Below are 72089 nucleotides of genomic sequence, written 5' to 3'. Positions count from 1 at the left end.
AGAGAGTACTCATGCTTTTTGCAATTGGATGGTAGAGGTGCTTACACCTAGATTCGTGTGGGTGGAGAGAAATCAAAATTTTGGTTTAATGGTCACAATGCCAAGAGCTCCGTAGAATTTTAATGGTCACAATGAAAAATAAATAAATTTTTTTTTATTTATGTAAATCAAATACAATTTAAAAATTTAGAGACAGTCTTGCCTTACACCTTATACAAAAAATCTGAAGTTTATACACTTTTTAGACGACCAAAATATAAATTTATTCACATTGGACACTAATTCAACCTACTATCATTAGTGTAAGAAATTTATATAAATTATATAATAAAACTAATAATTCAATCTCATGTTAGAATATTAATACTATCACCGTTGCATAATATATGTGAGAATTGAAGAAAATCGATCATTCATTTTCAATTTGTTATCATTCCATCTTTGACATATTCAAATTGCGTAAGGATATCAAATTCCTCTGACGTTGAACATATTTTCATCAACAAAATGTGATAGGTGAGGATCGAAAATAAAAAAAAAAAAAAAAAAAAAAAAAAAAAGTGATGGTTGAGCAGCTCAACACTGACTCAGTGCTCACTAATAACGGCGTGTCATCATAACACCAATAACAGACAAAACGTATTTCCCAACTCCCAAAAATCTCCAACGGCAGCACATAACAGTCAACAAACCCCTCCAACCGTAGACCACCACGTGTAAAGCCCTCACGTCACTATATACAAGCACCCCGAACGTGGCACCTTCTCATTGGCCGCCTGCATCGAACAAAGGCATCTCTGAAGTTGACGAGGATGGGAGGTGATTAAGGAAGAAAAAAGTGATTAGAGAGAGAGAGAGAGAGAGAGAGAGAGAGAGCGTTGCCACATTGGGTTGGAAAGGTTATATAAAGAGAGGGCAAGTGACCATTGGTATGCAAGAGAGCCAGAAACACAAAGTGAGTTCACAACAAAACTGAGTGTTTGATAAATCTGATTTCTATTCTCCTTAGAATCCCTTTCTGTCTCACAAAGATTTTGGGGCTTTGTTTTTATTGAATCTTGATTGGAACAAAAACCCAGAAGGGTGATTCTGAAAGCAGGTGATTCAGAATACAGAGAGATCCAGTTTTTGGTTGTAAAGTTTGGAGCTTTTTGGTTTATTTGTGCAAAAAACCTTGTCTTTTATCTGGGTTTTTCTTGCTTTTGTCCTAAACCTCTACCTGTTCTTTGATTTTGGTGAGAATCAGGTTGATTTTCTTAGAAATCTGTGGATTTTAGCTTACCCTTTTGTGATTGAAATGGCAGCAGCTATAGATATTTACAGTAGCAGCAGCTCAATGTCACCAGATTTATCAGAGGAGCTTATGAGAGCACTTATGCCTTATATGAAAAGTGCTTCTTCAACCTCTTCTATTTCTCCACCAACATCTCCTTCCACTTCTTCTTCTTCTTCTTCTTCTTCTTCTTCTTCTTCTTCCTACACTCCATTTTACTCTTCTTCTTATCCCATTTTGTACCCTGACTTTTGCTCAAACACCCAAATGTTCCCACAAGTGGGTTTTGAGCAAACAGGTTCACTGGGGCTTAACCAACTCACCCCATCTCAAATTCGTCAAATCCAAACCCAAATGATACTCCAACAACAACAGAAGCAGCAAATTGCAGCTCTAGCTCCACTACCAAACCAATATCACCACCAACACTCTCACACCCTCAACTTCCTTGGCCCAAAAGCAATCCCAATGAAGCAATCTGGTACTCCCAAGCCCACAAAGCTCTACAGGGGAGTGAGGCAGAGGCATTGGGGAAAATGGGTTGCTGAGATTAGACTCCCCAAGAACCGAACTCGCCTCTGGCTTGGCACATTCGAAACAGCCGAAGAAGCAGCTTTAGCTTATGATAAAGCTGCTTATAAGCTCAGGGGAGACTTTGCCAGGCTCAATTTCCCTCATCTTAAGCATCAAGGAGCTCATATCACTGGAGATTTTGGCAATTACAAGCCTCTTCCTTCCGCAGTTGACGCCAAGCTCCAAGCAATTTGCGAGAGCTTGGCTGTTAATTCGCCGAAACAGGGCAAAACAGAGGAGCTCTGTTCTGAAACAGAGACAAAGCCAGTGATTTCAGCTCCAAAGATGGTCTTTGATGATTCATTGAGTACAGATTTGAAAAGAGAATGGGACTCTCCTAAATTGGAGGCCATTTCATGGTCATCTTCACCCTCTCGATCCTGCGATGAGTCCTCAGCCGGGTCATCTTCACCGGAATCTGACATTACATTCTTGGATTTCTCAGATTCTCAGTGGGATGAGAATGATACTTTCGGATTGGAGAAGTACCCTTCAGTGGAGATTGATTGGTCTGCTATTTAAAGTCTCTATGTTGTTGTAATCTTTGTTAATTTAGTTTCGTTCTAGGTTGGGTTTTAGGTTCAGTCTGGTGTATCCAGTAGCCAGCTTCTGCAATGAAATTTTTGACATTTGCAGAGGTTTCGCTCAGTTCACCTAGGGTTTTAGTAAGTGCAGTTACTTGGTTATAGGTCAATGGTTGTGTAATTGTGCGACTTCTCCATCCTGGTCTGCTGGTAATTTTTTATCCTTGCAACCATGGAGATTGTGGTGATCATTGTAATATATAATTGTACTTCTTTTCTGTATTTTGTGTAACATGGTGAGCATGTGATGGTGTTTGATTCTATCTTAAGCAGAGTTTTCTATGTAGCTTTTCCATTGTTAACAAGGCAATCAAACACAAAATGCAACAATAATTGTCTTTTCAAGGAAAATTATGAGTTAAGTACTCATGGAAAGTGGACTTGGGGGAATTCTTTACAGTTTGATTAGAATAATAGTACAGTCATGACGGGAGAAAAACAGATTAGAATCATTTCATTGTGGTAGTTCTTGGTAGAGATGAAGTTGAGCATTTTGTCCATTCATATATAGTATGCTGTATTATTATTCTGGCTGTGCATTATGGAGTTAGTATCATAGCTCCTATGCTACTACTAGGAGCTATGATCCATATGCAGGGATTTTATTTCCGAGTTGCTGACTTGTAAATCGGTATGAGATTTAAACAGCTTAAAGTGAGATAAACAAATGAAATATTATCACATTTTTTTAAAATTCTACACTTTAGAATTTGTTTTGGTGCATGTAGAGTAAATGAAACCTAGCCGTGTCTCCTCACTACAAATTTTGTTATTCAGAAGTACATAATTGCAACTGTTGTTGTTTCAGATCACCCTCTTGGATTGTCCATGAACCTTATAGCTGAAGTTCTCTAGAATGGGATTGTTAACTCCTAAATTCAATCCGGGTAAAAACTTCAAATAGTACCTGAATTATTATTTTTTGGTACTTACGAATTTTTTTTTACTCCAAATGATACCTGAAGTATTGCGCAGTTACCAAATAGGGAAAAACTCACAAACAGTATCTGAACTACGAGCCACTAATAACTTTCGTACCTCAACTTCAAAAAATATCATTTTGGTACCTGGACTTTTCACCCCGACCCAAGATTCATACCTGGGAACAGTAAAACCGTTAACGGGGTTAACTTTTCAAGGGTATAGTCGTCCTTTCACTGTTCATCTTCTCCAAACCTCTCTCCTATCTCTGCAATTCCAGATTTTTCATCTTCTTTTTCATACCTCAGTGAAAATGAGCATCAATTCGTTTGTTTTGATGGGTTTTGTTCTAAAATTCATTTAGATTCTTGGGTATGTTTCTATTTCATTATTTGTATTAGTTCTTCAGTTCTTCCCCAATTTTCAAACTATTTGCAACACCAGAAACTCATAGCAGAAGAAAAATCTCAATCATGAATTTGCATGGTTAACAAAATAGAAAATTTATACACAGACCCATACTCGTAGTAGTGTGATCTCATACTCAATCATCTTCGTTTTTGCTTTCTCCTCCATTTTCTTATCCTTATCACAAAACCCCAGGTTGCTTCTGGTTCGTGGATCCATGGCGGGCGTCAAGGTCACCTTGGAGGTTGGAAGCGACGGCGTCGCCGTCATCACCATGTTCAATCCTCCCGTCAACGCCTTGGCCATATCTAGTAATCCAAGCTACCTCTTCACCTTCCGTTAACTTTTTTTTTTTTAGCTCGCCGATTGTGCTGACTTTGTGTGATTTGGTTTTGATGTGGTGTTGTAGTTCTCAAGGGGCTGAAGGAGAAGTTCGATGAAGCGGCGAGGAGAAACGACGTCAAGGCCAATCTGGATTGTGCAAATTCATGATTGGGATTTTTCTTCTGCTACGAGTTTTTGGTGTTGCAGATAGTTTGAAAATTGGGGAAGAACTAATACAAAAAATGAAATAGAAACATACCCAAGAATCTAAATGAATTTTGGAACAAAACCCATTAAAGCAAATGAATTGATGCTCATTTTCACTGAGGTATGAAGAAGAAGATGAAAAATCTGGAATTGCAGAGAGATAGGAGATAGGTTTGGAGAAGATGAACAGTGAAAGGACGACTATACCCTTGAAAAGTTAACCCCGTTAACGGTTTTATTGTTCCCAGGTATGAATCTTGGGTCGGGGTGAAAAGTCCAGGTACCAAAATGATATTTTTTGAAGTTGAGGTACGAAAGTTATTAGTGGCTCGTAGTTCAGGTACTGTTTGTGAGTTTTTCCCTACCAAATATAGTACTTATGTTAACTTAACTTTTCCGTTAAAGTTGCCTATGTGGCATGTATTTTTTGAATAAAAACTCTAAATGGTACCAAAATTATTGCAAAATGTATTTTTTGGTACCTATAATTTTTTTACCTCAAATACATATTGATCACAAATTTAAGATAAAACTTCAAATACATACTTGAGGTAAAAAAAAATTTGTAGGTATCAAAAAATACCTTTCGCAATAGTTCAGGTACCATTTAGAGTTTTTACTCATTCAATCTCTTAAAGCAGAGAACACCCTCTTGGATTCAAAATGAGCTATAGAGACTAAAACATCGAGTTAGTTGGTGTAATATAAAAGTTTGAGGTAGTTATCCAAGTCCTATCTGTATGAAGCTTGCAAATAAAGATATATTTGTCTGTATGATGAGAAATCATCAGTCCAACTTTAGAACAAGTTAGGGAGATGACTTTGGCAGCATTTCCTTGAGCAATTTTAGAACAATAAAGAGATAATGAAAGCATCTTGGATCACCCACCCTTCCAACTTTAGAGGATTCTATAATTTTTTTATTTGCAGGCTAGAATGAGAATGACAAGTGGGAATGGCCAAACCATGGGTTTGCTAAACCCACTTTACTGCATACACTATCTTATCCTTCCCCTTTGTGATAAGAATTTATTGAAGCCACCATCCCAAAAGAATTAAAGATTAAAAAGACGAAAGAGTAAATAAAAATATAGATGCATAAACAAGTTCAATATTCTTTTCTTTCTTCTCAGCATGCAAAGAGACAAGTTCACATTGCCAAAGACAGTGATGAGGAAAAAGACCCTGAAAGCCCATCCTGGGCCATCAGGAATCCTTACAAATCTTGGAAAACTCCTTCTTCGTTCATGATATTTGTCTTCTGAATATTTGAAGATGATGTCAAATTTTTCTTTCCTAGTTGTTCACTTTGCCTTAAGTTTTGTCCAAAGCATCCAAAAGGGTGTGTGAATGGGAATGAAACTTGCATGATCTTAAAGTTAGTAAAGGGATTCCTTAGAGGGGAAAAGGGTCATGATCCAAGTTGGTTATTCCACTTTACAGGTTTTAATGATGTGGCTTGGTGAGGTGCCTAGCTTCAACTGTAATATAACCCAAGATTCCAGTTCTTAATCAATAATTATAGATAGCTTTTGAGGTACCTACAACCTAAGGTCTATAATAGAGAGGGAGTCTTGGCATCCATGCCTAGTGAGGAACTATCATTTCAAATTTCACAAGAGGAATTTAATCATGGTTAACCTTATACGTGGCCAAAGATAAAGTCTTGGTAACAAAGGAAAGGTAACCATAAACAGGAAGATGTGAGTCGCCTTCCATGTGACCCGCACGTAATGGTCATGATGAGAATGGAGACACTAAACCAACCACCAAGCTCCTTTGTGTTTGGAATTGCCATGATTTTGGAGTTGTAATTTGCATTTGCAACTAGCTTTGTGCACCCCTATGTGCACCAGAAACGTGATGAAAACCTAAGTTTTAGGAGGAGTACTGCATCAAAAGTGTGATCACCTAATTAAACTTTGGAATACTTGCACCATCTGCAAAAGATTTTGAAATTTTGAAGTCATGTAGCATTGTTAGTTTGCTAAAGTTTTGGAGCAACTCGATGAACTTTTTGGCTAGAAATAGGCAAACACTCACTCGGATAGAGAAAAGAGACAGAGGATCGGAATGCACAATAGTAAGAAAACTGGGAAAGAGGAGATTTTAGCAAGGAGTTTCCTTTGATAAAGAAGATATGGAATGCAGAATAGGATAAGTGAAGTAATATGTTATAAATGTTTTCTTTTTTCTTGTCAAAAGTATGATTTCATTATCATAAATAAAGGGGAGCGAAATTCACACTCTCATTTTACAATCCACACTTTGAATATCTAAACATCACATTTTTACAATCCACATTATAAAAAGACAAAACTTAAAATAATAAAAAAAGACACATGGAGTGTGAATTTTATTCCCCTAAATAAACAATACATCAGTTATACATACAATACATAGTTTTTTTTTTTTACAAGAAGAAATGCATTAAAACATAGCCAAGGAAGTGGCAGCAAATTACAGAGCAAAGAACTTCCTAAAAGAAACCCAACTGAAATGAAACTAAAGACTGACTAAACAACGTCATAAAGGAGGATATGCAATAAGGAGGAAGGAGGATGATTGATCCAATCATCCGGACACATCCCCCTGCGAGCTAAAGAGGCCAGATGACGAGCTGCCTGATTTGCCGATCTGCTGGTTGATAACCAACTTGACGAGGGTAAAGCAACTGCCCAATCTCGAACTTGATCTATCAGAGGTGACACTAACCAATCTGAAGATAGAGTGAAGTCGTTTAGGAGTTGGGCAAGATGGAGTGAATCCAATTCAAGTAGAAAGGAAACACTAGTAGGATAAAGGGATACTAATTTATGAGCCAGATAGACACATAAGCTAGCAGCCATAGTTTTAGCATAGATCAAAGACGGAGCAGAAACAGAAAGATGTGAACCCCCGATCACAACCCCATTTCCATTTCGAGCTACTGAAGCCAGACCTACTACTGACTCAGACCAGGATGTAGCACAATTAATCTTCACTGTATGGTAAGGCGGTGGAGACCATTTGGGCTTAGGTGGTGGCCTCACATTAGGCGTCAAACAGTCTGGAAGGTGAGGAGGAGTCGCCGCATAAATAATGAACTTCACAGCAGCATCAAAAGACAAAGAGGCAACCAGAATGGGATTTGGGCTAGTATGTTCGAAAACACTACTACACCGATGTTTCCATATATGCCATAAGAGAAAGCTAAGATGAGTCATAACCTCGCGTTGATGGGATTTCCCAGAGGAAGAAGGAAATGTCAGATACTGAAACCAACTATCCAACGTTGAAAGATGCTGGAGGTTAGGACGATATCCAAGTTGATGAATGCGCCAAACCTTCTGAACCCATGGACAAGCAAAAAGAATATGCTCTATTGTCTCAGGACAAATGAGACAGAAGGAACACATTGGATCCGGAGCTAACCTTCTTGAGAATAGGCTTGCCTGAGAAGCCAAAGCATTTGACATCGCTCTCCAAAGGAAATTTTTAATTTTAGGAAGAGTATGTAGGCTCCACAAACGGCCCCAGACACTTGAATCGGGAATGTGTGAACTGTGAGGATGAGGCTCCACTCCTCCAGAAGAAACCAAATGAGTTGCATGGTAACCTGATTTAACCGTGTATATCCCAGACTTTGTCAACAGCCAAACCAGCTTGTCTGAGATAGCCGAGTTGATAAGAGGGATCTCCCGGATGGCATGTACCTGATTCAGAGACAAAGCTTCTTGTATAGGATCAAGGTGCCATGAAAGAGAAGACCAATCTATTAGAGATGATACTGTGAGAGAGAGGTTAGATATCACCGTTGGAAGTAGAGTAGACGGTTGCATCCGTGGGATCCAATTAGAATTCCAAATTGAAATCTGTTGACCATTTCCTACCCTCCAAAACAAGTGGGATTTAAGAAGCTGCTGACCATGGATTAGACTCGCCCATAACCAAGAGGGAGAAGAACCAACGGTAGCTTCTAAGAACGAAGAAGAGGGAAAATAACGATCTTTTAGTAGCCGTACCCATAGTGCCGAGGGATTCGAAAGAATCTGCCACCCTTGCTTTGCCAAAAGAGCGCAGTTAAAATCCTCCAACTTCCGGAAACCCACTTGAGATTTAGGAAGGGACAACTTCTGCCAGGATTTCCAATGAATACCATTCGCAGAATTATTTCCCCACCAAAAGTGAGCCATATCCGAAGTAATTTTATCACAGAGGGATTTGGGAAACCGGAAACAGTTCATCGGATAAGCTGGGATTGCTGTTGCTATTGATTTGATTAACACTTCCTTTCCTGCCTGAGTTAGAATCTGATGTTTCCATCCATGAAGCTTCCGGGCTACCGAGTCACGAACATAAGCCAAAGCTGCATTTTTTGATCTGCCCCAGACAGTCGGAATCCCTAAATATTTCCCTGGGTTCGAAACTGGTTTAATACCAAGCTCAGTGGACAGAAAAACCACCAATGCCTGTGGAGTATTTGGACTGAAGAACAAGGAAGACTTCGGATAACTTAACTGTTGGCCAGAGGCATCACTATAACTTTGTAGCAGATATTTGAGATTGAACGCATTTGCAATCGTCGCTTCAAAGAAAAAGAGCGAATCATCTGCAAACAAAAGGTGACTGATGGCAGGGCCATTTGGAGAAATGCACATCGGAGTTAACCAGCGGAGCAGGCAAGCCTTTTGGACTAAGGATGAGAGAACATCACTTACAAATAGAAACAGGTAAGGGGAAAGGGGATCCCCCTGCCGCAGACCACGAGTTGGAGTAAAGAACTCAGAAGGTTTTCCATTAACCAAAATGGAGAGCGAAAACGATCTCACACAATTCATTATTAACCTGACCCAATGAGTATGAAAGCCAAGCTTTAGAATTACCGCTTCCAAGAAATCCCATTCCACTGAATCATAAGCTTTATTAACATCAAGCTTCAATCCAAAAGCCGGCCCTCCGACAGTACTGTAATAACCGGTTTTTCTTTTAACCAAAACAGTTGGTGGCAAACACCTTTGTTAAAAGGAAGGGTGTTCCTTGATTCAAGGCCGGTGTCTTAATCATCATTCATGATTATGCATAATTGAATAATCATTCAATCATACCAGACAACTCTCTCTCACTCTCTCTGTCTCACGTCCGAAAACCATCCAAGAAACAGAGCAATCTTCATCAACTCATCTCTCCCTCCACCGACCACCAATCAAGACCAGACCAGTTCCTATAGTTCCACCTCGTTCTTGCGCAGCTACCAGTGGCAACCTTGCACCGCAACACGGCCGGCAGTGGCGGCGGAGGACACGGTTCCGTTTTGAGCTCGATTTGGTTCTATCTCGATATCTTGAGCTACAGGCCGCCAATTCTCTTGATTCTTGTCTCATTGGATTCGCCTCAACTTTCGGAACAAGCACCAAGAAGGACCAGACCTGGGAAGAACGATTTCACGTTCATCGGAGCTCGACTGGTTTAGATCGACAAACAACCCTTCGATCCGTGTATCTCGAGTTACAGACCACCTCTTTATGTGATTCTTGGCTTAGTGAGTTCTTCTTGAAGTTCTGAACAACTCTCCAGAAGGAATCGAAGCGTTTCGTTGAAGTTTTTACGTCGAAACTCAAGCTCGCCGGATTCTGGAATTTTTCCGACCACCGAAGCTTTCGATCGGTATATCTCGAGCTACAGACCATATTTTTCTGTGATTCTTGAACCAATGAGTTCACCTTGAGTTTCTTAACAACTCTCTAGAAGGGATCGAAGCCTGAAATTGAAGTTTTGACGTCGAAATCAAGCCTTGCCGGATTCTGCAAATTTCGCCGGATTCTGGAAATTTTCCGGCCACCTCGACTGTTTTAGGTAATTTCAACCACTTCCAGTCATTTTCAGCTTACATGGTAGTTATGAAAGTTGTTAAGCATGATGAGAGGAAGAAGAGCAGCCCGGCCCCGACACCATTGGTGGTGGTCGGCGGCGGCTCTGCCACTAACTCCGGCGGCCCTTTCCGGCCACCTCCGGGGGTCAAAAATATGGTTTCTGTACATTTTCAGATTCTATATTTCAATACGATCATTTCGATATATTATACGCAATTTTTGGATATCGTATGATTAAGTTATGAATTTTTAAGTTTAGATCGATTTCGATCGTTAGATTTGTGATCTGTGAAGTTAGGACCGTCAGATGGACTTGTAGTTTTGATATGATGATCTTATGACTGTCCCAGTGGCTTTGTGTGGTCATGGGCGAAGATCCGACCGTTGGATCTTCGTATAAATGCAAAACAGTGATTAGGGAGGCGATTCGTGAGAATCCGTCCGTTGGATTTTCGTATAAATTTGTGAAGATGTTAGTAAGGACGATTCAGGGAGATCCGACCGTTGGATCTTCGTGATGATTTTTGGAGGGTGATCCTAAGGGCGATCCGTGAGGATCCGACCGTTGGATCATCATTTAATTTCGATCCGACCGTTGGATTGTCGTTTGAATATGTTTTTGAGTTATTGGCTAAGTTAAGGTCATGTGTGATTAGGTGATTGACGGTCTTCCTTGGGTGAGCGATTTCGGTGTGTATTGTGTTGAATTGAAGACGCAGCGGGAATATCGAGGTGAGTAAATCGCACATGGTTCATTCACGAACCGAAATTCGGTGATTTTATTTAATTGAGAAATTGTGGAAATTGTTTTATGAAAATAAATATTTGTTTTAAATTATATGGACTTGATCGACTACGGTCCATAGGTAAGTAAAATGTATTTAAACTATAAAAATGAATTTCTAGATTTTATTGCATGTGAACTATAGTTGGTATTAGTGGTCACTCTTGTGTGGGTGACTACGTATATATATATTTACGTGGAATATATATTGGATGGTGTGATTTACTGAGTTATATTTTGAGCATTACCTTTGGAATATGTGATTTATCTTAGATGTTGTGTTGTCTATGATAATGGGTAATTGAGTAAAGTGCGATAGTTGAGTCGTTGAGATGAATTAAATGAGGAGTCGAGTGAATTGAGAAAAGCAGTCATTCGTAAGGTGAACCTTGGCCCAGGTGACACTTTACGATACAGTTAGAGCTCTAGTCTGTCTGCCATCATACTGCTTGGGGGATAAACGAGTTATCATATGCCCTTGGGTATGACATCACATACTGAATGGGATGATTAATATAATTAATCATAAGCCTGTAAGTATGATATACTGAATGGGGTGATTAATATAATTAATCATAAGCCTGTAAGTATAATATACTGTATGGGATGATTTATATAAATAAATCATAAGCCTGTGAGTATATATTGAGTAAGAAGTTGTTTATTTTTGAGTAGTCATGATGAGATGTGAGTTGATTGATGCTTGAAGTGACGTTGTACACTTCAATTCTTATGCAAAACAAAATTAAAATGTGCTTGAGTTGATTGTGTTACTTTAAATCGTGCAATCCTTTCGTTTACTCATACGAGCTTTGCAAAAAGCTTACCGGGTTTGTATTGTTGCAATCCCGGTACACTATTCAAACGGTGTAGCGGGTAATCCTGCAGGTCAGGAGAATCAGGGCGGTGATCGAGCCGGTTAGAGTATTTGTTATAGTTTTACAGCATTTGTAATAGTGAGGTGAGTTAAGCTCATTGAGCCTTAGAATTTGATTTGGTGAGAGTGTGTTGTAATAATTAACTTGAGGATTTGATTTATTGTAATATTGAGAGGTGTGAAGTGTGGTTGTTTTGAGAAAAAAATTCAGGTTGTATTTATGTGAGATGTATTAATTCATGTTTCGGATTTGGATTTGTTATTCAAAATCCGGGGCGTGACAGTTTGGTATCAGAGCGTAAGGTACATATTTGGTGATAATCAGTACTCCCCGAGTGATGGCCCGTCTGCAGCGGATCCCCATCGTATACTCTTCGGTACTGGTATAATCATTGGGTATGTCTTAGTATGGGGTCTAGACAGCGTGTATGTCAGTAGGACGGTAGAGTTGTCTTCTAAGTTCGTATTAGAATAAGTTTAGTTTCCGCAGGTTGTAATCTTTGAGGAATGGAAACCTCCGGATTTAACTCTGATGAGTCAGTGAGGATTGTTTATGGAAATGAGTTTCCTTTTGTATGTAGAAGTGTTTGGTTGAAGGCATGGTGTGGACCTATGCTCGTATCTGATGTGGATACGAGTATTAATTGATAGTAATTTTGCCTTCTTAAGTTGGACATACATATGCATTTGAATAGATTCTAGACTCATGTGGAGTTGTGAGTAGTGTTGCGGTTAGGGAAGAAATTATTGTGGTTAATTCTTCCATGTGCTTGTAAGTTGTTGAGCAGAGTTTGAGGTGCGAGAACGGAGTTTGATCTCGTGTTTGAGTGATTGAGACGAACGACTATATATTTGAGTTCTCTCCGAGTACCTAAAATCTTAAGGGCTATTTGAAGTGGGACTAGTGGTAGTTTTAGTATTTCTAAATTTAAATCGAGATCCGAGGAACATGTTTTGTATACGTGGTTGATGTTGCGAGCATCATTTTGATTGATATTTTGCGTTTCACAAAGACAACTGGATTGGAAATTCTCCGTTTGGACACCTTGGTCTGTTGACCTGACTATGACTTGTGGACATAGTTTTATTTAAGTGAAGGAAATTGATTTTGTGAACTAGTTTTCTTAAGTTTTGGATCGTAGTATGGAGTTGGACTGAAGTGAATTTGAGGTTGTTTGTGTTTTAAGTTTAAGTAGGCGGGACACTTAAAGTTTTGAAATGGAGTTTGATCTTGGTCGGTAAATAATAGGGAGATTTAGAGTCAACTCTCTGTAAATGTTATTAGATGAGGGTGTGTTTCTGTGGTGATGGATTTTAGGAGAAATGGTTAAGTGCAATTTTGGGTATTGATTGTAGTGACATTGTTGGGTATCCATAGTGGTTCAAGTGAATTACTATGCGATATGGAGTTTGATTCGGTTTCTAAATCGTAAATTCATAGGGTATGAATTGTGGTAAGTTTAATGGAGCAATTAATAGAGGAAATGGTTGAGATTTTATAAGAGTTGTAAGAGTAACTCTAAAGACGTGGGTTTTTCCTAGCTAACTCAGGATGTGTTTAGCTTTATAAATCCCTAATCCTATCGATGAAATTGTTGTGTTTGGTTTGACTCAGAGGATACTAGCTAGACCTCGATGCGACTTAATTGATTGTTGGATTCTTTTTTAGTGATTGTTTTTATTACATCATTATGAAAGATGTGTGCAGTAGAGTTGTTTATGGTTTTGAAAATAGTATTGGGTGACCAAGGTTCGATCCTTGGTGTTGTTGTTGGTTAAACAAAAAGAAAAGAAAACATGCACACCATCTTATTGATTTTACATTACAAAAAAAAAAAAAAAAAAAAAAAAAAAAAAGGAAAACGAGGACCATGCTATACTAAGCCTAGTCAGCAGCTCCGGATGGATTGAGGCTGAGCTCAAGAGAAACGTTTGAGCCACTGTGGTAACCGCCTGAGCCACCAGAATAGTAACCAAAAGCGCTACCTTCCTCGGAAGTAGCCTTCAGGTTACCAAAGACGTCCTCGCCGTGCACGGGGAACAGAGGAAGAGTTTGAACCTCCTGGTGATCTCCTCCTCGTTGTTGCAGGGATGTTTGTCCTTGTCACACCCCGAATTCTGAATTTAAGTAATTCATATTCGAAGCATGAACCTCAAATACCCTGTTTATAATCTCAGAATTTCTTTCTCAAAATCAACTGCACATTACACCTTTGATATTACATAAACCAAATCCTCAAGCTACTTATTACAGCACACTCTCACCAAATCAAATAGTAAAACTCAAATGAGTATAATTCTCCTCACAAAACAATTGCTGTAAATCTAATACTAATACTCTAAACCGCACGATCACTGCCCTGATTCTCCTGACCTGTAAGACTACCCGCTACACAATTTGAATAGTGTACCGGGAGTTGCAACAACACAAAACCCGGTGAGCTTTTGACAGCCCGTATGAGCAAACAAGAAAGAACTGTTGATTTATTCAATTATATTTATTATAACTCAAGTAAACAATCGACGCACTCACAATGTAATTCCAAAAATCAAAGAAACATATATAAGCCTATTTATTCTCGATACTTCTTTTAAAACTCAGCATTTGACTGATCACCACCAACGAATATTGCAACATTAATATGTGAAATAACATTAAAGCAAAGCATGCTTGATTCTCTTTCCACTAACACCTTCACATATTAACAACATATCACAAATAGATATTTGATCAAAATAATATAAGTACACTTTTCTTTTTAGTGAATTTTCGGATTAACTGGTAACAATTCATAAATACAAGTGCTAGGGTCCAACGTACTATACCCAAAGCACAAGTAAGCCAGGTTGACTGGTAACAAATCATAAATCCACGTACTAGGGTCCAACGTACTATACCCAAAGTACGGGAAAGCCGCAGCATACTAGGGTCCAACGTACTATACCCAAGTATGTATACTCAAAGTAAGCAACCTTCCTAAGAGTATAATAGTGCACTATCTGTAGGGACTAAGGCCCAAGGCTAACTTCCACATAACACCAAAACACATTTACCAGTAATTCACTTAAGCACGGGGTAGTAGATAACACCCGGCTTCACAATTGTACTTCTCAGACATAATCAAAATCACAAAATACAATCTTTATGATTTATAGATCGTATATATGTATATGTACACCCACATAAAGAGACATATTATTTCAAGACAAATCTTTATTTCTTAAAATAATTTCCACATATTCACAATTGGGCATATAAAATAGCTTTCACACCACATGATCAACATTTCATTATTCAACAATTAAATGCGAGATTAATAGCTTGAATAATATCCAATTCATTCTCAATTATTTCATCACACCAATCACACGTCAACCAATATATATATTCCACGTAAATATATATATATATATATGTAATCATCCGCTCAGGGATGACCACTAATACCAACTATAGTTCAAGCATAAAAACCGTGAAATTCATTTGTATAATAAAATCATTTTACTTACCTATGGACCGTAGTTGATCAAGTCCATATGATTTAAAACAAATATTTATTCCACAAATATTTTCACACAATTGCGACAAAAATAAAGTAATTAAATTTATTCGGTTCGTAATATGAACCACGTGAGATTTACTCACCTCTAATCCAGCTGCGTCTTCTTAACAGCTAAAACAACAATTTTCCCGAATTGTCCGCCAAATCAATCCGTCGATAACCTAATCCAATAATGATCTTAACTTAGCCAACAACTCATAAATGTAATTAAACGACGATCCAACGCTCAGATTCAAATTAAACGATGATCCAACGGTCGGATCTGAATTTAATGATGATCCAACGGTCGGATCCTCACGGATCGCCTTTAGGATCATCCTCCAAAATTATCACGAAGATCCAACGGTCAGATCTTCCTGAATCGCCTTTACTAACATCTCCACAAAATTATACGAAAATCCGACGGTCGGATTCTCACGAATCGCCTTCCGAATTACTATTTCTCAATTATACGAAGATCCAACGGTCGGATCTTCGCCCGTGACCTCACAAAGTCACCGGGACAGTCATACGATCAACATATTAAAATTTGAAGTAAAACCGATGGTCTGATCTTCGCAGATCGTAAACCGAAGATAAAACGTAAAAACCGTAAATAGTAACGTAAAAATGTAAATCCACTATTTATCAACTTTTTCTAACATGACCAAGTTATATATCAAAACGCTCGTATGGATGCATAGATCATCGCCTAGATAATGAAAACTCGAAATATGGTCTGATACGCCGCCACAAGCGGTGGTTAGTGGGCGGTCAACGCGGCGGTCAACGCCGGTCAACCACCTCCGATGGCAAAGTGACCAACTACAAACTGGTTCAAAATGAAAGGGTGATCGACTTCCATACCTGGAGCTAAGTCTGGTTTGGCTTAGATCGTCCTAGATCAAGCTTTGAAGTTCGATTAATCCGGAGCGTCTGATCTGATTCCAGATTGAATCAGAGCCGTCTAAAAAGTCAAACCTTGATCAAGCGCTCTACACCCAAAATCGTCATGCAAGGCTTATATGGGGATGATCAGGAGGAAGAGGAGATCACGAAAATGGGGAGGATCGGCCCGTGCAACGCCGGCACGGCCAAGATCCGGTCGGGTCGAATGCTAGGCTCTGGGGGGCTTCGATCCACGTCTGGGGGCAGCGTTGTGATACGCTCAAAGCAAGCGCATAATTTAACCCTGAAAACATCGTTAGTAGTATAAGCAAATAGGGATCGTTCTATTCCGGGGATTGAGGGTACACCTGTCATTGTCAAAATAAACAAATAAAGAATTAAAATAATAAAGTAAAAAGTATTATGTACAAAAATAAAATAAAGAATAAAAATATATACAAGTTAATATAAAAAGGGGGGTTTTGAGATTATAGAATTGGAATTAAAATTAAATGAAATAAAGAAAGTGTAAAAACACATATACAAGGGTGGAACACAAGAAACAAAGATCAAAACTACAATCATATGAATGAAATCCAATTACAATTCCTATAGTTGATTATCTATGTCATGAGAAATAAGTTGACCATGTGAAACATTCGAAGCAAATGATTTCCCATATTTTACTTTCCTTGAATATTTAATCTAAGTGAAAGCACCTAAATTAAACCTATTGAACATGCAATCATAGTCTAGAAAACTAGCTAATCAAGAACACATTCAATGCATGAAGAACAAAGAAAGGATGTCAACCAAAGTGCACAACCTAGTATGAAAAAGTCCATCTATTTGCAATCCTCCTTAATTGATTTCGACTTTTGTCCAAAGCCTTTACTACTTAAATCTAGCACCAATTACATGCATATATATCCTAAGTTGGCCATCAAAGAACACATACATATAAAAGTTTTCCATAATCCAAAATCAATTAAGCAATCTCACATAAGCAACATAAAAATCAACATAAAGAAATCACAATTTTTATTCAAACATAGAAATTGGGCTTAAACTTTGCCCTTAATGTTATTGTTAACTAGAAACAAATTCCTACGAAATTAAATAAGGAAAAAGAATGAATTACACCGTGAGTTGGAGATGGAGATGGAGTGCTTGAAACGTTGAAATCTTGAATCTTGGAAGCAAGCCTTCAAGGTGGACGATGGAGGATATGATATTCCCGGCTCCTTCTTCTTCTTCTTCTTCTTACTTGAAAACGCAGAATTTTGCAACTAGAGAATGGAGAGAAAAATGGAATGGAAATGGAGAGACAAAGAAGATGAAATGGATGAAGGAATGTTTTTTAGAGTGAGAGGAGAAGGTGTTTATATAGGGAAGAAAAAGAAGAGTGAAATGATAAATGGAAGAAAAATAATGAAAGTGGTTTGTAAAATATGGAAAAGATGGAGTAATGATGAAATGAAAGCAAGGCATGAAGGTGTAGAAGTATGGAAGTGATGATGATCTATTGGAGCAGAAAAATATATCCAAGGAAAAAGAGAAAAGCATCTAGCTTTCTTCATGTGGGTAGGAAACTTGAACATGTGGTGTTGAGCTGTTTTTAGATCAGTTTCTGCCCCTTTATTCCTTCAATTATTTCTCCAACAAGCATTCCCAATTTCACTATGACCTCTTCATAAAAAATGTTCCATTATGAGTGTAGATCACCCTGGTAAAATTTCAGATTTTTATTCCATGTGGTTGGGCCGAAAATGCTGCTGGACTCCTTACGGGTCCAGTTTTCCAGTTTTGCTTCTGCAGGAAATTGGGCTGACTGTTTGAAGGCCTTCCACTCAATTCTAGCTCTGGCACTCTTCATAAGAAACGATCCTTAGGATGTCTAAAATGGATCTGGAAAGTTTCAGCTCATTTGGAGTTCATTTGGTCAGGCGGCCGCTCCTTCTTCCTTGCTTGGCTTGGTTTCTCCTAGCCGGAGTAGGAAAATGTGTAAAATTGACATTTTAGTACATTTCCATTTTTCTCCACCATTTATAGGTAAGTGTGAACCTAATGCTCATTTCACCATCATTTACTCCAATGTACCTAAGAAAATAGAAATTGAGTTAAAAATCGATTCGTTAAGGAATTAACTAAGCAAAATGTGAGGAATTAACTATTAAAATACCACATTAAAATGCTCCTATCAAATTCCCCCACACTTAGCTTTTGCTAGTCCCTTAGCAAAATCAAAAACTAACAAACCAAAAAGACTATGACACAAAACAAAGAAACCAACGAAAAAAATGACTAAGTATGGAAACAAAAACACAAAGACTCAAAGAAACCAAAAACGTAAAACACAAAGCAAAACACAAAGAAAAAAAAAAACGTCACACATAAAAGAGTAAATTCAAAGACAAAGACCATGATGTTGACATTACAAAGACCTCTATTGCCCTTTAACATATTGTCTCAGAAATCTCATACTTTCACAACACCAAGATTAGCACTCAATCAAGAATCAATGTTAAGCATTCGAGAGTTAATTAAAACATATGATCCACACATACACAAGTAGGACTTGGTTGTAATAATGGTGATTGGGGTTTAGCTTAGCATGCTTCAGACAAGTATGATTCATATCCTCACAAGGTATATCCACTCTTTCTTCTCTCAGATCAAGGCAATGCTTAAAAGCTTATAATCACTCATTTATATGTGAGAGAACATATTTTAAGGCAGTCAAATAGCTCACATATATAAGAAACGAAAAGCACTTTGTGAATATAATTTTTTTCAAAAGATCACATGAAGGATATCAACTACTTGCACTAATGGACCCAAGCCATAGGTTCAACTCTTGTAACTCATCTACACATCAAAGGCTGTCCCATCTTAAGGATCAAGAAGGTCCTCTCAAAGGTTGTAATGGGGCTAAGGCTCAAGGTTTAAAGAAATGAAAGGTAAGGATTATCAAAGTGTCCTAAAAACCTAGTAGAGCTCATATGAATGTAGAGATCTCGAAATATTTCACCAAGGCATTGCAAAAAACGTCACTTCTCCATAGAGGTAATATAAGAGGGCCAAATGTCTTCATGTTGGGCCCAATCTTCAATATAAACTTCCCTTGAACTCTAGTGAAATGGACAAAGGCCAAATTTTTCTGTAGTGGGCCTTCAATTCAAAGCAAACTCCAAAATCACTAAGTATGGGGGATGAAAGTCCATAAACATATATTTTTTTTTCTTTTTTTCTTTTTAGCCGTACACAATTTTTCTCTTTTCTTTTCATTTTTCACGGCTTCAACATATCTTTTTCTTTATGGACAAGTCTATCCCCACACTTGAACTTTCACCTCTTCTCAATCTTCATCCTTAGCACCAAACCCATGTAGTATGTCTCAAAAGATAGCTCCACTAAGTCCTTAGAACAAAGGGTAGGGTTGTAACTATACTAAGCTTCATGGTTAAGGATTTTAAGGGTGATGAACGAAAAGGCTTAATGTAGGCTCAAAGGGGCTTATCTAGGGGGGTCCCACGACGGGCACAAATGGGGACACAAGTTTATTTAGCAATGGTGGTAATTCCTAGAGAACCTCTATCCCTTCCAGAATCAGGGCCATGTATTGATATCACGTCTCAACAAGCACAAGAGCGAATTCTAGCATTCTCTAGTCAATTAAACTTAATCTATGGCAAACAGTCAATCAAGATGAAAGAATAATGAGATCATCAAAACATCGCCAAGAAATTAAGAATATATTTTTCATTTCACTCCAAGAAAAAGGGACATGGTTCAATTATCTCACATGGATTTTATGAATCACAACTCATCTTAACATGCTCATATTCTGTACCAAGGTCATGCAATCCATATCCACTACAAGTGCATACATTTTTCATATATCTCAATTAACCAAAGAATACCATGTTTAAAATCATCTCAATGTTGTGATCCTCTTTTAGTCATGATTTCAGAGATATAGAATCATCCCAGACAGTTGAAAGGCATCCTAAGACTCAAAACAAAAACAAAAGCAACGAAATTTTTTATATTTCTGACATTTTTCGATTTTTTTGTTTTGTTTTCTTTTTATGACAAAAACTAACTACAAGCATTAATCCTTCCCCCCACACTTAAATCATACATTGTCCTCAATGTTAAACAAGTTAGAGCATGCAATGAACAATTATCATGTGAATGGAATGATTAACTCAAGAAAACCTAAAAAAAAAAACTAAAAACGCAAATAACAAAGATACAATCAGAAAATAGTAATAGAGGAGATAGAGTTTAAGAGAGCAAATCTGCGTTGATGGCTCCTCCACAGCTACGGTTGAAATGGGTTGCCTCCCATGCAGCGCTTAATGTTTAAAGTCTTTCAGCCTAGACTTGTACCTCCATTTACTCCTTTGGAGGAGCGGTATGCGGGCGAGTGGCTCTCGCATTTCCCTTGAGCTCAGTCTCAACTCCTCCGGAGCTGCAGATTTGGCATAATACAGTGTATTATTATTATTATTATTTTTTTTATTTTTTTAATTTTTTTTTATTTTAATTTTTATTTATTTTTTATTTTTTTTGTAAAAAGCTAAATTTAATAAGACTGAATGAATGCATTTTTTTTTTTTTTTTTATTTATTTATTTATTTATTATTATTATTATTATTTTTTAAAAATATAGGACTCAATAATATTTATAGGACTCAAAATGAAAGACAAAAATATTTATAGGATTCAAAATGAAAGACAAAAATATAAATCCCTTCCCCCACACTTAAATATTGCATTATCCTCAATGTAATCAATTAAAAGTATGCAATGAAATAAGTAAGCATATAGGGATGGAATTTACGAAAATAACTACTAAAACAAAAAGAAAATGGAGGAGTAAAAGGGGAAGAGAAAGCAAATCTGATTATATTCTGAATTGGGTTGCCTCCCAAGCAGCGCTTGTATTTTACGTCTTGCAGCCAGACGGTACCTACATTAAATAAAGTTAGTAACTTAATATTAACAAAGAAATACAAAAAAAATAAACAAGTAACTATGAATTACAAACTACAAGTATAATTAACAAGTATTTTGTACATAAGACACAAGTTAAGTACACAAGTGAGTATAAAACGTAAAAAGTATTTTTACAAGTATAAAGTGTGAAACAACAAAATAATTTACACGTAAAGAGTATGCACAAGTATTTCTTTTGTTATAAACATTATTGATATCAAATCTAATTCCAAGCGGTAAATCAAGTGGACGTGCGGCCCAAGTATAGTCGTCTAGACACAAAGTCCCTCCTACATCCGTTGGGCAACCTTACTGAAATGGCCAGGTAGGGGAGGGTGAACACGAGAGGAAAAATCCATTTTGGCATGAGCTAAGCCCATTTATAAGCACTTCTGGATTCAAAAACCCGTCATGAACGTTATCCCCTTCCTAGACACCATCTCACATAGGATATTCTTACTAGGATGTAAAAGGTCCTAAGTGTGTTAGACAGTTCAATGAATGTTAATAAAGGCCGCCCTCAACCTTAAGGGACCTGAACTAGGTACCAATAAGGGGTTTAGGCCAATATTAATAAACACGACTTCACCTATTCCTTCTTTAATTTACAACTCACAATTAAACTCGTATTCAACAATAAAAAAAAAACAACCTAGTTAATTTAAACTAAGTATCAAACAGTTTATATACAACAATTATAAACAAAAACAAGTGATTTTTCAATCCCCGGCAACGGCGCCAAAAATTGATACGCTCAAAGCAAGCGCATAATTTAACCCTGAAAACATCGTTAGTAGTATAAGCAAATAGGGATCGTTCTATTCCGGGGATTGAGGGTACACCTGTCATTGTCAAAATAAACAAATAAAGAATTAAAATAATAAAGTAAAAAGTATTATGTACAAAAATAAAATAAAGAATAAAAATATATACAAGTTAATATAAAAAGGGGGGTTTTGAGATTATAGAATTGGAATTAAAATTAAATGAAATAAAGAAAGTGTAAAAACACATATACAAGGGTGGAACACAAGAAACAAAGATCAAAACTACAATCATATGAATGAAATCCAATTACAATTCCTATAGTTGATTATCTATGTCATGAGAAATAAGTTGACCATGTGAAACATTCGAAGCAAATGATTTCCCATATTTTACTTTCCTTGAATATTTAATCTAAGTGAAAGCACCTAAATTAAACCTATTGAACATGCAATCATAGTCTAGAAAACTAGCTAATCAAGAACACATTCAATGCATGAAGAACAAAGAAAGGATGTCAACCAAAGTGCACAACCTAGTATGAAAAAGTCCATCTATTTGCAATCCTCCTTAATTGATTTCGACTTTTGTCCAAAGCCTTTACTACTTAAATCTAGCACCAATTACATGCATATATATCCTAAGTTGGCCATCAAAGAACACATACATATAAAAGTTTTCCATAATCCAAAATCAATTAAGCAATCTCACATAAGCAACATAAAAATCAACATAAAGAAATCACAATTTTTATTCAAACATAGAAATTGGGCTTAAACTTTGCCCTTAATGTTATTGTTAACTAGAAACAAATTCCTACGAAATTAAATAAGGAAAAAGAATGAATTACACCGTGAGTTGGAGATGGAGATGGAGTGCTTGAAACGTTGAAATCTTGAATCTTGGAAGCAAGCCTTCAAGGTGGACGATGGAGGATATGATATTCCCGGCTCCTTCTTCTTCTTCTTCTTCTTACTTGAAAACGCAGAATTTTGCAACTAGAGAATGGAGAGAAAAATGGAATGGAAATGGAGAGACAAAGAAGATGAAATGGATGAAGGAATGTTTTTTAGAGTGAGAGGAGAAGGTGTTTATATAGGGAAGAAAAAGAAGAGTGAAATGATAAATGGAAGAAAAATAATGAAAGTGGTTTGTAAAATATGGAAAAGATGGAGTAATGATGAAATGAAAGCAAGGCATGAAGGTGTAGAAGTATGGAAGTGATGATGATCTATTGGAGCAGAAAAATATATCCAAGGAAAAAGAGAAAAGCATCTAGCTTTCTTCATGTGGGTAGGAAACTTGAACATGTGGTGTTGAGCTGTTTTTAGATCAGTTTCTGCCCCTTTATTCCTTCAATTATTTCTCCAACAAGCATTCCCAATTTCACTATGACCTCTTCATAAAAAATGTTCCATTATGAGTGTAGATCACCCTGGTAAAATTTCAGATTTTTATTCCATGTGGTTGGGCCGAAAATGCTGCTGGACTCCTTACGGGTCCAGTTTTCCAGTTTTGCTTCTGCAGGAAATTGGGCTGACTGTTTGAAGGCCTTCCACTCAATTCTAGCTCTGGCACTCTTCATAAGAAACGATCCTTAGGATGTCTAAAATGGATCTGGAAAGTTTCAGCTCATTTGGAGTTCATTTGGTCAGGCGGCCGCTCCTTCTTCCTTGCTTGGCTTGGTTTCTCCTAGCCGGAGTAGGAAAATGTGTAAAATTGACATTTTAGTACATTTCCATTTTTCTCCACCATTTATAGGTAAGTGTGAACCTAATGCTCATTTCACCATCATTTACTCCAATGTACCTAAGAAAATAGAAATTGAGTTAAAAATCGATTCGTTAAGGAATTAACTAAGCAAAATGTGAGGAATTAACTATTAAAATACCACATTAAAATGCTCCTATCACGTTGATGCAAGGTGATGGCACCAGGCGACTGGACGGCTCACGGCGAAGCCAGGGATGGCCGGGTCGTGGCCGGAGGACGCCGGAGGAGGGAGATGGGTCCGGGTCGGGTCAGTCGGGTCGGCTGCGTAGGGAGGAGAGAGAACGGAGAGTTTCAGGGACCAAAATGCAATTTTGAGAAACTTTCGTCCTTCCGAAATAAATCAGATTTTCCACCTATTTATAGAAAAATCCCAATTTTTAAATATTCATAACTTATTCATACGAACTCCGAATATTGCGTTCCACATATGCACGCGATCGTATCGATGAGCTCTACAACTTTCATGAAGGAAGTTTTCCCAAATTCCGTACGTATAAAAAGTCAACTTTCTCGGCCCCCCTAAAAAACGTTCGTTTTCGAAAATAAAATCGTTCGAACTAATTCCACAACTTCTCCAAGCTTCGTACTCGCTCCTACTACCGTGAAATCATTTCTAAAAATCCATGGAATTTAATTTGGATTTTCGGGGTATTACAGTCTACCCTCCTTAAAGGAATTTCGTCCCGAAATTTAATCGTGAGTCCATTTCTCCCGATTAAAGTTTTCAGAACACTAACCAAGCATCAACTTGATCACCACAATTCTTACTTCAACTACCACGCTTGACTATACTATCTCCAACTTTACCAATACTGTAGAAATCTACAGATACCATACCGTAGAAATATACAAAGCTACGGTTCTACGTATAAAAATACGTTCGTATACTGAGCGTATACAAGATCCAAAAATAAATGTAAGAGGCAAGGGTCGAACTCCCGACCTCGAACACAAAAGTTTTGCTCCCAACCACTGAAGCAAGAGCTGCTTCCAATAATATATGCTCACGTGTTATATTTATTATGTCATAAGCGACATAAATAAAATAAAAGGGGTGGCAAGGTTCGAAACCTTAACCTGCTGCACAAAGGCTTTGCCCCCCAACCACTGGAGCACAAGCTGCTCTCGATGATAACTATACCATTCCTTTTATTTAAACCAAGCTGTTTCAAATTGTTTCAACAATCCGGCCCAAAACACCCAAAACTGTTGCAGAAATCCGGCCCATGAATTTCACCCAAAACTATTTCAGAAGTTCAGCCCATTGGGCCTCCACCCACAACTACAGTGAGGGCCTTGATCCGAGACAAGCCCACGTACGGCCCACCTGCCACGGCTTATCCCTTCCGTGATTTAAGGCAATCAGAATCACTTTCGGCTAAAGCTGTCTGCCACAGCACCTCGAAATTCGGCATGTCCCCTTACACGCTCAACACGCGCCAACAGCTTTTCCGGGTTTCGGGGCGACTTTAATCCAACGCGTGGATTCAAATTCTGAGATCGTTCATCCAACGGTGGAGATCTGCTCACCTTGTTCTATAAATAGGTGCATTCTGGAGACGCGACTGTTCACTCCAAAGGAAAAGAAATTTTCTTCCGAGCTCAAGCCTTTCTCTCTCAACTCTTCAGCCTTTCTCTTCTCAAATCCCCAGTTTTTCACTCTCAGATCTTCAATCTTTCTTTCTCAAATCTTTTCTTCCATTTGAAGATTCGATCTCATCTTTCCTCTGAGAATCTCAGATCTCCAATCACCAGTTCAACAACTCCAATCCTTCTAACAAAATCTCCCTCAAACACTAAACCATGTATTCCTCGATTTTCACATCCTCTCACTCCATGACCCAAGAGCCACGAACTCTGCAACTAATGGAGCTCCAAACCCCGCAACAAATGGAACTACAACAACAGCAACCAACAGAGGAGGGAGGAAACACCCAAGCAGCCGGAAGTAGTGCCAACATGGATTTCTGGCGAAGCCGTACCAGGTGGATTCCTACTCCAGAACAAATAAGAATCCTCAAGGATCTTTACTACGTCAAGGGATTTAAGCGTCCAACTACAGAGCACATTCACGAGATCTGCCTCCAGCTGAACCAGTATGGACATGTTGAGGGTAAGAACATTTACTTTTGGTTCCAGAACGTCAGGGCTCGAGAGAAGCAGATGAATAGGTGTAATCAGGCTGCTCCAGTGCCCATGGGAACTAGTTCTCTTGGTACTGGTGGATCCATTGATCTCAATTTTGGGTCCACTGGTTCTACTGGTGCTGGTGGATCCATCGACATCAATTTTGGGCCAGCTGGTGGATCCATTGACATCAATTTTGGGTCCACTAGTTCTACTGATGATGGTAGATCCATTGATCTCAACTTTGGTTCCACCTATTCTACTGGTAATGAAGGATTTCTTGATTTAAATTTTGTTTCATATTCTCCCTCACACTTCAACACTAATACCAGTACAACTCTTTTGGCACAACAGGAGGACAAACATCCCTGCAACAACGAGGAGGAGATCACCAGGAGGTTCAAACTCTTCCTTTGTTCCCCGTGCATGGCGAGGACGTCTTTGGTAACCTGAAGGCTACTTCCGAGGAAGGTAGCGCTTTTGGTTACTATTCTGGTGGCTCAGGCGGTTACCACAGTGGCTCAAACGTTTCTCTTGAGCTCAGCCTCAACCCATCCGGAGCTGCTGACTAGGCTTAGCATAGCATAGTCCTTGTTTTCCCTTTTTTTTTTTTGTAATATAAAATCAATAAGATGGTGTGCATGTTTTCTTTTCTTTTTGTTTAACCATCAACAACACCAAGGATCGAACCTTGGTCACCCAATACTATTTTCAAAACCATAAACAACTCTACTGCACACATCTTTCATAATTGGCATCCCCCTATGAGGAGCTTAGAGTATTAACTCTATTGCCCCAGCACTAATTAAAGTGGTAAAAGACTCATCCTAAAATTAATAAGATTGAATGTATGTTGATACTTTTCCAAAATCACAACAAACACTCGAAATAATTTCGAACACAACAAGATAGTATTGCACACACAAACAAAGTTGTAAAAGACTTCGCTGTTAAATAACGAAAGATGCATCATGCAACATACCACATAGAACAACACTTTACAAATAGAATTCACACGCAAAAGTCTACTATAGACATCAAGCACAGCCTGTCACAACACACCAAGAGATTAGGTCCTCTAGTATCACACTTTGCCTTAGTAAGAAAAGTCTTAAGGCTGATAAGGCATCTCTATTCCCTACACCTTGCTAAAGTTAGCATCCATTCGTCTCCTAAACCCATGGTCTTGAGAACTCTATCTCATAACCTCTCACACTCCTATCATCTTTGAGTTGTGAGATCAATTCTCTTTCCAACTACTTCTAAATCCTCAACATTTTTCACCATTTCAACCTAAGAATAGAATTCATCACATCAACCACTAGTGGAACAGACAGCTCAACCTCGGATGCCTACACCTCATCCACAACTGTCTCCATAGAAAGATCCTGTTCCTACATCAGACTAGACCTCTACCTAAGGGTCTACCTCAATCCTTAGTTATGCTTCCCAATTTGTCCATTACTTCGGAAGCATAGCAAAAATTGTTTAAAACTTGTATAACACTCAAACATAGCATCAGTCAATACAAGTACCTAATAACCAATATACTAACACACCAAGGGTATTTCATAACTCCTAATACGACCAAATGTCCTAGATGACTTCTAACACTCTCACATACCAATGACTTGATCAATACTGAAGAGCACACGATGGGGATCCGCTGCAGACGGGCCATCACTCGGAAAGTATTGACAAATCATTAAGTATGCACCTCACGCTCTGATACCAATCTGTCACACCCCGAATTCTGAATTTAAGTAATTCATATTCGAAGCATGAACCTCAAATACCCTGTTTATAATCTCAGAATTTCTTTCTCAAAATCAACTGCACATTACACCTTTGATATTACATAAACCAAATCCTCAAGCTACTTATTACAGCACACTCTCACCAAATCAAATAGTAAAACTCAAATGAGTATAATTCTCCTCACAAAACAATTGCTGTAAATCTAATACTAATACTCTAAACCGCACGATCACTGCCCTGATTCTCCTGACCTGTAAGACTACCCGCTACACAATTTAAATAGTGTACCGGGAGTTGCAACAACACAAAACCCGGTGAGCTTTTGACAGCCCGTATGAGCAAACAAGAAAGAACTGTTGATTTATTCAATTATATTTATTATAACTCAAGTAAACAATCGACGCACTCACAATGTAATTCCAAAAATCAAAGAAACATATATAAGCCTATTTATTCTCGATACTTCTTTTAAAACTCAGCATTTGACTGATCACCACCAACGAATATTGCAACATTAATATGTGAAATAACATTAAAGCAAAGCATGCTTGATTCTCTTTCCACTAACACCTTCACATATTAACAACATATCACAAATAGATATTTGATCAAAATAATATAAGTACACTTTTCTTTTTAGTGAATTTTCGGATTAACTGGTAACAATTCATAAATACAAGTGCTAGGGTCCAACGTACTATACCCAAAGCACAAGTAAGCCAGGTTGACTGGTAACAAATCATAAATCCACGTACTAGGGTCCAACGTACTATACCCAAAGTACGGGAAAGCCGCAGCATACTAGGGTCCAACGTACTATACCCAAGTATGTATACTCAAAGTAAGCAACCTTCCTAAGAGTATAATAGTGCACTATCTGTAGGGACTAAGGCCCAAGGCTAACTTCCACATAACACCAAAACACATTTACCAGTAATTCACTTAAGCACGGGGTAGTAGATAACACCCGGCTTCACAATTGTACTTCTCAGACATAATCAAAATCACAAAATACAATCTTTATGATTTATAGATCGTATATATGTATATGTACACCCACATAAAGAGACATATTATTTCAAGACAAATCTTTATTTCTTAAAATAATTTCCACATATTCACAATTGGGCATATAAAATAGCTTTCACACCACATGATCAACATTTCATTATTCAACAATTAAATGCGAGATTAATAGCTTGAATAATATCCAATTCATTCTCAATTATTTCATCACACCAATCACACGTCAACCAATATATATATTCCACGTAAATATATATATATATATATGTAATCATCCGCTCAGGGATGACCACTAATACCAACTATAGTTCAAGCATAAAAACCGTGAAATTCATTTGTATAATAAAATCATTTTACTTACCTATGGACCGTAGTTGATCAAGTCCATATGATTTAAAACAAATATTTATTCCACAAATATTTTCACACAATTGCGACAAAAATAAAGTAATTAAATTTATTCGGTTCGTAATATGAACCACGTGAGATTTACTCACCTCTAATCCAGCTGCGTCTTCTTAACAGCTAAAACAACAATTTTCCCGAATTGTCCGCCAAATCAATCCGTCGATAACCTAATCCAATAATGATCTTAACTTAGCCAACAACTCATAAATGTAATTAAACGACGATCCAACGCTCAGATTCAAATTAAACGATGATCCAACGGTCGGATCTGAATTTAATGATGATCCAACGGTCGGATCCTCACGGATCGCCTTTAGGATCATCCTCCAAAATTATCACGAAGATCCAACGGTCAGATCTTCCTGAATCGCCTTTACTAACATCTCCACAAAATTATACGAAAATCCGACGGTCGGATTCTCACGAATCGCCTTCCGAATTACTATTTCTCAATTATACGAAGATCCAACGGTCGGATCTTCGCCCGTGACCTCACAAAGTCACCGGGACAGTCATACGATCAACATATTAAAATTTGAAGTAAAACCGATGGTCTGATCTTCGCAGATCGTAAACCGAAGATAAAACGTAAAAACCGTAAATAGTAACGTAAAAATGTAAATCCACTATTTATCAACTTTTTCTAACATGACCAAGTTATATATCAAAACGCTCGTATGGATGCATAGATCATCGCCTAGATAATGAAAACTCGAAATATGGTCTGATACGCCGCCACAAGCGGTGGTTAGTGGGCGGTCAACGCGGCGGTCAACGCCGGTCAACCACCTCCGATGGCAAAGTGACCAACTACAAACTGGTTCAAAATGAAAGGGTGATCGACTTCCATACCTGGAGCTAAGTCTGGTTTGGCTTAGATCGTCCTAGATCAAGCTTTGAAGTTCGATTAATCCGGAGCGTCTGATCTGATTCCAGATTGAATCAGAGCCGTCTAAAAAGTCAAACCTTGATCAAGCGCTCTACACCCAAAATCGTCATGCAAGGCTTATATGGGGATGATCAGGAGGAAGAGGAGATCACGAAAATGGGGAGGATCGGCCCGTGCAACGCCGGCACGGCCAAGATCCGGTCGGGTCGAATGCTAGGCTCTGGGGGGCTTCGATCCACGTCTGGGGGCAGCGTTGATGCAAGGTGATGGCACCAGGCGACTGGACGGCTCACGGCGAAGCCAGGGATGGCCGGGTCGTGGCCGGAGGACGCCGGAGGAGGGAGATGGGTCCGGGTCGGGTCAGTCGGGTCGGCTGCGTAGGGAGGAGAGAGAACGGAGAGTTTCAGGGACCAAAATGCAATTTTGAGAAACTTTCGTCCTTCCGAAATAAATCAGATTTTCCACCTATTTATAGAAAAATCCCAATTTTTAAATATTCATAACTTATTCATACGAACTCCGAATATTGCGTTCCACATATGCACGCGATCGTATCGATGAGCTCTACAACTTTCATGAAGGAAGTTTTCCCAAATTCCGTACGTATAAAAAGTCAACTTTCTCGGCCCCCCTAAAAAACGTTCGTTTTCGAAAATAAAATCGTTCGAACTAATTCCACAACTTCTCCAAGCTTCGTACTCGCTCCTACTACCGTGAAATCATTTCTAAAAATCCATGGAATTTAATTTGGATTTTCGGGGTATTACAGTCCTCCTGTTGTGCCAAAAGAGTTGTACTGGTATTAGTGTTGAAGTGTGAGGAAGAATATGAAACAAAATTTAAATCAAGAAATCCTTCATTACCAGTAGAATAGGTGGAACCAAAGTTGAGATCAATGGATCTACCATCATCAGTAGAACTAGTGGACCCAAAATTGATGTCAATGGATCCACCAGCTGGCCCAAAATTGATGTCGATGGATCCACCAGCACCAGTAGAACCAGTGGACCCAAAATTGAGATCAATGGATCCACCAGTACCAAGAGAACTAGTTTCCATGGGCACTGGAGCAGCCTGGTTACACCTATTCATCTGCTTCTCTCGAGCCCTGACGTTCTGGAACCAAAAGTAAATGTTCTTACCCTCAACATGTCCATACTGGTTCAGCTGGAGGCAGATCTCGTGAATGTGCTCTGTAGTTGGGCACTTAAATCCCTTGACGTAGTAAAGATCCTTGAGGATTCTTATTTGTTCTGGAGTAGGAATCCACCTGGTACGGCTTCGCCAGAAATCCATGTTGGCACTACTTCCAGCTGCTTGGGTGTTTCCTCCCTCCTCTGTTGGTTGCTGTTGTTGTGGTTCCATTTGTTGCGGGGTTTGGAGCTCCATTAGTTGCAGAGTTCGTGGCTCTTGGGTCATGGAGTGAGAGGATGTGAAAATCGAGGAATACATGGTTTAGTGTTTGAGGGAGATTTTGTTAGAAGGATTGGAGTTGTTGAACTGGTGATTGGAGATATGAGATTCTCAGAGGAAAGATGAGATCGAATCTTCAAATGGAAGAAAAGATCTGAGAAAGAAGGATTGAAGATTTGGAGGAAAAGATTGAAGATCTGAAAGTTCAGAGGAAAGATGGGATTGAATCAACTAGATGGGAGAGAAGATCAGAAGAGAAGGATCGAAATTGATGAAGAAAGGATTTGAGAAGAGAAAGGCTGAAGAGTTGAGAGAGAAAGACTTGAGCTCGGAAGAAAATTTCTTTTCTTTTGGAGTGAACAGTTTTTCTCCAGAATGCACCTATTTATAGAACAAGGTGAGCAGATCTCCACCGTTGGATGAACGATCTCAGAATTTGAATCCACGCGTTGGATTAAAGTCGCCCCGAAACCCGGAAAAGCTGTTGGCGCGTGTTGAGCGTGTAAGGGGACAGGCCGAACCTCGAGACGCTGTGGCAGACAGCTTTAGCCGAAAGTGATTTGCTTTCCGTAAATCACGGAAGAGACGTGTCGTGGCACGTGGAGTGTACCGACAGTTTGTTGTTATTCTATCGCTTATGATAGAATAAATAAAAGAAGTTGCATGGATAGTAACGAGAGCAGCTGGTGCTCTAGTGGTTGAAGAGCAAGGCTCTTGTACAAGAGGTCAGAGGTTCGAACCTTGCCTCTCGTTTATTTTTATTATGTTCGCTTATGACATAATAAGTATAACATTTGTACACATTATATTAAGCACAGCTTGTGCTCCAGTGGTTGGGGACAAAGGTTTCGTGCAGCAGGTTGAGGTTTCGAACCTTGCCTCCCCCGTTATTTTATTTATGTCGCTTATGACATAATAAATATAACACGTGAGCATATATTAATGAAGGCAGCTCTTGCTTCAGTGGTTGGGAGCAAAACCTTCGTGTTCGAGGTCGGGAGTTCGAACCTTACCTCTTACAAATATTTTTGGATCCCGTATATGCTTGATATACGGACGTATATACGGTATGTACGGTATACATATGTATATATGGTCTGTACGGTATGCATACGTATATACAGTTGTACGATATGCATACGTATATACGGTCTGTACGGTATGCATACATATATACGGTATACCTACGGTATGTACAATTTCATACCGTAGCCGAGCTGGAAGTCGGTGGGCCGATTGGTAGGCCCAAATAGTAAGCCCAATTGTTCGGCCGATTGGTAGGCCCAAATAGTAAGCCCAATTGTTCGGCCCGAATGGTAGGCCCAAATGTTAAACCCAAATTGGTTCGGGCCGGTTCGAAATGTGGATGGTTCGGTTTCTTCGGCCCAATTGGCCAGCCCTAATGCCTAGCCCAAGGATTGAGCAAGCCCAAGTCATCATCACTGGGTGACATGTTTTATTGGCGTGCTTTTGAGAATGATTTGTTTTGAGTGATGCTAATTGAGTAGCGAAACGCTTTGTGGGAGTGTTTACTGTGCTTGTATGCCAGTACAGGATGACGATCTGTGTGAAAACAGCTATATGTGCAATGTCACGTGGTGATTTGAGTGTGGGTTGCTTGAGGCAATTGTTGTGTTGAAAATTTGAGAAATGATGCGGTGAAGGAATGTCATGTTGATGACTTAAGTGGGAATGAGGATTTCATCTGTGAATTCTTGTTGTGTGAGTTTACGTTTGTGATGAAAGGATTTAGTGGCCATAGGAATGTATTTTTATACAAAGGGCTGCGGCTTTGTCGATTACTACAGTTTTGGGAAAGATGGAGATTCGATGGTTAGGTTAACCGTAATCGAGAGCAATTAACTTGCGCTTAAATTTCGGGACGAAATTTCTTTAAGGAGGGTAGATTGTAATAACCGGTTTTTCTTTTAACCAAAACAGTTGGTGGCAAACACCTTTGTTAAAAGGAAGGGTGTTCCTTGATTCAAGGCCGGTGTCTTAATCATCATTCATGATTATGCATAATTGAATAATCATTCAATCATACCAGACAACTCTCTCTCACTCTCTCTGTCTCACGTCCGAAAACCATCCAAGAAACAGAGCAATCTTCATCAACTCATCTCTCCCTCCACCGACCACCAATCAAGACCAGACCAGTTCCTATAGTTCCACCTCGTTCTTGCGCAGCTACCAGTGGCAACCTTGCACCGCAACACGGCCGGCAGTGGCGGCGGAGGACACGGTTCCGTTTTGAGCTCGATTTGGTTCTATCTCGATATCTTGAGCTACAGGCCGCCAATTCTCTTGATTCTTGTCTCATTGGATTCGCCTCAACTTTCGGAACAAGCACCAAGAAGGACCAGACCTGGGAAGAACGATTTCACGTTCATCGGAGCTCGACTGGTTTAGATCGACAAACAACCCTTCGATCCGTGTATCTCGAGTTACAGACCACCTCTTTATGTGATTCTTGGCTTAGTGAGTTCTTCTTGAAGTTCTGAACAACTCTCCAGAAGGAATCGAAGCGTTTCGTTGAAGTTTTTACGTCGAAACTCAAGCTCGCCGGATTCTGGAATTTTTCCGACCACCGAAGCTTTCGATCGGTATATCTCGAGCTACAGACCATATTTTTCTGTGATTCTTGAACCAATGAGTTCACCTTGAGTTTCTTAACAACTCTCTAGAAGGGATCGAAGCCTGAAATTGAAGTTTTGACGTCGAAATCAAGCCTTGCCGGATTCTGCAAATTTCGCCGGATTCTGGAAATTTTCCGGCCACCTCGACTGTTTTAGGTAATTTCAACCACTTCCAGTCATTTTCAGCTTACATGGTAGTTATGAAAGTTGTTAAGCATGATGAGAGGAAGAAGAGCAGCCCGGCCCCGACACCATTGGTGGTGGTCGGCGGCGGCTCTGCCACTAACTCCGGCGGCCCTTTCCGGCCACCTCCGGGGGTCAAAAATATGGTTTCTGTACATTTTCAGATTCTATATTTCAATACGATCATTTCGATATATTATACGCAATTTTTGGATATCGTATGATTAAGTTATGAATTTTTAAGTTTAGATCGATTTCGATCGTTAGATTTGTGATCTGTGAAGTTAGGACCGTCAGATGGACTTGTAGTTTTGATATGATGATCTTATGACTGTCCCAGTGGCTTTGTGTGGTCATGGGCGAAGATCCGACCGTTGGATCTTCGTATAAATGCAAAACAGTGATTAGGGAGGCGATTCGTGAGAATCCGTCCGTTGGATTTTCGTATAAATTTGTGAAGATGTTAGTAAGGACGATTCAGGGAGATCCGACCGTTGGATCTTCGTGATGATTTTTGGAGGGTGATCCTAAGGGCGATCCGTGAGGATCCGACCGTTGGATCATCATTTAATTTCGATCCGACCGTTGGATTGTCGTTTGAATATGTTTTTGAGTTATTGGCTAAGTTAAGGTCATGTGTGATTAGGTGATTGACGGTCTTCCTTGGGTGAGCGATTTCGGTGTGTATTGTATTGAATTGAAGACGCAGCGGGAATATCGAGGTGAGTAAATCGCACATGGTTCATTCACGAACCGAAATTCGGTGATTTTATTTAATTGAGAAATTGTGGAAATTGTTTTATGAAAATAAATATTTGTTTTAAATTATATGGACTTGATCGACTACGGTCCATAGGTAAGTAAAATGTATTTAAACTATAAAAATGAATTTCTAGATTTTATTGCATGTGAACTATAGTTGGTATTAGTGGTCACTCTTGTGTGGGTGACTACGTATATATATATTTACGTGGAATATATATTGGATGGTGTGATTTACTGAGTTATATTTTGAGCATTACCTTTGGAATATGTGATTTATCTTAGATGTTGTGTTGTCTATGATAATGGGTAATTGAGTAAAGTGCGATAGTTGAGTCGTTGAGATGAATTAAATGAGGAGTCGAGTGAATTGAGAAAAGCAGTCATTCGTAAGGTGAACCTTGGCCCAGGTGACACTTTACGATACAGTTAGAGCTCTAGTCTGTCTGCCATCATACTGCTTGGGGGATAAACGAGTTATCATATGCCCTTGGGTATGACATCACATACTGAATGGGATGATTAATATAATTAATCATAAGCCTGTAAGTATGATATACTGAATGGGGTGATTAATATAATTAATCATAAGCCTGTAAGTATAATATACTGTATGGGATGATTTATATAAATAAATCATAAGCCTGTGAGTATATATTGAGTAAGAAGTTGTTTATTTTTGAGTAGTCATGATGAGATGTGAGTTGATTGATGCTTGAAGTGACGTTGTACACTTCAATTCTTATGCAAAACAAAATTAAAATGTGCTTGAGTTGATTGTGTTACTTTAAATCGTGCAATCCTTTCGTTTACTCATACGAGCTTTGCAAAAAGCTTACCGGGTTTGTATTGTTGCAATCCCGGTACACTATTCAAACGGTGTAGCGGGTAATCCTGCAGGTCAGGAGAATCAGGGCGGTGATCGAGCCGGTTAGAGTATTTGTTATAGTTTTACAGCATTTGTAATAGTGAGGTGAGTTAAGCTCATTGAGCCTTAGAATTTGATTTGGTGAGAGTGTGTTGTAATAATTAACTTGAGGATTTGATTTATTGTAATATTGAGAGGTGTGAAGTGTGGTTGTTTTGAGAAAAAAATTCAGGTTGTATTTATGTGAGATGTATTAATTCATGTTTCGGATTTGGATTTGTTATTCAAACTCCGGGGCGTGACAAGTACGAAGTAGCTTGAGATGGTGGAACATTTCATGAGCTATAATAATATTATCCTGGATTTGTCTACCTGTGACAAAAGCTGATTGGTTCTCTGATATGATGATCGACATTAGAGGTTTGAGCCGGTTAGCCAGCACCTTATATGAGAAATTACAAAACCCAATCGGTCTGAATTGAGAAGCATTTTCAGGGTGCTCAACTTTAGGAAGCAAGGCTATATGAGTCTGATTCAATTCGGGGAGAACCTTAGCAGTGGAAAAGAAGGATGAAGTAGATTGGAAGATGAGAGAGTTGACTATATGCCAATATTTCGGATAGAAAACTCCGGGGAAGCCATCGGGCCCCGGAGATTTTAAAGCCCCCAACTGAAAGATTGCAGCTCGAATCTCGTCTAGACTTACTTCAGAAAGAAGACCAGCATTCATTTCTTCAGTGATGACAGGATCAACCAAGCGAATAACATCTGACCAATCTCTAGAACCAGAGGAAGAGAATAACTGCTTAAAATAAGATAAGAATACCTTGGCGATATCAATATCAGATTCCATCCAAATCCCAGATGCATTTCGGAGTCAAAGGATTCTGTTACGTTGATGACGTTGAGTTGCACTCTGATGGAAGAATTTGGAGTTACAGTCTCCCAATTTGAGCCACGACACACGAGAGCGCTGGTGCTAATACTTTTCTTCCAATAACCAAAGCTAATCAATTTCCAAAGTCACGTTCCTAATTTGAGAGGCAGAGTTAGGATCCGTGGCGTTGTGGAGATGATTTAGAGTAATCAGCAGGTCTTCAACTTTCTTATGTGAATTAGGAAAAGTCTTCTTGCTCCAGACTAATAGAGATTGTTTGCAGGACTTCAAATTAGCAATCTAGGTTGGCAGAGCTATGTTTGGGGAAGCATGCAACCAAGCTTTTGCAATAACCTGCTGACAAGAATCTGCAGTTGTCCAAATATGCTCAAAGCGAAACAACTTAGGAGAGTAGGATTCTTGGGGCCTAGAGTCCAGTAGCAGAGGACGGTGATCGGACCCAATTATGGGAAGATTGAAAACCTATGAGTGAGGAAAAGCAGAGCACCACTTTGCATTGGCCAAACAGCGATCCAAACGTTCCTTAAGAACCACAGTGTTGTTCCGATACCGATACCAAGTATAAAATGGACCCTGAGCTTGGAGATCCCTCAAAGCACATTGATGGACAAAAGTGCGAAACAGGTTCATTCGCCATAGAGGAAAAGGAGACCCCCCCCCCCCCCCCCCCACTTATCAGTTATATGCAACACATCATTAAAATCACCTAAGCAAAGCCAAGGAATTGACTGGGCAGTGAAATAACGAGACATATAACTCCAAAAAGTCTTCTTATTTTTTTCTTCTAGGGTGTCCACAACATTGAGATTATATTCTACAACAGACACCTGTACTGAAGATTTCCACAAAATAGCTAACCCCCCATAACTAGTATTTACAGGATTAACTACATACAAGTGATCAAACTTAAGTTGATGTTGCCAAGAAGAAACCGTCTTCTCCTTGTGATTTGTTTCCATGAGGAAGACAATTTCCGGATCGTATTTCCTCCAAAGTCGACGAAGAGACTTTGCTGTCAAGGTCGACCCTAGTCCCTGACAGTTCCAAGAGAGGATTCTCATTCAGAACCCGTAGCTGCACCTGGCCAGCTACCAATGCCATTACCCTTACCATCAGAAGGGGCAGAACACAGAATGGGATCACCAACTGAATAAACATCTGGATCAATTGAAACCAAGGAAGTAGGAGAATGATCCATAACAGAAAGATTCATTGCAGATGAAGAAACTGAGGCAAAGGATGTACCCTCCGGAGTTGATAATTGAGGTGTAGCCTCCTGAGTGGTAGGGAGCTGGGAGACAAGAACCTTCTTACGACGACCCCGGCGGCCAGTTCCTTTAGACTTTCTAGTAGCCGAAGTACCAGGAGGTCTACCTCACCTTGGTTTAGATGCAATCTGAGATCTTTGAACTGGAACCATGGGAACATCAATATCCGGAATCAAAGTCTTGTGCCTCTTGAGTTGCCTCGTATTTTCCTGCATAGCCTCCTGTAACCTCTTCCGCACCTGTAAATGTTGGAATTGATTTGCCAGAAGAGCCAAAGAACCCATGGGTGGAATTGGGGGAGGTACGGACAAAGGTAAACCAGAGAGGACATCTGGTAGGAGAGGAAGAAAAGGTTGAGGCGGATCAAATGTGGGGATATGAGTTGGATAAGGATGGAAAAGATGTGAGTGAGTAAGAAAAGGGTCTAGATAAGGATGGGGTGAAGGATCAGGGATTGGGTCAGATGGGTTTGAAGTTAAGAATGTAGGATCAAGTAGGATTTCATGATGGGCCAAAAAGGTTTGGAGACCCACCGGGTCAAGGTGAAGACCCAACAAAGGAAAGTGGTCCAAACCTATAGATGCAATGGGGTGTATGGGTAGTGTATCCAAAGTCGAGTCATGTTGGCCACGAGGTGGCCCTGCCATATCAGCCAAGGATAGAGATATCGCCATCTGCATGTCGTCCACGTCAGGGGAAGCCACCAGAGATGGTGACACTGATGGTGACATGGAAGTCCAATCATCCACCTTTGCCTTACCCTTATCGGTAGATTTGGTGTTGGAGGGGCCCTCCCCTAATGACGTGGTGGCAGGAGATGGAGCAGGGGGACGCTAGAAGCCTTGCCTTGGATGAGTCAGAATTAGGGTTCTAGGCACCTGCAAGGGATTGCTTGAAGGATGACTTGGCCCAGCAGCATGAACCGATTGAGAGGCCCACGGCGTAGAACAGTATGTTCCATTTTGTTGGTAGCGCCGCTCAACATACCGACTACGACTCTCAAAACTCTGATGAGGGAAACGATCCCAATTTTGTTGAATATCCAGAGGAAGACGACGAGGAGTCGGAACTGACATGCTATAGCCCAGCTTTTCATACAATACATAGTTAACTAAAGTGCCCCATCCACATCCAAAAACATAAAGGCAAGCAACAAAAACGTCCTCCTAATTGTTGTTTGAATAAACTATATAGGACAAAATAAAATACATAAAACTATTGAAAGTAGTGAAAAATTGTCTTCACTTCTCGTCTGAATGCTTTGCTTCTAAGTTGGAATTGTGACATAAAGTGGCCTCACTAAAACCTTGCTACGAATAAGCACCATACATGCATAAATAGTTGTGATTATAGGTACACTGTTTTGGAAAATAAAGCAACTGTTGCTATAGTCATGTTAAATTCGATATCTTTCTCTTGTTTATCTTTCAGCTACTTATTTATATAACACCCAAATACAAAAAGATTTTATTTCAGTTGGGATTACGATACAAATCTACAATCCTCATCTATATTTGATTTTTTTTTTTTTAAGATGACTGCTCATGTATAAAACTATAAATATAGTTCATTGAGAACTACATGAACTATTGTAATTTTTGCAATTTGAAAAGGGAAGAGAAGTAGAAAACACTTGATTGAGATACAATATCATACATGGAAATTCTCATACACCCCAAATCCACTAATATACTTCCCATACACCCCACCAACTTATTTTTATTCCCACTCACACAAAACTTTCCACTTTTTCTCCCTACTTTTCAAAACCACTCACTATTCATCCCACTAATACCCTTCTCCATATCATCAACCTTTTCTCTCTCTTATTAATTATGTTTGATAAAGCGTGGTAGGCCTATATCTTGAAATTATCTGTTTAAATGTTAATTGTAGCTAAGCTTCATCCTCTGTATTCAAAGGTAAACAGTTAAAACTTTATTATCCATAATCGCACATTTAGATATTATTTTGTCTAGACAAGATTTACTTGCAAATTGTAGAAAGTTTGAAAAAGAGCTAGAAGAAGAACGAGAAAAGTTAAGAAGAGCAAAAGACTTCAGAAACGGACTCAGCCGAGCTACTCCTGATTACTGGGATAGAATATTCCTAGTACAGAAAAGAATCTACAAGATTGAGAAAAATATAAAAGAACTAAAGTTCATGGTTACAGAGGAACAAAAACCTCTTCACTATTTGAGCATTGGTTAGATCCACAAATCACTAGTATCAGAGCTTGCAAAGAGCTCAAAAGGGGAATCCCCAATGGGGACAATGTCTGAATTGATATTAGAGAAGTTGAATTCTCTACTAATATCTTCTGATGAGAAACATCAGATGCTGATACAATAAGTATCTAGATATCAAGATCATCTAGATAAAATACCAGATATAATCGCCCAATTAGAAAAATTGGAGCAAAAAATAGATTATATCAAAGAACTTCCTAAAAGGGAAGAAGAACAGCTAACAATTGTTGGCAGAAAAATCAATGAACAGCAAAAAACGCTGGATTCTATGAAAGATATACTGAAGGATAAGAAAAAGCCTCCAGTAAAAACAAAGAAAGCTAATGGATTCAAACCATTAGAAAAGACTGAGAAGAATCCAACGCCAAGTACGATTTTTCTAGAACCTTCTACTAGTCTGACTAGTATCAGGTATGAAAAACCAAAACACTTGGTAGCAAGAGATGTCAAGATGATGAGCATCTTCGGGAAAAAGAAAGGAGTACAACTCCTAAATGCTGAAGAATTCGAATACAACGAAATTGAACAGGAGGTAAAAAACTCCACAATTCCAAAGTTAGATTTTAAACAAATCTACAAAAGGGGAAAGCTTGACCTGATGGATAGCCATCATTTCAAATTATTAGAATTCACAACCCCCTCCACAACAAGAGAAACAGATCTCTTGATGATCACTCCTGATGAAGTTGCCCGAGCAAGAACAAAAAATTATCAATTTATGCACATTGGAGCAGTCCAAGTTGGCATAAAACTTTTTGCCCGAGAAGGCATAAACTGTTCAGTTCTATGTGTCTTACAAGACAATAGACTAACAGATTTTCAAGCTAGTCTGTTGGGAACCCTTGAAGCATCTTTATGCAATCAAGTGGCGTATTTCAACTGCTTTCCAAACTTCTCAACCAACTTGAAAGATGCAGCTCACTGTCTGAGACTACGAGTCAAGACAGATGGCATATCAATGAAAAAGGATATGCAAGAATTGGCTATAGTATACAGAATATACTATAAACTGATGAGTACCACAGTAGAACCTAAGACAAGGATATCAAATATCCCAGGTCTTACTACTGGATTCCTCACCCGTCAGAAAAACCATTCACAACAGATTCACAAGGTTACTTGGAATGAAGTAACTTTTCCCATTGAATGGAAATTATCTGGTCCGACAAAACCAGCAGAAAATACCAAAGCAGCAATTTATGAAAGCAGAAAAACTGGAGATATCAGTCTAAAATTCGACGATCACAGGAAAAGTGACGTATGTCCTGAAAATGTCAGGATAAACAAAAATCTTCTTAGAAGAAGCGATAGCACTAGAGAAGCTAGTGTCAGTGGTACTAAATTCTCTGTTGAAGAACCAACAGAATCTATCACTGAAGAAGAATTAGAAGTTGATCTGAACAGACCAGTAAATATGCTTAGAGCACAAAAGCTCTATGAACTCTATGATGAAGCAGAATCCTGTGAAGATACTGAACGATTAGAAAAACTAATTGAAGAAATGAAAAGGTTCAAACCAGGAAAGGAAAGAAAAATTCTTCCTTATCAAGATATAGAAATGGAAGAAGGAGAAAATTCCAATTCTAAAACTTTCATCATCCGAGAAAATGGAAAACTAAAACTTCCTATACAAAAAGCCCCTACGGGTAGAAACGGAGAAAGAAATTCTCAAAGATTTGTCCCAGAGGACAATTTCCAATTATGGTATCTAGCTAAATCTAGACAAAGCTTTAGACAAGAGAAAAACTCTTGACCAATGGGTAGATAGCCTCATGATGGCTTCTGCTCTCACCCTTGGAAAATTTGAAGCACCAGATCTTCAGGTGTACTATGAAACTACTCTCACCGGAGTAGCTAAAAAGTACTATCTGTCTTTCAAGGAGACTGCCAGAGGAAGAGACTGGCTAGAAGAAATAAAAAATTTGAAATCTCCGTATGATTTTGCAGTACCCCTGTACGATCAGTTCTGTGGAGATCTCTCAAATCTAAATGAAAAGGCTAAAGAAACTGCCAAATCAAATATCTATGCTCTCAAAATCTGTGACATGAGATATTTTGAAGAATACTTGAATGAATTTCAAGAATACTACTGCACAATCGGTGAACTAGAAAACACTGATCTAGTAAACCTGTTACACAAAAAACTCCCTGAACCATGGAGAACAGCTGTGAGAGAAAGCATAGCTGAAAAACAAATTGAAAGATTTTCAGTTGGGGGAATTGCCGACAGAATCAGGTAGGGGTGGGATCGGCTCAATAAATAAGCCATCCCGAAGCTGAGACCGATTGTTTCAGTCGGTTCGGTCCGGCTCGGCACCCATCAATAGCAATCTCAAAACCGAACCGTACCGAAACCGATCGGTTCGGTACCATTCGGTACACCAGTTCTCTTTTAAAAAATCTGTCAAGTTTCACAATAATGCAAATCTTACTGCAAATTTTTCCTGCATAAGTAATATAAGCACAACTGGCCCTTACCATAAAGTCCTAAACTAAAGACAGAGGCTTCTAAACTCATAAAGTCATAACTCATAACTCATAAAGACATAAACAAATAAACTGAAAATAAAGGCTGCAAACTCACAAACATACAAAGTTTATAAACTCACATACTGATATATAAATTGGAAACTGATGGCTGCTAAACTCACAAACATAAACTGCTAATCAAAGGCTGCTAAACTCATCACAAAGCAAAAAGCACACAAAGGCATGAAGCCATGAAGTCACAAACTGAAATTTGAAAACAAAAATAAACTCATAGATAGAACTATAGAAGTATTGCACAAACTCACAAAGGTTGAAACCAACAAACCATAAAGTCATAAATTGAAGAATGAAAATTGAAAATGAGACTCAGCAGTCAGCACAGTTCATGAAATGATAAAAATTAAAAATAAGCAACAACCAACAATGAGCAAAGTTCAACTTGTTTCTGAGTCATCAGAACCAGAATTTTCAGATTCATCTTCAACTTCGACAACTTCATCACTTGCATTAGTTGCATCCTTTCCCTTTGGTTTTGGAGGAGGACATGAGTTTACACTTGAAGATGCTGAGGTTATATGATCTACACACCAAACACAATGATTTGCTAAATATTAGAACTTGAAAAATAGAAAAATGTAATGGTAAACTAAACTGATCAAAAATCATAATACTTTACCTTTCTCACATTTCTCGTAGAATTCTGTTTCTTTGATGCCTGGAGCATCCTCTATGTAGTTAATATCATTCCCCCTCAACCAACTTTGCAAACATATCAAAGCTTCCACAGATTTTGGAGTTAATGAACTCCTAAAGTTGTCGATTACTCTCCCTCCAGTGCTAAAAGCAGCCTCAGATGCAACTGTGGATACTTGAACAGCCATTACATCTTTGGCTATTGCTGCAAGAACAGGATACTTAGGTCCATTCAGCTTCCACCTTAACAAAATTGGAAAATCTGATTCTCCATCATTTGTATACTCAAGAGGGTCCAGCAGATACTTGTCCACTTCATGTGCAACCACGTGCTCATCAAGTTCTGAAACAACTTTTCTCCAATCACTCAAGATTGATGCTCTTCCTCTACTACCGGTGCTTGTTCCTGTGCTTTGTGAACTTGAAGATAAAACCTCCCTTTTCTTTGCAGGGGCATCCTTTGGTGCATAAGCTTCATACAATGACATCAACACATCCCTTATCTCCTTGCCTTTTGCTTCCACAATGTCATTATCATACCCCTCTTTTTTCAACAAATGAGTGATATTAAGTAGCTTGAATCTCGGATCAAGCACAAGCCCCATAAACACCAAAGGATTTAGATCCTTGAAGCTACCATAATATTTGAGAAATTTGGAACTCATGTGTCCTGCCATATCAGTCAACACTTTCACTTTCTCAGTTTCACTCCCTGTCTGCATTTCAGGTGCAATAAACAGCTTGTTGATCTCAGTTTCCATGGACAACACATCATGGAAAGTAGTATGGATTGTGGGATGATTACTTGCACTGACCCTCAAAGTAATTTCATAAAAAACCCTCAGAAAATGCACAAACACCTCTGCCTTATCCCATTCTTCATCTGTCGGTGGCCCAACTCTATTTCTATTGCCTTTTACTGGAACCACATTCCCTTCCTCATCATACTCTTCCTCAGGCTCCTTGAAATATGCAGCAAAGCCACTGTCATCATCCTCTAGCATCCTTCCAAAGGCTTTTTTGAACTTCAAGGCAGCTTCCAACATTAAGAATGTTGAATTCCACCTTGTGGGAACATCCATAACCACCAAGCCTTTGCAAGGGACTTGTTCCTTTGCTACACATGCCTTAAAACTATCTAGCCTTGATGTGGAAGACCTAACAAACTTTACAGCATTTCTAATGGCTAGCACTGCCCTATTCAGCCTCTTCAACCCACTTCCAACAATCAAGTTACAAATATGAGCAGTACACCTAACATGCATGAACTTTCCCTCTAAGATTGATTCTGAGTTTTCCCTTTTGTCAAGTTTGGACCTAACAAACTCAAGAGCACACTTATTAGCAGCTGCATTATCCATTGTGATGGTTAAAACCTTGTTTATCCCCCACTAAATCAAACAAGACTCAATCAATTTCCCTATTGAATTCCCACTATGGTTATGGATAGTGCAGAAATTGATAATCCTCTTATGCATAACCCACTCATCATCTATAAAGTGTGCTGTTAGCACCATGTAATTGAAATTCTGAACACTTGTCCAAGTGTCAGTAGTTAGGCAGACTCTATGATGTGCCAAATCAGATTTCAATTTCTTTTTCGTCTTATCATACAACTTCAAAAAGTCTTTCACCAAAGTTTTCCTACAGGGGACCCTAAACAGAGGCTGCATAACATAACAAAACTTCCTAAACCCTTGCTTTTCAACAAAGCTAAAAGGAAGCTCATCAACTACAACCATTTCGACACAAGCTTGCATCACTTCATGAGGATTATATGCTACAGCCTTAAGTGAATTACCCTTACTTTTATCACCAACAAGCAGTTTTTGATTCTTATCGACAACCCTCCTTCCTGGATAATACTTGCATGAGTTGTTTATGTGCCTAATCATAACCTGAGTCCCATTTTTGTAAGAATCACAAGCATAGTCTCCTACTGCTCCCTTAGGACAATATATACACTTAGCCCTCCTAAACTCTTGTATAATATCTTCTTTACCCTTAACTTTAATCACTTTCGTATCAGTGTATTCCTCAAAGTGCTCCCAAACCCAACTACGTTTCCTATCAGCTCGAGGATTGTCATGTACCTTTTCAAAAGAACCCGGAGTTGTTGCCCCTGCGGCTGATTCAGTGACATCTTCTTCAGCTACTGAAGGAGAGGTCCCACTGCTCGAAACAACCAAGCTGGACTGAGGGAGAGGTAACACTGCTCGGTCTGCTGACTCTGCTCCTTCTTTGCCTACTTCACCCCTCTTCTTACTTCTTCTAAACTGGAACATAAAAAATAAAAAATAAAAAAATAAAAATTAACAATAGTAACTAAAGAATGAAGATTGAACACAATTCATGTAATCAAACATAAATAAACTGATGCATTGTTAATCAGATAATCATTATTATTTTTTTTTTTTTTGAGTAAAACATCAAGGACTTTATTGATTATACAAGATGGGTACAATCAAAAGCCAAAGCATCCAGAATATGAGCTGATAATCATTATAGCACATAAACTGATAATCATAATCAATTAATCATTCTATGCAGAAATTGATAAACTGATAAACAAGTAAAACAACAGTTCAGCACATCATAATGTACTAAGATACATTATAATCTAATAATCATAATATCTAGTTCATAATCTCATACGTCAATAAGCCAAAGTACTGAAGTGGCAATTACCCAAATCAATCTCAAGTTCTCAACCAGTCAACCATCATGCATGACCCAATACTCAACAGTCAACAACTCAACAGTCAACAACTCAACAAGGCAACAAACATCTAGATCTAGCTTTCCCATTTGAAATTCATATTAATCAAAACCCAATACTCAGACTTACTCCTAGCTTTCCCATTGATAATCAAATGATCAAATCCGAGCCTTCAGTGAAAGCTACAGATGTAGCTTTCGGAGCTGGAGCTTCAACTTCTTGAGTTCTTGTCTTCGATTTGAATGGAATCGTGGAATCGTGGTGCATCGATTGAAGGAGGTTTGCGAATGAAGGCGGCTTGGTTAGGTTGAAATGTCGAAATGTCGAAATGTCAAAACTGTCAAATGACTCGAGCTGCAGCCATCCATCAATTTGGAGCAAAGTAACGGGCCGGGTCGGTAACTTTACGATATGAAAAAAGCCCAATCCGATCCCGACCCGAGCCCAATATATTCGGTACGGTTTCAGTTCGGCACTCCAAAAAAAAAAAATGAAACCGAGCCGATCGGTATCGGTACCGGTTCGGTCGGTATCGGCGTCGATATTTCGGTCACAGTTTCCCAGCCCTAGAATCAGGCAATTACTAAAAGAGCAATGCAAAGCAAATCTTAGAGCCAAGATGGCTAAGAAACAACTCAAAGGAGTTGAAAACTTCTGTTTCGGAATACTGGATATGCCAACCAACTGGGGATGTCATGAATCCAAGTTCCATAGAAAAAGAAAAGAAAAGTATTACTAAAAAAGATTCAGAAAGAGTAATAAGAAAAAAGATTGGAAATTTAAGAAAAGTTCCAACTTCAAGAAACAACAGGATGAAGATCCAAAAAAGAAATTCTTCAAGAAAAAGAAGAATCATCAAAGTAACTATCAGAATAAACAACCAGGCAAGAAAGCTTGCAGATGCTGGCTATGTAAAGCTGAAGGGCACTATGCCAATGAATGCCCAGAAAAGGGTAAAAGATCTAGTAAAGCTCTATTTGAAGGAAGAATACAAGCCTATAGTAGAAACAACAATTATGAAAGGCTACAAAATAGCTTATTCTGATGATGATGAAGAGGACGACATGTCAGTTTACTCTGCCTGGTCTGAAGAAGAAGAATCATCTGACTCTGAAATAGATTCTGAAGTTGAATACTTAGAATCTAGATAGATGAATGTTCTTAAAGTCAAAAACTGGGAAGAAAGTAAGACAGAAGCAATAATGTCTTCCTATCAGGTGAACCCTGGTACATTCGTTTGTGACTACTGGTTATGTCACGAAAAGAATGGGCTTCCTATGTTTTGTGAAGAGTCAAAAAAGACTTATCACAAAGAATGCTTCATAGCTGAAGCAAAGCAAGAAGAAAAACCAAGAATGGCATTATCAGCCAATTGGTAGAACAAGAATATAAATAATATTTCTCTGAGCAAAAAGAGAAAGAAGTAGAAACTTTGTTCAAAGAAATTATGGAACCCTCTTCCTCAAAACCAAAGGAAGAAGAAGTCAATGAAGAAAAGATCGATGAAAATATAGAACTGGTTGAACCACCAGAAAATATTCCAAAAGAATGCAAACCATTCATAGCACATGAACAAGCTCAAGAAAAGGAGCTTCAACAGTCGAAAATCGTCTCTACTAGTAGATACAGCAACTACATAGAGATTAGATTAAAATTCCCTGACCACAAGAAATATCATCTACATGCATTTGTAGATAATGGATCAGGATTCACTGTTGCAAAGAGATTTGCAATTCCAGAAGAACTCTGGAAAGAATATAAGAAAAGAATAGCTACTGGTGTCCAGTTCGATGGAAGCCACCTAACCATGAGCAAGGTAGCAAAAAACGTTCATATCACCATTGGTGGAGGAACATTTATCATCCACACTCTTTGGCAATCAGAAGGCCAAGGATCAGATTTCTTGTTGGGAAATGATTTTATTCTCCAACAAAGATTTATTCAAGATGAAGAAGCGATAGGCTTCAGAAAAGGAGAACGGGTGTTCTGGGCAGACAGGTTTACTCAAGCCAAAAGTGTAGTAGATCCAAACTTTACTACCCAATATCAAAGATCGCAACAGAATAGTGGTGATCTTACTCCCTACAAGCCCAAATTCGAACCAATACTCCAAATCAAACAACAACAAGAATTACTTGTTGAAGATTCTTCTGAAGAAGAAGATGAAGAAGCTAGCTTCATCCATGAGTACAACCTCAAGCACTTCCAGAATAAGCTTGAGTCTCAGAAAATTCCTACTCTTGATAAAATCAAGAAATTGCTTGAACAGAATATAGATGTCGACCCTCAGAAATTTTGGGAAAAAGACTCAGTGGTCTGTGAATTGAGATTACATGATATGAATGTTATCTGTCATGTCAAAGCCATTCCTCAGTACAAAGAGGAAGATCAAAAGGAATTCAGAAAAGACATTGAAGATCTCTTGAACAAGAGATTAATTCAACCATCCACTAGCCCTCATCATGCTCCAGCTTTCTACGTGAGAAACCATGCAGAAAATATCAGAGGAAAAGCTAGAATGGTAATTGACTATAGAGATGTCAATAAGAAGACCGTTAAAGACGGTTATCAAATTGCTCAAGTACGAGTACTGATCAACCAGCTCAGAGGAGCTAAAGTCTTTTCAAAATTCGATGCAAAGTCGGGTTTTTTGGCAAGTCAAGATGCATCCAGATAGTGTTCCTCTCACTGCATTTGGAACACCACAAGGACATTACGAATGGTTAGTAATGCCCTTTGGTCTAAAACAAGCCCCCTCAATCTTCCAAAGAAAGATGGATGACATCTTCAAACATGTTGCTGAATTCTGCGTCGTCTACAATATATCCTTGTCTTCTCCAAAAACAGAGAAGAACACAAGAAACACCTCTATGAGATTGTAAAGCTGATAGTTCAGCATGGAATCATCTTAGGAGAGAAGAAAATCTTCTTTATCCTAGATGAAGTGGATTTCCTTGGAATAAACATCAATAATGGAGTGATAAAACTCCAACCACACATCCTTGAGAAAATCTAGAAATTCCCAGACAAAATTCCTGATGCTAAGAGTCTAGAGAGATTCTTAGGAGTCATCAACTATGGAAGGGATTTCATCCCCAAAATCTCAGGACTAACAGCAATGTTATCTCCTAAAACAAGTTCCAAAAGAAAATGGAACTTCACGGAAGATGATGAAAAAATAGTGAAGCAGATGAAAGCTCTCTGCAAAAATCTCCCTCCTCTCCAACAACCAGAGGAAAATGATGAAATCATTCTCCAAACAGATGCTAGTGATAATTACTGGTCCGGTGTTGTTTTGGCAAAAACGCCTGGAACTAACATTGAAAAGATCTGTAAATTTTGTAGTGGCAAGTTCAGCCCTGCAGAACAAAATTATCCTACAGGAGAAAAAGAAATCTTGGCTGTCAAGAAAACAATTTTAAACTCTCCAACTTTTCTTGGAAAACCCTTTACTGTCCGCACTGATTGTGCTAGAGTAAAGAATTTCAAAAATTTTAAACTTGATAAAGCTGCTGATACAGGAAGATTAGCAAACTGGCAATTGTTTCTTAACCAATATGATTATACTGTTGAATTGATTGCAGGAAACAAGAACTATCTTCCAGACTCCTTAACCAGAGAAATGGCAATGTTCAGCTGAAGAGATGACGACAAAGGTCGCAATCCCAGAAACAGAAGATCTGGGAAAGAACATTAAACTGCTGAGGATCCCAAAGAAAAAATCCTCAAAAGGTTTCTGCTAAGTCCAAAAGGACTAGCCACAACTGATCAATCCCAAGGTAAAGGATTGGCTAGCCCGTCTCAAACGGCAGACGGTAATGGCTCATCAAGACCGTTGAAGGCTGTTGCTTTGCCAAAAAGCAAATCAACTCCAACTGGAGTTATAAATATTTTTAATTATGAACTAAAAACCTTTGCTGATCCTGTGTTTAGAACTGGCAGGAGGCTAGCATATCACCATAAGGCAATTCTAGATAACCTTTTATTCGCCTTTCAAGAAAGAAACAGTGGAATCATGTTCCCAGCTCTCTTTGCACTTGCTGAAGAACTCCATGAAAATGCTAGACCACAGTTTGAAGAAGTTCATGAAAATACACGCCCTAAAGGCTAGCATATCACCATAAGGCAATTCTAGATAACCTTTTATTCGCCTTTCAAGAAAGAAACAGTGGAATCATGTTCCCAGCTCTCTTTGCACTTGCTGAAGAACTCCATGAAAATGCTAGACCACAGTTTGAAGAAGTTCATGAAAATACACGGCAGAGTGCTGTCCAAAGTGAAAAAATCCAGTATCTTGAAGATCCTGAGAGTGCTAGAGTTCCTGTTTTAGCACTAACAGAACCAGATTGGTTTGACTTTCATAATCTGATTGGAAGTCATAATTCCGACTTCTCCTCTCCAACTTTCTTCATAGTCCCTGGACCTTATGTTGGAAGGTATGTAGTCAATGTTCAGAGTGAACATCCCCAAGAACACAAGCTTTGACTTGTTGAAAATGGTTTTGTCCATAATCTTTGGACTAAAACTAATGATGATCTCAAAGGACTACCACCGATCATAGTCAATACAATCAAGAATGTCAGAAAAAATGACTGTATCCTCAAGTTGAAATTCAGATCAACTCCTCCAGAATGGATTCAGAATAGAAATGGTGAAGTTGAATATATTTCTCCATATCATTATGTGAGGATTATCCAAGGACAATATCTTCAACCTGCATGTGTAGGATATAATGGCCAGCCAAACTTCAGCATCCCTTGGATGAAGGTCATGTCCCTCGACTATATTCAGAAGATCATCAAAGAAGATAAAGAAAATACATTCTTGGCAGCAGGAGAGAAAATCTTAATCACTGCCTATGATCATCCTAAAACAGTTAGCAGTGACCTTTTTCTATCTCTCAAGAGAAAGGAAATCGACTCTACGTTGGCATGCTTGCAGTGGATCCAGAAGCTTGAAACAGACAACCACTACAAGATGTATGCAGATACTGACGTAGAAGATAATGAAGTGAAAGCTAGGATGGATGACAACTCTCTTGTCCTAGGCCAAAATTCTGAAACAGATGAAAACATGTGAAGCAGCATGTGTAAAAGGCACCGAAAGCAGCTTTGGCTTTTCCTAAAGAAGCTTTTGCTTTTCAGAAAAGAACAAGGTGAAAAACATTTCACCTAAAGGAATCTGCTTTTTACCAACCGACCTCCATCATCAGGAGCACTCACAAAAGCAGAAAATAATGGAGTTGTGTTGTACATTTTTGTGTTTTGAATTCCGGTTTGAGCTCCGCTGCCTATATAAGGAGCTTTAGTTTTAGTTGTAGAGCATTGAAAAATTCCTCCATCAGAAAAATCTCTCATAATTAGTTCTAGATCAGAAAATTGAGTAGAAGAGTTTTCTCTCAATAAGTAAGAAAGCTATAGTAGCAATGTGCTCTTTCATTTCTGCCTAGGTGTGGAGTACTTTCTTTTCAAGTAAGTATCTGTAAATCATTCTTATGGATAGCTAAACAGCTTCTTAGCTGTTTACCTGAGAATGAGGCTCTGAATTTTAGTCTGTAATTATGTTTGAATAAATAATTTCAGATTGCTCATCCACCTTGTCAGTATGTTTTAAATTTTAGTTTGATGTTTAAATGATTATATATGTTTCTGCCTTTACTCCTGCACGATTTCTAGGTTTAAACTTTCTTGTTCTTAGAAAAAATTGCATCGGCTTAGGATAGAAACAAGCAGCAGTGATTCCGCCTGTTAAAGTAACTGCTAGGCAGGGAGCCGTTAGGGGAAAAACTTGGGCATGTTGAAGGCTAGTTTTGTTTTTCTCATGAGTTTGAACATGATTTTCTAAGAAAAAGCAAATGTTAGATCCAAAAGTCAGCATAGGACATATTAGGCACTAGTTTAGAAAACACTACCCTTATATGTCTTTTCCTCTAAGATTTGTGTAAATGGGCACAATACAAACTTGTTGGTGCAAGTGGGCACAATACTTGTGATTTCTGGGTAAACAGAAATTAACCCTTACTTATAAGGCCATTTTTGAATGTTTTTTTAGCCATAGAGCCACCACCTATTTTTTTTCCCTCATAAGGCCACTAGATTAAAGCCCCATTTGGAATTGCTTTGCTTTTAAAAAAATTAGCTTTTGTTCAAAATTTTAGATTTTATTGTGTTTGGTAAATAAATAAAAAACAGATTTAATTGAAAGTTATAGGTCATTGGCAGCTGATTTTAGAAATAGCCCAGATGTTGCTTTTAGAAGTTGTTGTGGATCAAAACACACTCTGCAGTTGTTTTATGTATTGACAGCACTTTTAAAAATATTATTTGTCAAACACGAAACTGTTTTAATTCACAGCTGATTATTCTCACAACACAGCAGTAGTAGTTTTTTTTTAAAGTCACAGCAATCCCAAACTAGCCCTAAGTATTGTGTTAAATTTTGAATATAAAAATCAATATATTTACGTAAATGCAACTAGAGTCAAAATTCAGCAATCACTCTCTCTCCCCCCTCTCCGACGAGGTCTGCGGCAAACTCCGACCAACTCCGGCCGATCCCCGGCCAACTCCGGCAGGGTTTCCGGCAACTTCTGACCAACTCCGGCAAGATCTCCGGGGACCACAAAAGCTATTGTTACTATCACCAAAACCTACTGTCACTAGCAACAAAAATTACTCTGATGAAATTTCTGGCAACCTCGTGCGAGGTCACAAAAGCTACTGTCACCAACAACAAAAGTTACTGTCACCAACAAAAGCTACGCTCCCAAAAACCAAAAGTTACTTACCCCACCAGCAATAACTACCGTTACCAATACCAAAAACTACTTTCACTTGCAATAAACGCTGCTGTCACCAATACTAGAATGCTACTCTCACCAGTAACAAAAGCTACTCTCACTATCACCAAAAGTTACTCTCATCAACGCAAAAAGCAATAGTCAAGCAAAACAAAAGCTACTCCCAGAGACTGAGAAAGCTATTGTCAGAAACTAACAAAACTATGGAAATATAAATGATGCAATCAAAGTAAAAATATTACTGCAATCGAGAAAAGAAAACATATTCAATGATACAAAAAGTATGTAGGATTCAACAATAACATAGCTATGTAAAAAACTACTTCCATAGTTATAAAAAGCCACTACCATATCTGTGAAAATTTATTACAATAATTGAATAAAGCTACTGTCAATGTTGTAACGCTACTGTCATTTTTCAATGGCGCTCTAAACCCATAAGCATGATTTTGTCGCCTTCAGCAGGAGACTTCATTTCAACATTTCTTGGTTGGCCGAATAATCTCTTGGTTAATGGAGGCTTCAATATCCAAATTCACATAATTTTTGAAAACTGCTACTACAAATGCAAAGGGGAAGAATTCTGCAAGAACAAAGATACAACATAATATTAGTATTTGAGATGAAAAATAAAAACAGCAATGTACTGCTGCACCACAAACGTGGCATTCTTTATTAACTAAATAACTAAAAATAAGTAATCTGAAAAGCTATTGTCTAGGTACAAAAAGCTACTATAACATATGTACAAAGCCAATGGAGCAGTAATAAAAAGCTACTGACATAGGTACAAAAAACTACTCACATGTACAAAGCTACAGAACTAGTAATAGAAAGTTACTGACATAGGTACAGAAAACTACTATAACACATGTAGAAAGCTACTGGACTAGTAATAAAAAACTACTAACATAAATACTGACACACAAAAACCAGCTTTTCCAATTTGATGAGCTATTGACAAAAGACCACTTGAAATCAATCAAAATGAAAACAAAAAAGCTATTGATATTAGATTGAAAAGACACTAACATTGGGATAGAAAGCTACTATCACTGCATTAAAAAACCACTATAACAGTTATAGAGAGTTACTAACTTGAAATCAATCAAAACAAAAACAAAAAGCTACTAGCATCGACTTAAAAATATACTACCGTAGCCATAGAAAGGTACTACTTCTGTGTTGAAAAGCCACTATAACAATCATGGAGAACTACTGACTTTAAATCAATCAAAATGGAAATAGAAAAACTATCTCCAAACCCAATAATTTGAGAGTCACTATCAAGTTACACAATATGATTTATCACAAACTGTTTCAATGTTCAATACATAGCATATAGCCAAACCAAAAGTGCATGCATCTCTTTCAACTACAACCAAGTATTAGGCTTTGATATCTTTCTGTTTTCCTATATCTTGTCCCACCACATGAAACTACATGTCTACATACCTTTCTCAGCAAAAAAATTACAAGCATTACGTCAAACAAATAGATAGCTTTATCAGACAAATAAATGTAAAAAGATTTTGATAAGAGGAAGGAAACTAATGATAGAATTTAGTTGATTGCCGCAACTAATAAAGCCAAAGCACAAATTTAAACCCTGCCAGTTGCACTTGCAGCCATAAAACAAAAACAGAAAGGACTTGCCAACCCAAAGCCATCTCCAAACTCATGCTCGCAATAACAATAAATTAGATTTATTGCAGGCCAAAGAACAAAGAGTCGCGTATACTTTGAGGCCGCATAAGATCAATAAAAGAAACCAATAAACCGTATCAAATAAGCGTTCTCCTTAAAACTAGTTATCTGTTTGTTTGTATTGATAAGTACAGCTGTGAGAATAAAAGTAAGAACCAAGAACTACAGCAGCTGCTAATGTTCAATCTAATCTGATCACAAGCTCTAAATGTTATCTCACTACAAAAAACAAAAGAAAAGGTAAAAAAAAAAAATGTCACGTTGTTCGCACTCAATCATAAACCACACTTCATTGATAAATGCAACATGGAAAGCAGTAGGCAATCAAAAAAAAAAAACATGGAATGCAGTAAAAACCATACCATATAAAGCCAAGGAAAAGATCAAAACGTCTTGGATTAGTTGGACCTACCTCAGATTCTTCATACTTGGTTCTCAGATCTCAATTATCATTCTCCTATTTCTGTTTCGTCATTAAGAATTAGATGGTAAATCTAAAATGATTTTCGCTACTATTATTATATCCAAATGACCATCTAATCTCTCTTTATTGTCTTTATGACGCTTTGTCAATCCATGAACGCACTTCGAATTCATTTTAGTTAAATCGAATGTGAACCATGTTTAACGTTAATAATTCATCACTAGAAATCAATCTCTTACAAACATCAGCAGTCATCTCAAACCCTAAGAACAAACTAACAACAAGAATAATCCAGTGATATCTAAATAGAGACATAATCCAGTGATATTTTTGCTGATGAATTACAAACAAAACGAAACAAGAGGAAGAAGAGGAAGGTACCATAGCAGGATTTGGAATCGCAAGAAACAAAGCTTTGATCTCTGGAATTAGTAATCTCGAGTAAGTGATTTCGCCATGCCAGTGAAGAAAGACGTGATTTCGTGGTTAGTGTAGTGTAGACGACGACGGATCAGCTGTAAAGGAATGCGTTTGAGTCGCTCCTGCTTTTGAGCTTCACGCCAATCGCACCAGCAATCGGAATCTGTTATGGCTTAGAGTTTGTTATTCTGTTAATAAGTGTCCTAGTCTTTAGGATGTTGTTATAGCTTTGAATTCTTCCTAGTTTAGTTACCACGTTTCTAGCTGATAACGTGGGCTGCATTTGAATTTCTGCTTTATCTTGTAAGGCTATTATATAGCCATATCGCATCTCAAATAAACTAAGTCATTCTCTCAGATTGGTCTTGTGTTCTTGATCTATTGCTATCTTGTGAGATCAATAACTCCTAACAATCTGGTATCAGAGCCCCCCACTGGGGCCTGAGAAAAGAAAGCTGCAGTCTTTCGAGTGACTCACAAACAAGAGAAGAATGAGTGAAGAGAAGAATTTCCTGCAACCTGCCATACCACGCTTTAATGGTCATTACGACCATTGGAGCATGATTATGGAAAACCTTTTGAGATCTAAAGGTTATTGGAGTCTAGTTGAGACTGGTTATGAAGAATCACAGGCAGGAGCAGCGTTGAGTGAGACGCAGCAAAAGCAATTGGAGGAGTTGAGGGCTAAAGACCTCAAAGTGAAGAATTACCTGTTCCAGGCAATTGACAGGACAATTCTTGAGCAAATTCTGGAGAAACGCACCTCGAAGCAAATATGGGATTCTATGAAGAAAAAGTTCGAGGGAAATGCTAGGGTGAAGCGTTCGGCTCTACAAGCGTTGAGAAGAGATTTCGAGATTCTGGAGATGAAAGTAAGTGAGACTATCACTGATTATTTTGCTCGTGTTATGGCTATTGCTGACAAGATGAGGAGTAATGGTGAGCAAATGAGAGAAGTTACCATTGTGGAGAAGATCCTTAGGACTTTGACCGAGAAATTTAACTATATAGTTGTCTCGATCGAAGAATCTAAGGATATTGATTCACTCACAATTGATGAACTGCAAAGTTCACTCATTGTGCATGAACAGAAGTTTCATAAGAGTCGTGGAGAAGAGCAGGCACTAAGTAACACATGAAGAGAGACATAGTGGAAGAGGACGTGGGAGAGTTGTGTTCAGAGGAGGAAGAGGCAGAGGAGGGGGTCGTCAACCCTACAACAAAGCCATCGTTGAGTGTTTCAAATGTCATCAACTTGGACACTATCAATATGAGTGTCCAAAGTGGGATAAACAGGCCAATTATGCGGAGTTGAATGATACAGAAGAAATGCTTCTCATGGCTTACGTAGAGATGCATGGAGCAAGTCGAAATGACGTATGGTTTCTTGACTCAGGTTGTAGTAACCATATGTGTGGTGATCGATCATTGTTTTGTGAGCTGGATGAAGGGTTCAAGCAGATGGTCAAGCTAGGAAACAATATGAAGATGAGTGTAGTTGGAAAGGGTACTGTGAGATTGTCTCTCGATGGTCTCAATCACATAGTAACTGGAGTGTTTTATGTGCCGGAACTGAAGAATCATCTTCTCAGTATAGGTCAGCTGCAGGAAAGAGGGCTAGCTATTCTAATTCAGTCAAACAAATGCAGAATTTATCATCCATCAAGAGGTTTGATCATCCAAACCGACATGACTGCAAATAGAATGTTCGTTCTGCTATCCAACACTCAATTCACTAAGATGCAAACAAAGAAGGAAGTGTGTCTTCAAGCAACCACACAAGACCTAGCTCATCTATGGCATCGTAGATATGGTCATCTAAGTTATAAAGGCCTCAAGACTCTGCAGCTCAAAGAAATGGTGAGAGGTTTGCCTAAGTTCTCTGAATCCAACGCTGTATGCACTGATTGCTTGAAGGGTAAGCAACACCGAGACTCTATTCCCAAAAGAAGCACATGGAGAGCATCCCAGAAGTTGGAACTTGTTCATGCAGATGTATGTGGACCGATTTCTCCGATCTCCAACAGTCATAAAAGGTATCTGATTTGCTTTATAGATGATTTCAGTAGAAAAGCATGGGTGAATTTCCTAGTTGAAAAATCAGATGCATTTGCTTCTTTCAAGTTTTTTAAGAATTGTGTGGAGAAAGAGACTGGTTTGGCCATTAAGTGTTTGAGGACAGATCGTGGTGGGGAATTCACTTCAGGTGAATTCAATGAATATTGCAAGAGGAATGGAATAAAGAGGCAATTAACCACTGCCTATACACCGCAACAGAACGGTGTTGCAGAGAGGAAAAACCGGACGGTGATGAACATGGTGAGATGCTTATTATCTGAGAAAGGTATTCCGAAGACCTTCTGGCCTGAGGCTGTGAATTGGACCTTCTATGTGTTGAACAGGTGCCCCACACTATCAGTGAAAGATGTGACTCCAGAGGAAGCTTGGAGTGGAGTTAAACCATCTGTAGAACATTTCAGGGTTTTTGGAAGTGTTGCACATGTTCATATTCCTGAAGCTCGGAGGACAAAGCTTGAAGACAAGAGTTATAGCTGTGTTCTATTGGGAGTAAGTGAGGAATCAAAAGGGTATAGGCTTTATGATCCGGTCTCAAAGAAAGTTGTGATCAGCCGTGATGTTGTATTCGAGGAGGACAAGAAGTGGGAATGGGATAAAAGCTACGAAGACCAAATTTTACTAGACTTAGAATGGGGAGACGAGGAGGAGCAAAATGTTTCAAGTGAGTCTGAAAGAGAAGATGCAGATGACAATGAAGAAAGTGATGAAGTACTGCCAAGTCCTATAAGTGTGGAAGGTTCTCCAGAATCCTCTAGTTCAGAAGAAGGTAGGAATCGAAGAGTTCCGGTATGGATGAGGGACTACGAAACTGGTGAAGGTCTCGGCCTCTCTGATGAAGATATTAATGTCAACATGGCTCTCTTTACTAGTGCAGATCCAATATGCTATGAGGAAGCAGTGAAGGTTGATAAATGGAGGCAAGCCATGGACTCTGAGATGAGATCCATTGAGAAGAATGAAACGTGGTTTCTAACAGAGTTACCAAGTGGAGCTAAAAGAATTGGGCTCAAATGGGTATACAAAACGAAGCTGAATGAGCTTGGAGAGGTTGAGAAGTACAAAGCTCGCTTAGTTGCGAAGGGTTATGCACAAGAATATGGAGTTGACTATGAGGAAGTGTTTGCACCAGTTGCTTGAATGGATACGGTTCGAATGATTCTTGCCTTCGCTGCACAAAGAGGTTGGAATATTTACCAACTTGACGTTAAGTCAGCATTCCTCCATGGAGAGTTGACTGAGGATGTCTTTGTTGAACAACCGAGGGGGTATGAAGTGAAGAATGAAGCTCACAAGGTTTATAAGCTCAACAAGGCGCTGTATGGACTCAAGCAAGCACCTAGGGCTTGGTTCAGCCGGATTGAGTCATATTTCCTGAAAGAAGGCTTCGAAAGATGTGATAGTGAGCAAACACTTTTCATCAAAACCAACAAGCAAGGTAAACGTTTGATTATAAGCTTGTATGTTGATGATTTAATTTACACTGGAGATGATGAGGCTATGATCAGTGAGTTCAAAGGTTCAATGATGAAGGAATTCGATATGTCGGATTTGGGAAAAATGAGGTATTTCCTCGGTATTGAAGTGATGCAGTTTGGTGAAGGGATCTTTATAAGCCAGAGGAAGTATGCAATGGAGGTTTTGAAAAGGTTTGGGATGGAGAGTAGCAATGAAGTTCAGAATCCCATCATTCCGGGGTTTAAGATCTTTAAAGATGAGAATGGAGTGGAGGTTGATGGCACTTTTTATAAGCAGTTGGTGGGAAGCATGATGTATCTAACAGCCACAAGACCGGACATAATGTTTGCAGTCAGTCTGATTAGTAGGTATATGTCAAAGCCAACAGAACTTCATCTCATGGCAGCCAAGAGGATTTTGCGTTATCTACAAGGAACAGCTGGCTTTGGGATTCTTTATAGGAAAGGATGGAATAAGGAGTTAGTTGGCTTCACTGACAGTGATTATGCGGGTTGTTTGGAGGATAGAAAGAGCACGTCGGGTTATGCTTTCATTCTGAGCTCTGGAGCAGTTTCTTGGTCGTCACGAAAGCAGCCAATTGTTACTCTTAGTACAACAGAGGCTGAATTCGTGGCTGCTGCAGCGTGTTCATGTCAGGCCGTGTGGATGAAGAGAATTCTGAAGAAACTTGGCTATGAAGGCAGCGAAAGCACTACCATTTTCTGTGACAATAGCTCAGCGATCAAGTTATCCAAGAACCCTGTGATGCATGGTAGAACCAAACACATAGATGTGCGTTTTCACTTCCTACGGGAGCTGGCTAGGGAAGGAGTCGTGCATTTGAAGCATTGTGGGACACAAGAGCAGGTGGCTGATGTGTTAACTAAACCACTTAAACTGGAGTCATTTCAGAAGTTGAGATATCAGTTGGGAGTGTGTAAAGCACCTGTAGTAAACTAGTTGCTTAGGCAATCTAGTTTAAGGGGGGGAATGTTATGGCTTAGAGTTTGTTATTCTGTTAATAAGTGTCCTAGTCTTTAGGATGTTGTTATAGCTTTGAATTCTTCCTAGTTTAGTTACCACGTTTCTAGCTGATAACGTGGGCTGCATTTGAATTTCTGTTTTATCTTGTAAGGCTATTATATAGCCATATCGCATCTCAAATAAACTAAGTCATTCTCTCAGATTGGTCTTGTGTTCTTGATCTATTGCTATCTTGTGAGATCAATAACTCCTAACAGAATCACCGTATGCCACTCGCCGCCAAATCTACCTTAATCTTGATGCAATCGGAATCGTCGTCAGAGACTCATTGCTTTTGCGAGGCTAGCTTGATAGGTGAAGGACTGAGAAAGGACGCCGAATCGACCGACACCATTATGAACACCGGCGATCCCTTGGTGAGGCACTGCGGCGAGAAGCCGAGGAAGAGCTCTCCGTTATCCGACGAGACCGAGTACCGAGTTGAATTCGAATTCGAGAGAGAGAGAGAGGGAGAGGGGATGAGGTTTGTTTTTGAAACAAATGAGAGAGTTGAGGGCAAAATAGGTATACCAAAAAAGAAGCTGACGTTTTTAGGTTCTAAAATGGCATTATGAAGACAAAAATGTTAGGTGGCCTTATGGCTAATTAAAGTTTCAAATAACACTGATGTGTAATTTTTTATTTTTTATTTTTTATGAGAAGACCACAATATATTAAGATCAAATATTACACATGATGTCACACTTTTTTTAAGGCACGACAATAAGAGACATCACTTAAATAAGTTTATCGAGAGACAATTTCATACATGTATCATTTCGTTGTCCATGCTTAGAGATGTTTGAGATATTGATCAATCTCAATTTTTTTATGAGAATGCAACAATATATTAAGATCAAATATTACACATGATGTCACCTTTTTTTTTTTTAGAACACGACAATAAAAGACATCACTTAAATAACTTTAATTGTTTTCTAACGCATCACATATGTAAGTACAAGCCCTGGACCGATATTAAAAACCAGAAACTCGGGATTCAGGACCATGTTAATTAACATCAGAAGACTCGAGCATACGAACCAAAATGGATCTGATTACATATACTGAGGCACCAAGCCTAACATGTGTCTTACTGTTTGGCTCCAGTTTTGTTGCAGCTGGTCAACAGTCTCTTTTCTGCGCGGGCGTGCCAGCACCGTTCGGGTGCGGTCGTCGGGAGTGTCCATTAACCTGACTTCTTTTGAGCGATTGTGAACGAGGAGAGCACCAACCTACTCGAGGGATTCTTTGTGCCTCGTGGTGAGGACTTTTGCTTAGCTTGGCTGGTTTGCGAGGGCGTTACCCTTGCTTGGCTGGTTCCGTAACCGTTGTGGTAGCGGTACTACAGTCGGCTCCCGAGGAGACTAGGACCGAAGCACGTTGACAGAGGGTTTGGTGGCACTGACAATCGGCTCCTGAGGATTCTGGGACTAGAGTGTGGTCACCGGTAAGAGAAGGAGAGGGGTTGCTCTGGGAAGACTTGAGTAGTCGTAGAGATTAGTTGATGAATTGTGTGTCTTGTTACTTCTTTGTAGCCTCTATATATAGGCTACCAAGCCATAGTGGTTGGCCATAAACAAATGGGATTATGGAGCACTTAATGGGATTATGGAGCACTTATTAGGATTACGGTGGGTTAAGAACTTAAGCACTAATGGAGATGAGCTTAACCATTTTATGGTTCAAACATTGCCCCCCAGACCTCGAAGTCAAAGGTCTTCGTCTTGACTGAAGAGGTCTTGAATCAGCACTGCTCTTATAATGTCGTTGCTCCAAAGCCACTTGTATTGGCTTGACTGATTCCATATAGGCCTCTAAATAGGCCATAAAGCTTGAATGCCACAATCTGAATTGCCTTTGTCATGAATTGACGCTTTCTTTGCCAACTTTATTGCCCTCCATGTATCTGATGTCTGGTATGCAGTGAATTGGCGAAACTTGGGCAGGTTGTAGGAGATGCGCACTTTAGCGTGCCCCCCATGTGAAGGAGACTGCTTTTGATCACGAATGAGGATATTTCTCTTCCTTGGTGGTAGCTTCGCCATGTGTATTGCATCAAGTATATGCCTTGTTCGCTGGCTCTCTGTTGATTTTCTCAAATGTAGGTGTTGGAGTCGCTTCGCTGGCTAGATCAAGGCCTACAATACTTGGCGAAATAAGATGCAGAATAGCAAACTGTTTGCTGCCATTTAATCCTTCACGAATCTTATGCTGAAGAGGATGATTGAATCATGGATATCGATATCATGACATGTGACCAAGTGAACCTACCATACTTGCTGCAACTTTAGCATCTAAAACTGCATGGGTTTTAATCATGTTTAAAAAAAAACATCAGGCCACTATGCTGGCCCTGCGGTTGTAGGGAAAGGTGCAATGCCATCTCTTCACTGCCGCTGAACTAACGAGGACAGAGCTTCGAAACCTTTTGGGACAGCGGCGGCTGGGGCCTGAAGAACTCTCCAGGATCTGGGAAGCCATTGTGTTCCTTCGCCGAGAGCGTGCGGTCAATCCAACTCAGCTCGACACTAGAGAAGCTGTTGAAAGACCTTGACGTGGCCCGCACTTGCCAATCTGCCGCGGAGGCTCGAGCTCGTGCGGCCCGCGTGGTATAGAATAACCTCGTTAGTTAGATGGAGGCTCTTCGCGGCACCTTGAATGATCGGGCCACTCACATGGGGGAGATAAGGCTCCAGAAGTTAGACTTAGAAGCCCATATCCGACATCTCCAAGCTCGTTTGGCCCATGTGAATTACAACGAGCTCAGTGCGGAGGAAGCCCAACTGGACGCTCCCTTGGCTGCCTCCGAAGAATTGATTCGCCGCTTGGCCCAAGCTGAAGAACGGGCCTTGTTAATTGAAAACGAGGCCCTTGCTACAGGCCTCCAGGTTGAGGTGCTTTGTGTGAAGCTTGATTTTGCGGGCCGGCCACTTTAGGCCTCTTATGACTTATAGTAGTGATTTCCTTAGGCCCAATTGTAGTACAAAATATATATATATATATATACATATATATTCTTCTTGTAGTTCCGACGGCATCTTTATTTCTTAACTAATATTTATCTTTTGGATCCACTTGCTGGCCCCAACTCAAAACTCTTGGTTTTATCTTCTTAATGAGTCTTTAACTTCGCATTAACTAACTGTTGAAAACTCCACTGTGAGAAGATAATATTGAAAATGGAACAGTTACCTCCTCGAAAACCGTTCGGTTCCCCCACGCGCCAATAATCCCTTCTTTTCCGAGATTTAGGGCAACTTTAATCAATATTTACTATCACTTAGTTTGACTCTTCGACTGTCCATCCACGGGTGGAGATGCTTTTCCAAGATTTAGAGCAACTTAATCAAGATTTACAGTCACTTAGTTTGACTCTTCAACTGTCCATCCAAGGGTGGAGATTTGCATGCCCTGTTCCTATAAATAGGTGCATTCTGGGGATGGGAACGTTCACGCAAAAAATGTTCCTCTGAGTTTCAGATCCTCAACAATACCCTTCCTTCCTCTTTCTTTTGTCCCTTCCCTTTTTACGAACACATCTCTGTCAACTTTAGTCCTTCTCTGTCAGATATATCTCTGATCTCATTTCCTCTCTTCACTTCACAACTCTCACATGCCTATATCTCCCTCCACATTATAAACCCAAATCCCCAATCCCAAAACTATTTCATCAACTCCAATATTTCTAACAGCAATCTTTCTTAATTACTCATCATCACCACTCTTCAATTCTCGCATTCTCTCAACTCATCACCAATGGAACCACAAACCCAGCAACCAACCGAGGATGGAGGAAGCCACAAAGCAGCCGGGAGTAGTGCTAACATGCTTTGCAGGCGGAGCAGTACCAGGTGGACTCCCACTACAGATCAGATAAGAATCCTCAAGGAGGTTTACTACAACAAGGGAGTTAGGTCCCCAACTGCAGAGCAGATTCAGAGGATCTGTCTCCAGCTGAAATGATACGGAAAGATCGAGGTCAAGAACGTCTTTTATTGGTTCAAAAACCACAAGGCTCGGGAGAGGCAGAAGAAGAGGTTCATTTTGGATGTTCATGTGCCCATGCAAAGATCAAGGCTTGTTGGTAATGGTAATGGTACCAATTGGAAACCTGAGGATCAGTATATTAACATGAACAACAAGTACTCTAACATTTGTCAGGGGGTTTCTTCTGCATCTGCTTCTGCTTCTTCAGCTGGTGTGATTGCTTTTAACGGGCAGATGGGGAACTATGGTGGTTATGGATCTATGAACATGGAGATTGAAACCCTTCCTCTGTTCCCCATGCACGGTGAGAACATTTTTGGCAACATGAAGATTACTTCCGAGGGAGGTGGCGACTACGGCTACTACTTTGGTGGCTGGGGCGGCTACAACGGTGGCTCTCGCACTTCCCTTGAGCTCAGCCTCAACTCCTACGGCTTGACCCTATTTTCCCGCGAAGGTGTTTTCTCTGCTAGAGAAAAGACAACTCACACTTCCCTTAAGCTCAGCCTCAACTCCTACGGCTCGACCTTATTTTCCCGCGAATGTGTTTTCTCTGCGAGAGAAAAGACAAAGCTCAAAAAATTTTCCGGAGCCGCTGACTCAGCTTAGTATAGTGTAGTGTTGCTAGGCGTAGCGAAGAAACGATTATGGGCCTCGAAAACAGGCCTTCATGAATGGGCTTCGCGAGTGTAGGAACACTAGAATTTCCCCCCATGTCTTATGCGAAGAAACCATCTACGACTCCTCCGAGTCCCATGTCTTATGCGAAGAAACCGACTAATAAATTAATCTCTAAAACTATCTCAGCCACAAATCAAGATATAGTAAGTTCTTGATACTTTTCGCGGTCTCATTTCGCTCGGAATTCACCTCTTGTCTGTACTCCATTTGCAGACTTCATGCAACTACTTTTTGTGGTGGATCTTTTGCGAAGCTTAGGAGGCGGATTTCGCTATGCTCCAAAGTGTTTCACTCAACTATTTCTGTGACGCATGTGGGCCTTTGGGATGCTTCGCGAACAAACAGGAGAGGCCTCCAAAATGAAAGCTTCTCCAGAAATTCTTTGAGGAGAAATCTTCTCAAAATATATCAGAGTAAGGAGAAATCTTCTCAAGGTAGATCCGAGTGAGGAGAAATCTTCTCAAGGCAGATCCGAGTGAGGAGGAATCTCTTTGAGCTTGGTGAAAATATTCCTCGCGAAGACTTTGCTGGCTTTTTGGATCGACTCCGCCTCAGTGTTTCGACTCCTTAGTAATTTTTGGATCGCACTAATTTTTGTTATGAAGAGTGGTGATGAATTGAATAAGTAGCTGAATTCAATAAGACATTGTGAATCAAGGTTTAGACATGCGGCCCAAGTATAGTCGCCTAGACACAAATTTTCTTTCAAATCCTTTGGGCAACCTTACTGAAATGGCCAGGTGGGGGAGGGCGAACAAGAGAGGCAGAATCTATTTTGGCATGAGCAACTTCCACATAGTAGTTTAGGCCCATTTGCACGCACTTCTGGATTCAAGAACCTGTCATGAACGTTGTCCCCTTTCTAAACACCATTTCACATAGGCTATACTTACTAAGATGAGAAAAGTCATAAGTGTGAATACAGTTCAACAAGTGTTAATAACCGCCCTTAACCTTAAGGGACCTGAACTAGGCACCAAAAAGGAGTTTAGGCTAATATTAACAAAAGAGACTTCACCTATTCCGTTATGATTCACAACCCCTTACCAACCTCAACTTCTTAATAGTGGTGTGATTTACATGGAGATTCTTCGATCCCCGGCAACGGCGCCAGAAATAAATAAGTGTTTCCACCATTCGCTGCCTCTACAAGATCACGGGGAGGCCATCTATGCTTAACTCCAAGCTCCGATGTATCAAAATTTGTAGGGTAAAAATTCCTCCTGTGAGAGCTTGTAGGAAAAGAACAAAGATACTTCGCATTGAAGAATTTGGAGGAATTTGGCTTGTGAGAGGGGTAATCTTGCCCCCCAAGTATCCTTGTTGGTTGGCGAAGCATGATCTTCAATTGCAATTTTGGAGATGAAGATGAGTATAGATCGGCTTTGTTACCAACTACCATATCATAGAACATGGTGTCTTCAGAATAAACCACGAATTGGCTTTTGCATTTGACCACTTGTTGGTCTGAATTCTCCACATCAAGAGCTTCAAAGAACTTGAACTCCTTCATATGATTTTTGAAACCAATAATCAAATTATAATTATCATCATATTTATCATAGATTGGCTCCGCATCGAGATCAAATTTAGAATCACCAAAATTCGATGAATCGATCTCTTCTTCGAAAATAGGCATATCAAATATTTGTTTGCCTCTATATTCTTTCCAGGCATCATATTGAGACGCCTCTATGTACTGTTTAGTATCATAGACAAATTTCTTTTGCAAGAAATTTGGAGCTGGATAATTGTAAACAAGAGTTAACTTGTATTGATGATACTCAAATTTACAGTCGCGAATGACAACTTGGCCACTAGAATAATTGTTCTGGCCATTCATGCAACGTGGGTTGTAGATGTGCCCTCCACATATATCAAAGCCACCGCTTGGCCTTGAAGAATATATGAAGAACTCAAGTTGAATTGATTAATAAAGCCACAGATTGGCTTCTGTAGACCACAACTTAATTGATAATTAAGTTGGTCATGGCTTAATTGATTAACTCCACCATGACGTCCAGCATGGCCAAGGCTCAATTAATGATAGTAAGGTGGGCCCTGCCCTTGACCCTTTGCATGATCATGATGACGTCCAGCCACCATATTCCATCTTGATTGATAATTGAGTGGGTCATGTTGACCATGCTTTTGACCCTTTGTATGGTCATGATGACGTCCAGTAGCAGAGTCACAATTCAATTGATCATGAACTTGCTTCTTTTGATCAAAGGGATGATCATGGGCCATATCTTGCCCCCCATACATCTGACCAGTAGCCACTTATTTTGCTTGATCAATGGAGAAATCAGCTATTTGTTCAGAGACAATTTTCTTATCAGAAGAACAATCTTGTTGATCCTCTTCTCCATATGCAACCTCCGTGCAAGGCTGGGATTTACCAGTGGGCAAGCTGATTTCTTCTTCTGCAACAGACTGATCTAGACGAAGGTTTTCACCTTTAGATTGATCGTCTCTTATAGGCAATTCAATCTCGGAAACAGCCTTTTTACACTTAAACTTGCTGAAGATCGAGAAACTCGCTGCGGTTATTTTGTGAGAAGTGACCTGTTTGTCCTCGCCAATGACGATCACAAAGAGTTGATTGTTGAAGGAATATCGATTTAGTGTGCCTTATCAAACTAGGAGTAGCAATAGGAGAGAAGGTTCTAGATTTCCCAATCCTACACGGATTGGTATTCCTTGTAACATTAGAACTAGTACTTTGTAATCCCTATATATAGGGCTCCTATTCTCAATAATAATACACACTCAATAATAATACACACATCTCTCTCTACAATTCTCTCTCGAATCTATTTTACTTAAACACGTTATCAGCACGAGTTCTAACCACAAAGCAAAAACCAAAAAAAACCGAAAACCTTTTTCACCAAAACTGCCGCAGCACCTAGCCCCTTGCTAGCCCGCCTGCTCCTGCAGCCCTCTCGGTCTGCCTACCTGCGTGCCTACTGCCCCAGTAGCCCCTAGCCCGAGCTAGCCAAGCCTTCGCTGCAGCCTGCTCCTTGCGCGCCCAGCGCTACGCGCCCCTGCGCTCCGTGCTGCCCGCCTACGCGCCCGTGCGTCTGCAGCCCCACGTCGCTGCACTACTGCTCCTGCAGCTCTGCCGCACATCTGCTGTCCCTGCAGCACCTACGCGCCCCTGCGCACGCATCCCTACTGCCCCTGCAGCACCAACGCACACTGACTGCACCTTTCCCCTTTCCTGTGCACGTCCGTCTGTTTGCAGGCTCCGAAACATCTAGTTCAGAAACTCGGATCAAAATATTTTCTTCATCAAAGTTGTTCATGTCTGTCTCTTCCATCTGACCTCCGAATTTCATCCTTATCGGAGTTATTTTGAGACCAGTACAACAATCAAGGTGAAAACTGTTCAGAAGAGAATTTGCTTCGAATTTCAACAAGCTTGACCTTATAAACATTCGCTGCACGCCTCTACTCGAATTGCTTCGCTCCATCACGCCTGCATCGACACGCGCGTGATCCAAATACAAGTAAGCATTCAAGAGTAAGTTTTGAAGTTCCTGTAATTTAGAAATTAATATTTCTTCTTTTTCTCGGGGACTTGAAAACCTCCCTTCTTCTACATCCCACCTTTCTTATAACGTGGGTTCGATTTTGAGAAAGCGGAATCGTGGGGATTCGCGCTATTAACGAACTAAGAGCGTTCGTAAGACTTCGGACTAAGAGCGTCCGCAAGCATCGATTGACGACCATATAAACATCATTGTTTCGGTCTAATCCAATCATTCTTGGAAATCGATTTCTTGGTAGCATAGCTCGGAAATCTTATTATTATTAGTTTTCGTGGAAGCATTGACTCCGAAACTAACGTGTTCTTGTTTCATCTTTCAGGATGACATACACGAACAAACTCGATTTTGTTCCATTGGATTATGCAGGCAAAAGATATTTATACTGGGCCATTGACATTGTGACCCATCTTACTGCCCAAGATTTATTGCATACAATCCAAGAGCTTTGTCCTATAGAAACAGCTCCAGACCCTCAAACTGAGAAAGATAATTCTAAGGCAATTGTCTTCATGAAACGTCACATGGATAGTGACCTCCGCATCAGAGTAATGATGCGTCTCTGTGGAAAGATGATCACAGAAGACCAGTTGATTGAGAAAACCCTCAATACCTTCCCCGTCTGTGCTATGAGGTCCTTTGACTTATTTCGGACTCATGTAAATGCAAGACGGATCACAAGTTTCCAACAGCTTATTGAAGCTATGGCCACTGCTGAAAGACATGGCAATGAACTTGTGAAAAGAGAATTTGATAGGCTTCAAGATAGCCATCAAGAGCATCGTCCTATGGCTAGAGAAAGTCGCCATCGACGTTATGATCCATACGATCGAAATGCTCAAGAAGGTAATCGCTCAAGGCGACAATCCCACGACCGTAGGAGGCGTGATTTTGAGGGACATAAGGTTGGAAACCATGGAGCCAACGTTGGCCATGGGCACCACTTTCCAACGCCACCAGTCCTAGGGACTATGCATATTGCGCCAATGCGCCTCAATCAAGGGAGAATCCTCTTTATGGTGTCTATTTTTGATATGGAACGTCTGATCAATGGACCTGAATTTGCAATGTACCTACGAAGGTAGTCGCATCATGGTGATCAAGACATCGAGTTCACAAAGAATTTAAATCTGGCGATGAAGACAAAATGCCGCAGATTTTTATATTTCCAAGAATTATGTAATGGCAATTATGCCTTAAATCAATAAAATGACTTATTGTATTAACTCTTTCCCTCTAGGCGTACTCAAGAGTAATTGTGATGTCTAGGTAAGGTTTGATCTGAGAGAACGGTTTTAAAAGTGAGCAACGCTCCACCAAAATCTCGCCTTACCTTACCTGGTCACAACTAAATTGAAATTACCGAACAGATTGAGTGACTACGATTTGTCTACGGTTTGATTTTTATGTTGGATTAGATTTTGGTCAAGAAACTTTGATGTAATCATTGGCTATTATTAATAAAGTCTCGATTGATTTTATCTCATGTAATGGACATATTTTTCGAACTTTATTACTTACAAGATGTAAGTGCCAATGGTTTTCATGTGAAAACACATTGTGAGAATGGACAAGAGTTCCTTTGCATCACCTCTAATGACTACGGACATAAACGAGTCTTAGAGAAACTTATGTGTCGCTCTAGTGGGTTGTATGCAACCACTATTCGAGTCATTGAATCCAACCATGTCATGAGAGATGATTTATGGGATTCCGACACATATAGGCTTTGGCACGACCGTTTGGGACATCCAGGTCGTGACATGATGATCCGTATATTAAAGACTTCACACGGACATCCCTTTTTCAGAACGAAAAGAAGTAAAACTCAGTTTTTGGACACCGAAGGAGCCCTGCGCCTCACGGCGCCGTTCACCCCCAAATCCGGCCATCCTTGGCCGGCGCCGCCTTCCCCCTGCGGCCTCAGGGTGGCATTGACGCCACCAAGGCTCCTTTGTCTCCAACTTTTACTTCTAAAGTCACTTGTGATTTTGTGGCTCAACCAAAATCCTCATTGGTTGTTTCTAAAGCCCATCATTCGTTCTGCAAAGCCTGCTCTTTAGCAAAGTTAGGATCGAGACCATCCTATGCAAAGGACACCAAAGAAAATATACCATTCTTGCAAAGAATCCAAGGTGATATTTGTGGACCTATTCAACCATCATGCGGACCATTTCGATATTTTATGGTATTGGTTGATGCATCGACACGCTGGTCACATGTCATGCTATTGTCCACAAGGAACGCTGCATTTGCTAAACTCCTAGCACAAATAATTAAGTTAAGGGCTCACCACCCTGATCATCCTATTAAGTCTATAAGATTAGACAATGCTGGAGAGTTTACATCAAAGACTTTTGATGATTATTGCATGTCCATTGGGATAGATGTTGAACATCCTGTTCCTCATGTTCACACCCAAAATGGTCTCGCAGAAGCCGCCATTAAACGACTACAAATGGTCGCTAGGGCATTGGTAATGCGCACCAATCTCCCTATTTCTGCTTGGGGCTATGCAATATTGCATGCAGCTGTGCTTATTCGTCTGAGGCCCACTGCCACTCAACCCTTTTCTGCGTCCCAGATGGTGACTGGGTATGAGCCTAATGTCTCACACTTACGCATATTTGGGTGTGCAGTTTATGTGCCAATTGCGCCACCACAGCGCACCAAATTGGGTCCTCAAAGACGATTAGGCGTTTATGTTGGATATGATTCTCCAACGATTATCCGCTACATAGAACCCTTGACAGGCGATCTCTTTACCGCTAGATTTGCGGATTGTCACTTCGATGAGACAGTCTTCCCATCGTTAGGGGGAGATAAGAACATCAATGTTCAACAGGAACGACAGGAATTGTCGTGGTCTGTCCCCACTCTGTCTCATCTTGATCCCCGAACCGCACAGTCCGAAATTGAAGTGCGGAGAATTCTCGATCTTCAGAACGTAGCAGAATCGATGCCTGATGCGTTTTCTGATATCGCTAAAGTGACGAGATCACATATACCTGCTGCAAACGTGCCTGCAAGGATTGAAGTCCCTAAAAGTAGAGGACATGACGCCAACTCAAGAATGCATGAGCATGGCGCCAACGTCCCATCTCTCAATGATGGTGACGTTATGGCTAGGCCCACGGCTCCTGCCAGGAAGCGCGGGAGGCCCATAGGTTCGATGGATTCTCGCCCAATAAAGAAAGCGAGTTTGGCACAAAATAATCCATTAATCATCGATGTGAATAATTCATCTCATGAGAATATTCCGGACTATGGTTATGTTCAAGAGACATCATTGGAGGACGCTCCAATGTCAGAACCAACTCCAGAGAATAGAGAGATCTCCATAAATTACACTAGTGTACATGAGATGATGGATAGAAATTCTATGGCGATTGATGATGCATTTGCATATCATATTGCAAAAGGAATTATAGAATATGATGATATCGAACCTCGCTCTGTTGAAGAATGTCAACGAAGAGTAGATTGGCCTAAATGGAAAGATGCGATCCAGGTTGAATTGAATTCACTAACAAAGAGACAGGTATTTGGGCCTGTAACGCAGACACCCCCAAATGTAAAGCCTGTTGGCCATAAATGGGTCTTTGTTAGAAAGCGTAATGAGAAAAATGAGGTGGTAAGATATAAAGCCTGCCTTGTGGAGCAAGGTTTCTCACAACGCCCTGGAATCGACTACGAGGAGACATATTCTCCCGTAATGGACGTTATAACGTTCCGCTACCTTGTCAGTTTGGTAGTTTCCGAAAAACTCGACATGCAGCTTATGGATGTAGT

The 72089-nt window shown here is 39.5% G+C and overlaps 3 protein-coding genes, 3 long non-coding RNA genes and 1 pseudogene across 6 annotated transcripts; 2 read left to right on the top strand and 5 right to left on the bottom strand.

Annotated features, from left to right (window-relative positions):
• The first annotated feature begins 921 nt into the window (after positions 1-921).
• LOC133724335 (ethylene-responsive transcription factor RAP2-4-like) lies at positions 922-2652 on the top strand. Its single transcript, XM_062151030.1, has one exon. The coding sequence runs from the start codon at positions 1298-1300 to the stop codon at positions 2366-2368; it is 1071 nt and encodes a 356-aa protein (XP_062007014.1). The 5' UTR covers positions 922-1297; the 3' UTR covers positions 2369-2652.
• An 11351-nt stretch (positions 2653-14003) lies between these two features.
• Positions 14004-23892, bottom strand: LOC133724334 (uncharacterized). The gene is made up of 5 exons (XR_009853618.1): positions 22855-23892; positions 17375-21211; positions 16213-16601; positions 15450-15527; positions 14004-14192 (listed from the first exon to the last, which is right to left on the bottom strand). It is a non-coding gene; the product is annotated as an uncharacterized LOC133724334 (long non-coding RNA).
• Positions 23893-27754: 3862 nt separating this feature from the next.
• LOC133746283 (uncharacterized) lies at positions 27755-30508 on the bottom strand. Its single transcript, XR_009864051.1, has 3 exons — positions 29947-30508; positions 29184-29261; positions 27755-27926 (listed from the first exon to the last, which is right to left on the bottom strand). It is a non-coding gene; the product is annotated as an uncharacterized LOC133746283 (long non-coding RNA).
• A 12630-nt stretch (positions 30509-43138) lies between these two features.
• On the bottom strand, positions 43139-43669 carry LOC133724498 (uncharacterized). The gene is made up of 2 exons (XM_062151250.1): positions 43430-43669; positions 43139-43333 (listed from the first exon to the last, which is right to left on the bottom strand). Exons 1-2 carry the CDS (start codon positions 43632-43634, stop codon positions 43188-43190), a joined length of 351 nt encoding a protein of 116 aa, XP_062007234.1. The 5' UTR covers positions 43635-43669; the 3' UTR covers positions 43139-43187.
• LOC133724946 (zinc finger BED domain-containing protein RICESLEEPER 2-like) lies at positions 43669-44807 on the bottom strand. The gene is made up of 2 exons (XM_062151868.1): positions 43753-44807; positions 43669-43708 (listed from the first exon to the last, which is right to left on the bottom strand). Exons 1-2 carry the CDS (start codon positions 44805-44807, stop codon positions 43669-43671), a joined length of 1095 nt encoding a protein of 364 aa, XP_062007852.1.
• Positions 44808-53229: 8422 nt separating this feature from the next.
• Positions 53230-55783, bottom strand: LOC133725459 (uncharacterized). The gene is made up of 2 exons (XR_009854473.1): positions 55477-55783; positions 53230-53547 (listed from the first exon to the last, which is right to left on the bottom strand). It is a non-coding gene; the product is annotated as an uncharacterized LOC133725459 (long non-coding RNA).
• Positions 55784-63831: 8048 nt separating this feature from the next.
• LOC133724926 (protein WUSCHEL-like) lies at positions 63832-64671 on the top strand (annotated as a pseudogene).
• Positions 64672-72089: the final 7418 nt, after the last annotated feature.

This window comes from Rosa rugosa, chromosome 1, assembly GCF_958449725.1.
Source record: "Rosa rugosa chromosome 1, drRosRugo1.1, whole genome shotgun sequence".
Taxonomy (NCBI): domain Eukaryota; kingdom Viridiplantae; phylum Streptophyta; class Magnoliopsida; order Rosales; family Rosaceae; genus Rosa; species Rosa rugosa.
This window is presented reverse-complemented; position numbering and strand designations above follow the sequence as displayed.

What these genes read in the sequence shown, in the direction of transcription:
- LOC133724335 (XM_062151030.1), top strand. Translation starts at nt 1,298, where the DNA reads ATGGCAGCAGCTATAGATATTTACAGTAGCAGCAGCTCAATGTCACCA.
- LOC133724498 (XM_062151250.1), bottom strand. Translation starts at nt 43,634, where the DNA reads ATGGCTGTTCAAGTATCCACAGTTGCATCTGAGGCTGCTTTTAGCACT. An exon ending in CTACGAGAAATGTGAGAAAG is followed by an intron (nt 43,334 to 43,429) that starts GTAAAGTATTAT and finishes TTTGGTGTGTAG; the next exon opens with ATCATATAACCTCAGCATCT.
- LOC133724946 (XM_062151868.1), bottom strand. Translation starts at nt 44,807, where the DNA reads ATGGATAATGCAGCTGCTAATAAGTGTGCTCTTGAGTTTGTTAGGTCC. An exon ending in GTTGCACATGAAGTGGACAA is followed by an intron (nt 43,709 to 43,752) that starts GTATCTGCTGGA and finishes ATGGAGAATCAG; the next exon opens with ATTTTCCAATTTTGTTAAGG.